Here is a 60,948-nt window from a genome sequence, read left to right as displayed (position 1 = left end):
CAAATGTGTTCTGGATGTTCCAATTCTTACAAAATATATCACCAAGACTTATAAACAAAAATTTACAAATCGATAATAGTATAGTATAATGTAATTACTAACAGATCCAAAATAAACAATCCTACGCTTTGTAATCCCATCCAAGTTCAGATGGGTGAATCTTGCAACTTTCATAAATGAATACATGATACTCGGTACATCCTGACGTTAATATTAAATTCATATTAGATATGTATACGATTTTAAAATTTGACAGACAAATGAGTGCTTAATTACTCACCAAACTATTACAAGTCACTTAGCAAGACTTTAAAGGAACTTGGTGTTACAATAGGAGTGTTATTTAGGATAAGCTTTTGGTTCAAACCTGCTTTTGAAGATGGAGAGGAAGAAAACAATCTGCCCAAAATGGGTCATTGTCACTTGATGATTTATAGTGAGTTCATAGAAATCTCTAAGTTTTGTCCATCCAGTCAATAAAGTTGAACCCACCATATTTTGGTTGAATGTAACAGAGTGTATGTTGTCATTACTATCTAGCAGATGTCAAGTATGCTCTAGTTCATCATTCCATGTTACAACAAATGAGCTATTGACTTTACCATAATGTTACATTTAACAAACAAACTAATATAAACAAATGTGTTATATCATGTCATCTTTATTTGAGAATAATCTTGAAATTTCTAACCTAATCCATAATATGATTTGTGTTGAAGATTTCCTCTGGTTTTTTGTTAATCTTCATCATCGTCTTAATCATTTCCTTCCAATTCTGTTGATCTTCATTCATCGTTTCTAAACTCCATTTACAATATTAAAGTTACTATTAAAAATAAATATGCATGCCTACCTACTAGTAGTAAACCAAGACATATGAGTTTGGTCGAGTACATGGCACGGAGTTGAAAGACACAGTAGTGCATATATCCATTTTTGAAAACCAAGAATGATATTCCTATTTTAAAAAAAATTAGGGGCCTAAGGCTGTGACAGAATTCTCACACCAACACAAAGTCCCATTAACAAACATTTACATGTTAGTAATACACACATTAACAAGAAGCAATATACATTTATAGAAGAACCCAAACCTAAACACAAAAATAAGTATTCATAGAAGGAGCCATACCTAGCTTCTCGCTTACCATCACCATCAAAACCAAACACAGAAACAAACATTTATAGAAGACTAACCTTTCATGATCGAGAACAAGAACTAGAGTGAGTAGAACTGTGAGTGAGAGCGAGAACGAGAGTCATAAAACGAGAACACGGTGGTGGCATGGTGAGCACGTCACGTTGCAAAGAGTTAAGTTACAATGAGAGAGAGAGAGTCACAAAGGGAGAATGAGAGTTGCAGCGCCGCGAGGAGGAGGAGAGTGAGAACGCGAGAATTAAACGAGACAAAAAGGGTTTGAGTGTCAAAATCCCTTTTTTATATATAAAAAAATCCAACAACATTGGTAACCAATGTTAATGATGACATCTTATTTATAAAAATGTTACAGCATGTTGTTTAACATCGGTTATCGTCATAACCGATGTTAACAGGATGATATTAAAAATCAATTTTGTAATAGTGAAGGTATGTATGTATATCAAGCTCAATTTTTAAATCATGTTCGGTGCATTTGATTTATAAACTAAGTTCAAAGAATCAATTATTAAATGAAGTTTCAAACTAATTTTAAATTGCTTTGGTTGATTGAGAACCCTTCCATACTATCAATTAACTTCTCTTAATTGGAATTATGCAAGTATACATAAAACGAATCCTTATTAAGGTTGATAGTATATATGGTCTTGGCCTTGAAATGCAGTACCCTTTCTTCATCCTAAGCTATATCTAATAATTTTGAAAATATAGAAACGAAAAAAAAAGGCTTGAAAAATGAATGAAAGTGAGAAAGAGGGAAGGAAAAAAGTTGAAGACAACTTGACAAGTAGGTTTGTGGATGTTTTTATGGCCTTTATCCTTTAATATAAATGTATTTTGACTTTTTGTCATGTAGGATATACATAAATATTGGACTTAAATTTAGAGCAAACTTCAAAAGTAAATATTAAAAGAGTCCATCATAGTTTTGGTGTTCAAAAACTCAGATTTAGTAATTTCAAATAATTATTTTTTAAGAAAAAAATAAGGATATTTTTGTAAAATTATCCCCTAATGAATATTAATTCTCTTGAAATATTCATTTTCTTAATTAATGTGAAGAAACCTTAATCAATTATTTTGGGACATAAAAAATGTATGTTAAAAAGTGTGTTGTTAGCACTTTTTGAGAAAATAGTTGTTACTTCTAATAAGCTCTATAAATATAGCACATGTGCACTTTTTTGTATATATTTTTTTCAAATCAATCAATGAGTCATTTTACTTCTATAAAAGTCTTATCTCATTCTTTATTTTATATATATATATATATATGATATTTAATTGATTTAAATATTCCTGATAGATATTTTAATTGCTCATTTATAGTCTTGTAAGTTTATATTTTTCCGATTTGCATTTTATCTTGTAATCGCGAACTTATGAGAACTATAAATAAAAAATTTAGAATCTTAAAATAACTAAAATTAAAAAAAAATGTAAATTTACATGAATTAAAAATGAGCAAAATATCTTAAAGGAATTAAAATTGAAAAAACACTAACTTACCAAGACTCAAATTAGAAAAATAAACTTATAGGAATCAAAAACATATTTAATTCTATTTAATCATGTCAAATAAACAGGTGTTACTTGTATCTCTTATTATTTGTAATTTCTCTGAACTCATATATAACAAAAATAATTACTTTTTAACTGATAAGAAAAATTAGTTGAAAACATTTAATATTATTATTCTCAAATAAAAATATAAGATTATTTTTAAAATATTTTTTGTTGAAATTTAATATCACGAATAAAATAGAGTCCTTAAAAATAAAATTAAATGAAAGATGTTTTAAAAAATTAGTTAAATATGTGTGTATGCGCACGAGAGTAATATTTAACACCTTTCCTTTTGATGAATAAATTGTAATGACTCCCGATTGGCATCAATAGTCCAATGATTGTTAGCTTCCGTCATGAAGATATACATATTTTCTTTTTAGGGTGGCCTTTATATCTGTCCCCTTCTCTATGACATCATAAAAGAAGAGAGAAGACCCTCCACTATCTACATTGCTTTGCTGCATAATTTAATCATGTTTTACCAATAACAATATAAAATTTAACATTAGGATAACGATGATTGTAGCATATGAAAAACAAATTATTAAAAGTGTGCTCTTTAGTCTAATAGACTGCATAATTAGTATATATATTAGGCGTACAAAGGAAAGAGAGAATTAACGAGTTTGACTGAGGGACACAATGAAAGAAGAGAAGATACGTTGTTACACGTTTTACTACAGTGAAAGCGATGGAAGAGGGCAAAGAGAGGATGCTCATGCTAACATATATAACTGACCACCTAACATATTACGTACAGCTATAAATTGATGCAAATGCATTAATCAAAAGAAGAACCCTATACTCCAAAGTACGCGTACTGTTCTTGGGTTGAGAAGAGGCCCCACTTGACCAAGTAGAGTAATTGTACTTTTAGGTTAAATATTTTTGGACCTCATTTTTTTATTTTTACTTTTTTTTTCTTTCTTATTCTTTGGAGTTGTTCATTAGTTAATTAATGCGGAATTCATGTTCTTCAAGTTTCCCTTTCAGTCACAGTACTATTTTTTGTTAGATGATTCGGCTCAGAGGGTTCCATTCTGCTCAGCTTCCCAACGTCAATAATATGACTATTTAGTCTTGCAATTTCGTTGGATCATGTGTCTTGCCGTTTCTATAGATCAAATACAGCACCATCTGAATTATTCCAAATAGAAACCCAAGCGTATTTGGTAGCTGCATCACATCCAAAGCAAATATCAAATCATTAATTTTTTTTCGTAATCAAATTAGTGGTTTGAGACTGAGTAAAAAAAAAAACAAAATTAGTGGTTAAATCAAATTGAAAGGAGTAAAAAAAATCAAATGGATAAAAGGACGTTAGTGACATCGGATGGATCGGAAGGTAATATTAATTTTTTTCAAAAGGATTAAATTAAGAATTTCAAAAATGGAAGGACACAATTAATAATTTAATTAAATAAAAAATGAAAAAAAATCAACCAATTAAATAATAATATAGAAAGGCCATTTTCTTGTAGTGAGAAGGCCATGTTTCCAATTGACTTTTTTTTCATGGGAACTCAACATTAGTGGTGTAGGCACACATTTGATTAACTGTTATAATTAAATTTCTCATTATTACCTAAATTAGCATAACAAAAAGTTATGGGATCAACAAATAAAAAGAAATTATAAAAGTGATAAAGGGAAAGCCTAAGTCGGAATAAGACAAAAAAATTAGTGGTCAGTTTAATATAAATATGCTCCTAAGTCCTAACCGCACGTAGCATTATTGAATTGAACTATCTCATAAAAAAAATAACGGTACTGAAATTAACTTACAGCGATGCAGTAGTCCTAGAGGAGAAGGCCATAGAAGAACCACGTGACAGAATTTAAGGTAAAAAAGAAGGACAAACTGAAAGGCATGAATTCCACACTCTTCATCTTCCCGACACGTTTCTGCATGTATCAATATATTAAAATTTAATTTATCCAAGGGCATATGAAAAACAAAAGCAGAAGTTATAAATTATAGTAGTATTCTATAATGTTATTAAAGGGATTTGTTTGATTTTTTTAGAAAGAATAGTTTTTTTTTTAATTTATGACACGTTTCTGCATGGATGAATTATCAGAATTTAGTTTTATCTTTGAGCTCATAAGAAAAAAAAATGCAAAAATGTTGAATATGAAATTCCCCTGGTGCAGTAGTCTACACCTACACTACATACATAAATAAATTGTAAAGTTTTCATCGAAAAGAAATAATAAATTATCTTCTTCTAATGTTCAACATTTGCTTGATTTTTTTAAATAAAGAATAGTTTTTCAAGAAAAAAAGTAAAAAAAATCTTTAAAAATCTTTCAATATTTTTTCAGTAGCTAATTACATAAGCTTCTGAAAAAGAAACACGTACTGAAAATAAAAGTATACACAATCATTTTCTTTTATGATTTAACCAATCTGCTCCTAAATTCTTACCATAATGCAAAGAGGAGCAGCAAAAACGCTTATGTTGAAAACAAGGGAAATTCATCCTATCACAGTAAGATGTTTAGAACCAGTTGTAAGGTAGAGGGTTGAAAGAAGCATCGCTCCAAACCGAAACACATTTAACAAGAGGAGAAGCTTGATGGTCCACAGCTGTGACATTTAATAAAAGGAAAACTAATTGGTTTTTTATTATAAGGAGTACCCTAGTTTTACTTGGGACGAGAAGGAGGCTTGCATCCTTTTTCACAAGTGCGTAATAAATCCATAGCATTGAACTGAACAGTGCGACAAATTAAGGTAGGGATTGAAACCCTTCTGTAGATTTCTTCTTTTAGATTTGGTAAAATGTTGGTCTGCATTTTATCAAATATAATTAAGATATATATTGTCAGAAAAAATAATTATATGCTCATTCATGAATTACGTACAATGACCAGTATGCTAAAGTAGAAAATATCACTTACAATGGAGCAAGGAACACCATAAAGGAGATCACGTTGCCTATAATAACACAGCAAAAACACAAGAAACATCCATCAGTACTGGTGAAGAAATTGTAATAATTTGTTATTATTATTAAATAATAATAATAATAATAATAATAATAATAATAATAATTAATATTATTAGTACAAAAAAGACATCATGTGCCTGAACTTAAAAGTTATCTATATATGTAGTTCAGTGGAATTTGTTTTGAAAGATGTGATTATCGTTGGAAGTTAAAATAAAATATTATAGTGATTTAATTATAATAGTTGATGATAAAAATGTCTAAGGAAAGATGACTCTTTTTATAATTTTATTATATTTATAGACTGTAATATAGATTATTGTTATTTCTACCATGTTGCTTTTAAATATGAGTATAATTTATCATTCTTTGAAAACTAGAAAATTGTCATGCAATCTGCATGCCACATATGCTTCTAGTTATCATCATGTCCTCTGAAACTACCCATATATTAAATTAATAATAAGAACTAAATTTCTATTTAGTGTTTTTTTACTGATGCATCAAGAAGCTATTTGATACTTAATGAGAGAAAAGAAAAGAAAAAGTAAATATAAGAAAAAAGAAAAAAAGTATAATAAATATAAGAAAAATATGATGTGATTAAAAAATATTAAAAATAAATATAATTAATAAAGTTTTTAAAATGTAATGAAATTCACCCATCATGCTCTACTCTTTTACCCTATTGCCTTCTAAATCCTATAATTTGGTTGAAGTCTCTTTAATAGGGAAGCCCTCTCTCGTGATAACTGACTGGGGTTAGCTTGTACCATTACTGATGCTGCATGTACAAAATTCCTTGGGGGCCCATGCTGAATCTGTATGACGTGTCGCGAGATGTGGTTTAAGCCTTACAACTCATTATAGTTTATGTTGCAAGGACGGGTGAAACTTGCCACAGTCCACAGAATTACTTATTAATTAATTATCTTAATAGCCTTTTTATTGTTATAGTTTCTGTTGCAAGGAGGGGTTACCATAGTTGCCATAGAAACTTATTAATTAATTACCTCCTTTTTGCTCCCAAGAGCTGGTGGTGTGGCTCATATACTACCTCAGTAATTAAACACAGCCTTCACCATATAAATATGCTACCTCAGTAATTAAACACAGCCTTCACCATATAAATGTTAATGTTACGTCCTTAACTTGTATATCATCACAATCTTTGGTGTTATTCACAGTTTTTTTTATTGTAAATGAGAAAGCTATATGTTAGATTTCTTTATGAGGCCTTTTTCTTAATATATGTGAGGTTGAGTTGCTTCATGAACCCCCTTTTTGGCTTGTCAATCCAAAATGTAAAATTTCATCCCAAAATGTACTTATCTTTTTGGCTTCTTTAATGATTAATCCGGAAGGGAAAAAAACATTTTAGAAAGGACCCAGGAAGTAACAACCTATATATATGTGATCTTTTTATCAACATGTGATATTTTTTGTTTTCTAAATTCAAACTTTTCTCGACATAATAAAACTTGAGTTTTAGTTGTTTTATCTTTAAGATGATCATGATGTTATTTATTTTATTTAGACAATATTCAAGTTCACTTTGAAATCTGATTCACACTACATATCTGACTTTTAACAACTTTTTTTATCCTAACACTTACTAAAAATGTTGTTAAATTTTTTTATAATATCTCATGTTGGTAAAGATTTTTACATAATTGTTAATCAATCTAAATATGATTTTTAAAATCTTTATTATAAAAGTTAGCAATTTATCCTACACGATAATACATTATTAGATGCAAGTATAAAATCCTTTAATTTTACTATTAATGTATTCTAATTAAATTAAGATATTGATCACTATACTACAATATTATTAACATTTTCCTTCTTCACACAAATGTTGTTTGTGTTGGGGGTAGGGGGTAAGTATTGAGTAGTGTTACATAAATCTTCATAACAATTTTCGTAATACTTTGTAAAAATTATTAAATAAAAAAGTAAATATATTCTTGAAAACTAAAAAAATATTTAATACTTTTTTTGTATAATATAAGAGAATTTATTAAACGATTTAGAATTATTCTTAAGTATATTTTCCTCAAAAGCCTTAATAACATGCCGAATGTACTTCCACCATCAAAATATTTTAATGTCATTGTACTGCAAATTAATGAATTACTTTTTAACTTAGCAGTAAAAAAGCATTCAGAATTGAGTGAATAGCTAGTTAACTTAATTAAGCAGCAAAAAAAAAAGCTAGTTAACTTGATTTTGAACCAAAAGTCTAAAACGATTACACTAGAAATCTAAATTTTTCAATTGGCTTGATCTACAAGGAATGAATATTATTCATTATTCGTATCTATAATAGGCTGATCCTGGCTTGGCTTCCCATGCAGACCTTTCCCTCTACGTATTGATTTTTTTCTATTTATTCTACACTATGTACTCAATTATACTACAATACTCAAAACAATAATGTTTTTTTGTTTTTTTTTTATAGAGATTTTTTTTCACTTTATTACTCTTAATTGAGTATTTTCTATTTTTTTGCTAATATGCGTTGCACTTTCTCTTAATTGAGTATTAGGTGAAATTACTCACTATGATTCCTAAAATACTCAGATGATTTGTGCCAAGAAAAGACTATGTTTTTCAGCTAATGGATTTCTTAGTTATTCTACAAAGCACTTAATGTTGGTCAGATTCAAGTGTAAGGATAATTACAAACACAAACGCATGTGTTGGCACGTGTGTACACATTGTTGTTATTGAATTTGAACTTATAATTTAACTCACTCACACAAAATTAACTTATAAGGTAAAAATATCCAAACTTTATAAGGACTACATTATTTATGTGATGTGCGTCTAAACACACCCGACACACTCAAGGTACATACTCTAAAGAAGTTATAATTAAGACAAGTCAAAGATAATTGCAATTAAGGCACTTTATAACACACTCCTCAAAATCAAAGTTATGGGCTTGAAGTGTGACCATGAAAGTGGCCCAATAATGAATTTATATATAAACTATAATATCATTTTGGAATTTAAGTTTAGGGTTAACTCATCCTTAAAAAATTAATTTGTAAGATGCATATTGTTCAATCTTTATAAAGACTATATTAATCATTTATCTTTAGTAAATGTCAGAGTAAACACGTCCCCTTATATCCAACGCAATAAAAGTGCTCCAAGAATGACACAATTAAGGCAAGTCATGGGTGACCTCTTTTTCAAAACAGTTATAATTTAAATTATTTAATTATTACAATAATTAATTTATACTTTCAATAATTATAAAAAAAACAAAAGTATAAATTAGCTAGTTGATATATGAGTTCCTTAAGTATATTGTCTTGTCAGAGATTCTATTCTTGGCCATATGTGTGTAGAAAATTTTGTTAAGAGAATTCAATGATGTTTATGTTTGGAAAAGAATTAATCTTTGACTATCACTTGAGCGATATCCTTGCTGGAAAAAAAAATCTTTGCTACACACTTGCACTATCCACTAACACACACAATTTTGACTTTGGGGTGGGTTTGGTGGTAATTAATTATTACATTCCCAAATCTGATATTCTCAACTCCACTTTTGCAACTCAAGAAAAACTTGAACCTAAACTCGAATCCGATTAAAGTGTATTTTTCTAGTTAAAATCAAGTTAAAATCAGACGATATCATATTTAACTGTGTATCACTTTTTGACACTCATGGGATTGGTGGATACTAGTTAAATTCAATATTCTAACTTTCACTTTAGCAAAACAAGAAAAACTTGAACTTTAACTCAAACTCAAATCCAATCAAAGTGTGTTTTTCTTGCTAATATCATCATGTTAGAATAAACTGAGATCATATCTACCTAGATATCATTTAAAGCCACTTTAAATTTTGTAATATGAGTTAGAGTATTCTTTATACTAAAAAAATCTTTCTCTTCTGACAAAAAAAAGGCCAAACACTTGGAAAATCTAAGAACACCACCACAACTCAGATGACGCTATAGATGTTCATGTCTAGTATTGATCTTTCAATATCACAGTTATGGTCCTTGCCATTATCTGGTTACTATTTTTTTTTGGGTATTATCTGATTACTATCTTGGAAGATAGTGATTAAAAATCTACAATTCATAATCGGAGATCTTTATAAAAAAAATAAGTTTACCCACCTTTAATTTATATACATGTATTAAATCAAGTGATTGAATACAAATAATAATGTAATAAAGTTAAGATTGAATTATTTGGATACTACTTAAATTTAATTCTCAATGAAAATAATTTTTTTTTAAACTTATATCTCGATCAAACTTTAAATTTGTCAGAATTTCTAATAAACTAGAAACTTAATTATGAAAAAAAAAATACATGTATTAGCTTGCCAAATATATAACTTTTATTATTGTTAATTATTTCTGAGTGGAAGAGTTAAACTTTAATGGGATTATAAAACTAACCGCTTAACAAATCACTCCGACGATTTTGTGGGGGAAAACAAAGGCAAAGCAAAACAACAGAGCAAAACATACAATATTAATTATGCTCTACTGAATTTGAGCTTTGCGGCGAATTGGTCGTTTGAGTGTCTGTGTCTCTTTCAAGTTTGCGAAAACTTTGTCCCTAGTTGCTCGTTATCGTAATTGAAGACACAAGGCTCTTCAATAGTATAAAATTTTGTGTACCAAAAAATAATTACTCATAAAAAGGAAGAAAATACATATATAATCACAGTCTTCATGCAATAAACTCGATCAGCGCCTGAGTATGAAAGTTCATGCAATAAACTCGATCAGCGCCTGAGTATGAAAGGTGCTTCATGCTTGGAATAAGCTTTTACAACTATAGTCCATATAATAACAATACATCACCATATAGGACTCTCTTTCTATGAAATTCCCTATATTTAGGGGCACAATTAATTAGCGTGGGTAAACAAAAAACAGAAATTACATAAACAGTGAACCAAAATAAGTTAAAATAACTGTAGAGAGAGATAGAAATAGCTAGTATAGGCAACGATATCTACACCGTCTCTGCCTCTTTTCGCACGTTTTACTAATTTTACACGTAAAATATAGAGAGATAGAGATTGAGGCAACAACACTGATCTTCCAATTCCATCAAACTTCGCAACTCACCCTCTCCTCTGTTTTGTTGTTGTTTTTGTTGATGTTGTTCTTGTTGAGTTCCGTTTGGTCATGAGCAACTTGGTCAAGCTTCTTATTCTCCACAGATTGTTGTTGATCTTGCTTATTATTCTCTTCCTTCTTCTCACCAATCTCTATATCTCCACCCTGAGGCTTTACTTCTTCTTCTTGTTTTTCACCATTCCCTGTTGGAGCAATAACGTTTTCACTCTCAACAATATCCCCTTTGTGTTCTGGTAGCTTCTGATCCTTTATGGGTTTGTTGTTTCTGTACATTGCATAGAGACCGATTTGAATGACTCCAAATGTTAACCCCACAACGTTCGGGAGCTGTCCAGAGAAAAAAAAAAAAAGTACACAAGAAGACAGTGTCATATATGTGTTTGCATTATCCATAAAGACAAAATAGTAGGTACCGGAAACACAATGGTTCGTGCATGAACATGAAGACTTACTGTAACATAGATATCCTTCAGGGAAATACCGTATAAGAGCCACATAATTGCGCTTATCAGAAGGAGAAGTGAAAGAGGGAAAGGAAGGAACTCTACGCTTTTCGTCCGAATTACCACCCTCTGAAATTTTTTGACAGAATTAACCATACACCCAAGATTAGTCTAGAATCTAGATATTTTAAAATATATCATGAAACTAATTAATTTAAGAGTTTCATTTTGTATCCGTGTCAATATATGTTGTTAATCAGTTAAAAAATATTGTTAGGATAACTTTTAAAATAATTATTATATAAATTGACAAACTTATGTGTCTATTAGAGTGTTAATATATTTATTCTTAATTTAATAACACGTGACATGAGAAATTAAAAATAGGTAAGAAAGTTGTAGGTTGTGATCAAGTAAGATACTCACAATAATGCTTAAAGGTGCTGCAAAAACACTAGTGGCAAAGACTACGCAAATCCATCCTAGAAGCTTGACACGGGCTTCTTCTCCTTTTGCTAGTAGGTGGGTTAAGAGGACAATTGTGCAAAATCCCCCAAAATTTAACAAAACAATCATCCTCAATGTCGACATCTGGAAGTTGAAAAAAGAGTTTCAAATTAATGTTACAAATCTTCCATAACTAATGAGGGACACAAAGTGAGTAAAGTTTGAAAGAAATATAATTCTAGTCCAAGATGTATTAATTATCATGTATGTACCCTAGCTTTCTTCGGGCAGTAAGTGATAAATACGGCAAGGTAAATTGTCTCAATCACGCAACCGAATGCATTGATGGTGATAAGAAGCGTTTCTCCGGTCTTCACATAGGCATAAAAGATCCAAAGCATTGCACTGAAGAGTGCAGCCACATATGGAATTGATTGGAACCCTTCGGTTGATTTCTTCTTACAAACTCTATAAAATGTTGGTCTGGGACATATGTATTTGATTTTCATTAGTAAGATTAATTGTATAGTTTATGAACGAAAATTAGTTGATTGAATGAACATTTAGACTTACAGTGGTGCCAGAAAGCACACGAAGGAGGCAATGTTACCTGCAACATTTATAATAAAAATAAGGAAGAAAAGAATGTCACATCTTCTGTAACCTTAATTAATTCATAGAGGATGATATATGAAGTAGTGAAAAAGAAGAGAATGCAAATGATCAACTTTCTGTACAGATAGATACCTAGAATCCCAAAGGCGAAACTTAGATGACTGTGGGACATGGTTTTGGAATTTCTCTCTCTCTCTCTCACACACTGATTTTTTGTCCCTTTGTCTGAAGGGAGAGAAGGAAGGTGAGAAAAGAAGAAGAAACTATGAAGCTCTAGCTTAATTTCTGTGTCACACAACTGCCACGAGTATAGAGAGATGATAGTGCCCCCCTATATATAAGGATGTGGCTGGCTCATGCATGAGTAAGTAGGGATGGACAAGTAACAAGTTTGCATGGACATTATGAAACTATGAATGATTGCTTTTCAATACGCTATGAAAGCCACACAATTCAAGCCAAAACGAAATTTGATGCTTTTGTGAAGAAAAAAAAAACGTATCTTATATTATATTATTGAGGTTATTTTATTATGTTTTGAAATTTGAAATAAAATCTATTTAAAAATTTTATAATAACTATGTAGGTTTTGAAAATTAGGAAACTTTTAGAAAAAAATTATTTAACATTCTTTTTCCGAAGTAAAATTAATAACTTCCTAAAATAAATTTTTTAAAAAAAAGATACAATTTTTTTTTAAAAAAAATAGAAAAATAGACCTTTAGTGTTATATATTACTTCATGGGCGACATTAAAAGCGTTATTAAATCGAGAAATAATAATGATGAATCTATATAACTAAAATAGTAAATGAGAAATAACAATGATCAATACGATGATTGCCAACTCAATATATTATTATTGTAAGTGTTGGTGCAGTGTCGTTCTATAATTAATACCTGGGCCAACCCCTTTACTCAAAACCGCTTACGTACCTAATATGTCTTCTATGAAGTTTTTTCTTTTCGCAGCCTTAAACACCCTTCCTGGCGAGACACATCACCATTATTTGGATTCTTCATCACTCAAAACATTCTTTTTAGACATTTTTTCAAAGAATCCAAATTTTATTTTCATTGGATCTTGTTAAAATTATGTTAATAAACAGAGAATATGCTTCTCTTAATTGATGATAAAAAAAATTTGATGATATTTAATTTAAGGGGTAAAAATGAAAATATAATATAATAAAAATAATTATATATCCTATTTTTGTTTATCAACAATAATCTCCCTTTTAATTTATATTATGTGGTACTTCGATGTAGACCAGGCCGCCAAACTGCCCTAGCCGAATCACCTACACTATTAATCAAAAGGTGACCCATTAGGTAAACAAAAATTCATGATTTAGAGGTGAAAACAGGACACGTGTAAAAAATGAGATTATATTCATTCACTATTGCTTTACGTGTTTGTGATACATTTTTTAAAATGTTGTTTTCTGAATGGTTTATGATTCATATATATATATATATATATATATATATATATATATATATATATATATATAATGCATATCTTGATGAAACTGTTTTTGTTATTGCGCTCTATCTCATAGCTTTTGACTGTGCACGCGTGAACAGTGGAATTCAAAGTGCTTCTGATGTTTAAACCAAGTGGCACCCTGTCATCCGATGATAGTTATGTGTATCTGCTAGTTTGATAATATTACAGAGGAAACTCACTTGCTTTGAAGCTGGTTTGCTCGACAGTACATAAAGGATTATGTCCGGATGAATAAAAAATTTCAAAGAAGAAAAAAGTGAGATTTTTTTAAAGGAACGAAATAGTAAGATATTTAAAAGGTATGATAGTGCATGCTGTTAGTTACCTGTTAAAAAATTGAGTTTATTTTTTGTTAGTATTGTTAGTTTAAGAATTAATGTACCGTAACAACTAATCGGAAATTATTATGATAATATGATTTTTAAGGTAATAGTATAAAAATTTTAAAAAAAAATATTATACACGATATTTGTAATTAAATAAAAATTTTAAAAAAATATTATATGTAATTAAATGTTAATGTAAAACATTATATATTATTTAGAGTTATAAGATTGATTTGATAGTTAAACAAAAAGAAAAAAAGAAAGATTGTAAATTCAAATTTCTTTGGCTAATAAAATTAAAAATTAATAATTAATATTTGTCATAAAAAATATTGATTATTTATTCTAAGAAATAAAAAAATAATTATTTGTTTGACATATTTGTATAACATCTGTCTAAATAGTTATGATGATATAGAAATGGTAAACATTATTTTTATGTTGCAGCATGTACCTCATGATACACGATAACAGAAGAACCCCCTGAAAATCCGATTTATAAATTGCACTTGGTGATGGCTAACTTTAGTAGGTAATAATAGGTATAGTAATAATTGGACTCCAAAGTGGTGGGTACAAAAACAAGTCTTAAAATATGAGGCATAACAAGGATAACGTTTTAAGATTTTCTATCCGTGTTGTTAAGGGGAATTTTTTTTAAATGTTAAATTTCACATGATTTTATTCTAAAACAATGAGCAAAATAATGCTCGATCTAACATACTTTTCATTTTATACTTCTTATGTAATAGCTATTTTATTTTTAAAACCCATATAAATTTTTATTATTTTTGTAATGTACTACTGAAGCCTTTATTTTTACATAAATTTTAACAAAAATATTTTTACTATAGATTTTGATTCATTACACAAAACTCTTTCAATTTTATAAATATATTACGATTAATCTCTGTATGATAGTAAAACTTTGAAATTGTTAGTGTAAGATTTAATAATTTCAAAATTATTGTGATCAAGATTTATTTAGATTTGTATTCAAACATTAAAAAATAATCATAATTATATGTTTAGAAGATACAAAGTTATTATTTATTTTTGAATGTTATTTCAACTATATTTTATTTTTTCTTATTTAAATAATTAATAATTTTAAATTTACTATGGTATAAAAATTAATTGTAATGCATTTATAAAACAAAGGGTAATTTCTTAATGTTTAAAAAATATAAATGGTTTTTATAATAAGGATATTTTTTTTAAATTCACGTAAAAATAAAGGTTTTAAATTTAAGAGTAGCATTTTCGTAAAATAAGGAAGATTTTGTTTAGCCTTTTTTAAATAGAAAAGAAGTTAAAATAATTTACTCTGAAAAAAATTAATTAGTGTATCTTTTAATAAATATTTATAAAACTCCAATTATTTAATTCTTCTAAAAAAATAAATACCAGTATATAATTAGTCAATTACTAGTACTTCGTATATACTGAATTAGCGTATCCCCAAGATTAGCATTAATTGCGTTTCACCGTAGATTTCAATAATTTATTCAGTTTAAAATTATAGGACAGAGATATTTTGGGCTAAGAGGCCAACCCTAGGTGACTATACTGCTTGTTTTCGTGCACTTACGGGTTATTATTGCTTCTTTTTTTTCAGATAAACGTATGGGTTATTATTATTATTTTAGAATGTCTAAATTCTGTTCAAAAATCTTAATCATCATCACTTTTTTTATTAAAAATTAGAAAATAAAATACTGATAAAACATTAACAAATGTCTTATATTTTTAAATAATGAATTTCATAAAGAAAATATTTAAAAAACTAATGAGAGGTTAATATTTAAAAAATTAATAAACATTAACTCTGAGAAAATTAAAGTCGGTAACATTAACATCCATGATAAAATATATGCTAAAGAACTTGCACCAAAAATAAAGATATTCTAAAGAAATTTCCTTTTTGGTAGTGATTTTAGAATGTTTGAACAAAACTTGTACTGATAAGAAAAGTAGGTTAATGGAATAGAGCCCAACTCTAGAAACAAAGGAAGCAATATTTTTAATAATGATTTAGAAGGTTAATATGTTGTCTTTTGCCATAATTTACGATAAAACATATATCATTCTTTAATTCATGTAACTGATCTTACTCATATATTGAGAAAAAGACTTGGTTGGTATATATTGCTATTTGTATTAACTCTTAGTACATTTATATAAAAATAAATTATCAATATTACCATTTTAAAATACAATATTTTCATTAAAATAATGACATATTTTTCATGCGTGGTATCGGTAATACTAATATATGTGTTTTAGTGTCGCGTTCAGACCTCAGAGACTCGAAACAATTATTGATTAACAGTCTCTATATGGGTCAGCTGGATTCAACAGCGTCCTGATCTAACTCCACTTTAGAAAGTTGTCAAAGTTCAAAGGATTTTTACCTACACTTTTTTGTACAGAAAGAGCGTTTAAAATGATGTTAACAGCCACAAACAAGGAAGTCTCCGTCTAATAATGATCAATGGTGTGCGTACTTATGTTTAATGTGTTCCATGGGACTTGTTTTAAAGAACAAATATTAGACGTAAAAATATATTTTTGGTTTCTTATGGACATTTGCGTGATTGTTTCATCGTCATGCTCATGCATGTGTTCTCTAATTCGTACGCAAATTGTGATTTCTTGACGCCAACTACCTACGTACGTGTTCTTTCAAACGAGAATTTACAAAACTTAATTTTAAATAGTATAGTAAAATAAGAAGGTTTTAATTAAAAATGAATTAAAGTAAAAAAAAAATATATCTAAAAAGTCATTTAAATTAATATTTTTTTATTAATTCTCATTGATCCGATACATTATACACAGACAGAAAGGAAATTAAACTATTTTCCAGATTTTCTCAAATTAAATTACTGTTTTACTCATTCAAATTATATCAATAAAAACAATAAAAAATGTAGAATTGATTTATGATAAGTAAATTGAAATTCATGATGGCATACATTCCAATGCAGATTCAATACATGAAAATAAAATAGAAACAATAATAATAACTTTCATCCTTTGACAGAATTAGATATTCAAACATGCACTAAAATGTGCGTCTACCAACCAAATCATGCACTACGGATGATTTGAAGAAGAAAAAACAGCTAAAGAAAACGAGTTTCGTATCGTAGGATCCTTATTTTTCTGAGTGGTACAGTATCTGACAAGATTATTTATAATTAAAATTCATACGTGTACATACTCATGTGGCTGGAACCGCTAAGGTGGTTCCATCACTCGCCATATATGATTGAATGATTTTTTTTATGTTTACACAACTGAATATATAATAATTGTTGTGAATGATTTTGGCTTTTCTATTTGTGTGGATAATAAGTCTGAGAACGTTGTCTTGCATGGTTTCTTTTTGTGTGGCTGATCGTAGTTCGTAGCTAGGAGTGTGTACGTGGAGGGACACCTGGAACAAGCTGGAAATTGCTGAAATAGGGTCAGAATTCGATGACTTGATTGAATTGAACATTGACCAATGCCGTTGTGCTAGCTAATACTCGAACTCTCGTCATCTCTCCAACATGCACCATGTTTTGGAATTGCAAAGAATGCGACACTTTTCTGAATACGAATGAATGGAAAAATTGGCTAAATTATTTTTTGGATTCTTGTCCACGTTTGGAGACAGAGGGTCTTATAGCAATGGGTACCATATATGGTGAGATTTTTTCTTTCTCGATCGGGTGTTAGTTCATGCACGTTCATAGATTAGAGGTTTGCGCGTTGATTGAATTGGGAGGAAATAAAAGAGAAATAGGTTATCATTTTTTATTGTCCAATTCAAAACATAGAAAGAAAAACCACGTAATTGTTATTGTTTTTATCTTTCCGTGAAAAGAAAATGAAAACGAGAGAAAATTTAATTTAAAACAATAAATTTGTCTATTTATTTACCATTGTATTAAAAAGATCAATATAGAAATTCTTTAATGTGAACATTTTTTCTCATTTTTTAACCAAATTAAAAATTAATGTTCATCCATTTTTTAACTCCTTTTCAAATAATAAAATAAGAAACTATATTGCTCTATATATTTTTTCTTGTCTGCATTTTTTCTTTCTATCTTCTTTTGTCACGTTTTCTTTAATTATATGTATCTAGCTAGAGTGGTGATATATAATTAGGTGGGCATTCAAGCTATTCAGTACGAATTATTATGTTGCTTGAATTTGTTTGCATTCAGTTTACTCAATCAAAAACTCACATTTGTCAACATTTCGTAACATGGCTTTCTGTGTACTATTAATCATTCGATCTTCATCAGGTGAAACTCTTTTTTAAATGATGACACCAAAATTATACACCTAATAATATGCTATAAATAAATTTTATTTAAAATTACAATGATACACAATACCCACATATTTTAAACACTTCAACCATGGTTTTCATTTTTTTTCTATCTTTTATTTTATCACATTATAAATTTTATAATATTTATATTTTATTTCTTTTTCCCCTCTCTCTAAATGTCATATAGAATAATGGTTGTCCATAAAACATTTTTCAATTACCATTTCCTCCCCAACTACCAACCCTAATTTAACATTACGGATCATAACCTTTTTGTAATATTTGAATGTTACAAAAAAAACAATTATAGGGCGAGGGGATACATGATATGAAAATCCGATTTATAAATTGCACTTGGTGATGGCTAACTTTAGTAGGTAATAATAGGTATAGTAATAATTGGACTCCAAAGTGGTGGGTACAAAAACAAGTCTTAAAATATGAGGCATAACAAGGATAACGTTTTAAGATTTTCTATCCGTGTTGTTAAGGGAATTTTTTTTAAATGTTAAATTTCACATGATTTTATTCTAAAACAATGAGCAAAATAATGCTCGATCTAACATACTTTTCATTTTATACTTCTTATGTAATAGCTATTTTATTTTTAAAACCCATATAAATTTTTATTATTTTTGTAATGTACTACTGAAGCCTTTATTTTTACATAAATTTTAACAAAAATATTTTTACTATAGATTTTGATTCATTACACAAAACTCTTTCAATTTTATAAATATATTACGATTAATCTCTGTATGATAGTAAAACTTTGAAATTGTTAGTGTAAGATTTAATAATTTCAAAATTATTGTGATCAAGATTTATTTAGATTTGTATTCAAACATTAAAAAATAATCATAATTATATGTTTAGAAGATACAAAGTTATTATTTATTTTTGAATGTTATTTCAACTATATTTTATTTTTCTTATTTAAATAATTAATAATTTTAAATTTACTATGGTATAAAAATTAATTGTAATGCATTTATAAAACAAAGGGTAATTTCTTAATGTTTAAAAAATATAAATGGTTTTTATAATAAGGATATTTTTTTTAAATTCACGTAAAAATAAAGGTTTTAAATTTAAGAGTAGCATTTTCGTAAAATAAGGAAGATTTTGTTTAGCCTTTTTTAAATAGAAAAGAAGTTAAAATAATTTACTCTGAAAAAAATTAATTAGTGTATCTTTTAATAAATATTTATAAAACTCCAATTATTTAATTCTTCTAAAAAAATAAATACCAGTATATAATTAGTCAATTACTAGTACTTCGTATATACTGAATTAGCGTATCCCCAAGATTAGCATTAATTGCGTTTCACCGTAGATTTCAATAATTTATTCAGTTTAAAATTATAGGACAGAGATATTTTGGGCTAAGAGGCCAACCCTAGGTGACTATACTGCTTGTTTTCGTGCACTTACGGGTTATTATTGCTTCTTTTTTTTCAGATAAACGTATGGGTTATTATTATTATTTTAGAATGTCTAAATTCTGTTCAAAAATCTTAATCATCATCACTTTTTTTATTAAAAATTAGAAAATAAAATACTGATAAAACATTAACAAATGTCTTATATTTTTAAATAATGAATTTCATAAAGAAAATATTTAAAAAACTAATGAGAGGTTAATATTTAAAAAATTAATAAACATTAACTCTGAGAAAATTAAAGTCGGTAACATTAACATCCATGATAAAATATATGCTAAAGAACTTGCACCAAAAATAAAGATATTCTAAAGAAATTTCCTTTTTGGTAGTGATTTTAGAATGTTTGAACAAAACTTGTACTGATAAGAAAAGTAGGTTAATGGAATAGAGCCCAACTCTAGAAACAAAGGAAGCAATATTTTTAATAATGATTTAGAAGGTTAATATGTTGTCTTTTGCCATAATTTACGATAAAACATATATCATTCTTTAATTCATGTAACTGATCTTACTCATATATTGAGAAAAAGACTTGGTTGGTATATATTGCTATTTGTATTAACTCTTAGTACATTTATATAAAAATAAATTATCAATATTACCATTTTAAAATACAATATTTTCATTAAAATAATGACATATTTTTCATGCGTGGTATCGGTAATACTAATATATGTGTTTTAGTGTCGCGTTCAGACCTCAGAGACTCGAAACAATTATTGATTAACAGTCTCTATATGGGTCAGCTGGATTCAACAGCGTCCTGATCTAACTCCACTTTAGAAAGTTGTCAAAGTTCAAAGGATTTTTACCTACACTTTTTTGTACAGAAAGAGCGTTTAAAATGATGTTAACAGCCACAAACAAGGAAGTCTCCGTCTAATAATGATCAATGGTGTGCGTACTTATGTTTAATGTGTTCCATGGGACTTGTTTTAAAGAACAAATATTAGACGTAAAAATATATTTTTGGTTTCTTATGGACATTTGCGTGATTGTTTCATCGTCATGCTCATGCATGTGTTCTCTAATTCGTACGCAAATTGTGATTTCTTGACGCCAACTACCTACGTACGTGTTCTTTCAAACGAGAATTTACAAAACTTAATTTTAAATAGTATAGTAAAATAAGAAGGTTTTAATTAAAAATGAATTAAAGTAAAAAAAAAATATATCTAAAAAGTCATTTAAATTAATATTTTTTTATTAATTCTCATTGATCCGATACATTATACACAGACAGAAAGGAAATTAAACTATTTTCCAGATTTTCTCAAATTAAATTACTGTTTTACTCATTCAAATTATATCAATAAAAACAATAAAAAATGTAGAATTGATTTATGATAAGTAAATTGAAATTCATGATGGCATACATTCCAATGCAGATTCAATACATGAAAATAAAATAGAAACAATAATAATAACTTTCATCCTTTGACAGAATTAGATATTCAAACATGCACTAAAATGTGCGTCTACCAACCAAATCATGCACTACGGATGATTTGAAGAAGAAAAAACAGCTAAAGAAAACGAGTTTCGTATCGTAGGATCCTTATTTTTCTGAGTGGTACAGTATCTGACAAGATTATTTATAATTAAAATTCATACGTGTACATACTCATGTGGCTGGAACCGCTAAGGTGGTTCCATCACTCGCCATATATGATTGAATGATTTTTTTTATGTTTACACAACTGAATATATAATAATTGTTGTGAATGATTTTGGCTTTTCTATTTGTGTGGATAATAAGTCTGAGAACGTTGTCTTGCATGGTTTCTTTTTGTGTGGCTGATCGTAGTTCGTAGCTAGGAGTGTGTACGTGGAGGGACACCTGGAACAAGCTGGAAATTGCTGAAATAGGGTCAGAATTCGATGACTTGATTGAATTGAACATTGACCAATGCCGTTGTGCTAGCTAATACTCGAACTCTCGTCATCTCTCCAACATGCACCATGTTTTGGAATTGCAAAGAATGCGACACTTTTCTGAATACGAATGAATGGAAAAATTGGCTAAATTATTTTTTGGATTCTTGTCCACGTTTGGAGACAGAGGGTCTTATAGCAATGGGTACCATATATGGTGAGATTTTTTCTTTCTCGATCGGGTGTTAGTTCATGCACGTTCATAGATTAGAGGTTTGCGCGTTGATTGAATTGGGAGGAAATAAAAGAGAAATAGGTTATCATTTTTTATTGTCCAATTCAAAACATAGAAAGAAAAACCACGTAATTGTTATTGTTTTTATCTTTCCGTGAAAAGAAAATGAAAACGAGAGAAAATTTAATTTAAAACAATAAATTTGTCTATTTATTTACCATTGTATTAAAAAGATCAATATAGAAATTCTTTAATGTGAACATTTTTTCTCATTTTTTAACCAAATTAAAAATTAATGTTCATCCATTTTTTAACTCCTTTTCAAATAATAAAATAAGAAACTATATTGCTCTATATATTTTTTCTTGTCTGCATTTTTTCTTTCTATCTTCTTTTGTCACGTTTTCTTTAATTATATGTATCTAGCTAGAGTGGTGATATATAATTAGGTGGGCATTCAAGCTATTCAGTACGAATTATTATGTTGCTTGAATTTGTTTGCATTCAGTTTACTCAATCAAAAACTCACATTTGTCAACATTTCGTAACATGGCTTTCTGTGTACTATTAATCATTCGATCTTCATCAGGTGAAACTCTTTTTTAAATGATGACACCAAAATTATACACCTAATAATATGCTATAAATAAATTTTATTTAAAATTACAATGATACACAATACCCACATATTTTAAACACTTCAACCATGGTTTTCATTTTTTTTCTATCTTTTATTTTATCACATTATAAATTTTATAATATTTATATTTTATTTCTTTTTCCCCTCTCTCTAAATGTCATATAGAATAATGGTTGTCCATAAAACATTTTTCAATTACCATTTCCTCCCCAACTACCAACCCTAATTTAACATTACGGATCATAACCTTTTTGTAATATTTGAATGTTACAAAAAAAACAATTATAGGGCGAGGGGATACATGATATAAAAATTAATAATTAAATACTAATACATGATAGGAAAAATAAGTCTGGATTTATTACATGTCATTTATGCAAGTTATTGAAAATGAGGAACTACTTAAAAAAAAAGGAATACTTATAAATTATACAATCATTTAAAAAAAATGGTTTTAATATTAGTTAAAGACAACCTCAATTTACAGGAATGGATCTCCTTAATTTATAAAAAATTGTAGGATCTTAATTTAAATAAATAATAACCATTGAATTAAAATTAATGGTTAGAATGAATTTTAACAAAACTTACTATTTTACTTTTACAATCTTACTTCACATATTTTTATAAATTGAGGATACCTGTTTTCTCTCTCCTCTCCCACACACACTTTCTCTCTAACCCAAGACACTCTCTTCCTCCTCGAAGCAAAACGGTAGTTTTTCAATCCGAAAAATGCCTTCTCCAACTGGGACTCCTCTGCCACCAACCCATGTCGGTGGCACGGCATCACTTGTGACCCTTTCACCGTCACGATTACCGTCGGGAGCCTCCCATTTGCCTCCTTCTCCAACCCCTTTCTCGTCATCCTCTGCCGCATTGTCTCCCTAACCACCCTTAACCTAACCACCAACCTCATCAACTCCACCCTCTCTCAGAACAACCTAGTAGGCCCCATTCCAGACTCCTTTGTTGGAATCGTCATGCTCTAACACCTCAACCTCTCCGACGATATTTTGACGAGCCTGATAACTGTTAATTATGAGTATATTTTGGGGTAAAATTATATAAGAATTTATAATTTTTCTCTCCTAATTTTTCCTTTTTGAGAAAATAATTGTTAAATAACATTATTTAAGTTTTCATGCAGAGAATATTAAAAGTGATGAATTTATGATGCTTAGTGAGTAAAATAAAGTTCATGAAAACAAGCTAATTAAGGAAAGCAGAGCTAATTGAGGAAATCATGACTAATTAAGGAAAGTAAAGGCGGACTTAGTGCAAGAAGCCCACTAATCTTCACCTATAAAAGAAGAAGAGAGAAGAAGAAAAAGACACACAAAAATTCCAACATAACACAATTCCTTATAGAAGGTAAAGACTACAAGAAGGAGAAGCAAGCAATAAGAGTCATTTCTTCTTTTCATTCCCTTTCTTATATTTTCTCCCTTTACTAAATATTTCCCTCTTGCAATTGTAAAGCTTCCATGACAATGAGAGACTAAATTCCCTTTCTTGGGAACATGACAACCAACTACTCTTGATGTAATTTTTCTTCCTATCTATTTATGAATATTACATTTGCATTATCTTTTCATGTGTTTAATATTACTGCTTGTGGTTTGATCATCCATTTGCATGGTAAGTTTTAGGGGTAGCGTTGGGAAACGTTATTTTCTAATAGAACTGAAAAATAGTATCTAAATCAAGTCATCACTAGGATAGTTGATATTTGTTTAGCCTGTTATACATCTTTATTCTTAATGCAATTTACTATTTTAGCTTGCAAAGGGATTTGGGAGAGAAAATAGATAAATTAGGCTCTTTCATGCGGGGACCAAAGTTAAAGTATACTAGTAAATGTAAGTATAAATTAGAATAATTATAAATAGAAAAAAAAATCATTAACATTACATCAAAGAGTAGTTCTGATAGGCTAAATTTCCAACATTCTCATCTTCTGAATTTCCTTCTACAATATTATTGGATTTTCTCATCTTTTCTGTCTTTAATTAATTAATTTAAATTCATGTTTAATTTTTTTCTTGTTTGATTTAATTTTCAGCAATTTAATTTACTGCTTTCTACAATATTTCCAAATCTTTTTCTTAATCAAATATTCATCTACATAAGTAAAAACAAAGTTCGTGTGCATACGATATTCGGATTTCCGTTTTAACTTTATTACTTGGGATGAATTGGTGTACTTGCCAATCCATCAACAAAGTCTTGCCGCCCTCTCTCGCCTCAAAATGCTTAACCTCCTCACCGGAACAATACCATCTTCCTTCAGCAACCTCACTTCATTAAAACACCTTCAACTCGCTTACAACTCGTTCTCGTCGAGTCACATACTGAGTCAACTCCGTAACCTCAGGAACCTCAAAACGTTGATCCTCACTGGCTGCAACCTCCTGTTATGCGAGTTAACTGGGATGATTCCGACCGAGTTATGCAAATTGTCACTCAGGTCGTTGAATTTATACGAGAACAAGCTCGAAGGGGTCTTACCACCGATTCTTGTGCATTCTCCCAACCTCTATGAGCTTAAATTGTTCAGTAACAAACTTATTGGAACGTTGCCGAGGGATTTGGGGAGTAACTCGCCGTTGAAGCACATTGATGTTTCATTTAACTGATTTATCGTCCTCTGTCTATGTATTATGATGGGAGCAGGTCTCCTTAATTATAAAAATATGAAGTAAAAATATAAAAGTAAAATGATAAGTTTTGTTAAAATTTATCTTAATCATTAATTTTAATCCAACGGTTATTATTTATTTAAATTGAGATTTTATATTTTTTTATAAATTGAGGAGATACATTTCTTGAATTTACTCATTTCACCTTCATAATTAAATAATGTTATCGCTAATACGATAATCCAACCAATTGTTAGATGGGTAGGCCATTAATTGCAGTAGTCATAAGCTTTATTATTGTATATTATTTTAATCTTTTTTAGAAGGGGCTGTTCTTGAGATATTTCAAAATTATGTCTCTATCAACATAATAATTATTATCAATTGGCAATTTTATTTTCCAAATTATTTGTTAGAATTTTCTTAAATAACTTTACTTTTAATAACTATATTTATTGTCATTACAAGCTACGAAATATAAGCTATTTTTCTCATAATTATCATCTAATATCGTTTGCATTTTACTCAACAGATTTTTTTCCAAAGAAAATAAGGTTGTTCAATTATCAAAATTATGTATTTTTTTATTCTTGTTTATCATCGTACCCTTTTGAAGTGAATTCTCAATATCAAACTATTATTTATGCAAAAATATAAAAGTGAATTACGCAACATTGATCGGTAAATAATTTGATCAGTTTAAATTTCTCATATTCTATTAAAAGTACTGATATTAGAATTTTAATTATAAAAATTTAATAAAAAATTGTGGGTAGAAAAAATCAAAATAATAATAATAATAATGAATTGATGTATGGTGAAGTTACATTTATCTTCCAAATAATTCTTGGAAATTTCTAGAGATAGCGTTGGCTGTCCATTGCTGTCTTTTAACTCACATTGAAACTTGCGTTGATTGGTGTTTGTGTCAAAGATCTCATAGGTCTTCCTTTCTTTCACTACCAAGAAACAGAGTAGAGTATGGTGTTTTAATCAGCTGGTGATAAATTTAGGTACTTACTGTTATAATTATTGGGTTGGCATTTGTGACCAACATTAGATATCATCTCATGACTCCGAATCTATATCTGTTTCCACAATGATAGGAGGGGGCCCCACAGCTGTGCTTATTGACATGAACCTCATCTTAATGTCAACCATGCAAATTCTTTTTATACAATTAATTAATTGATTAATTGCATCGTTTTTGGCTGCTCCCTCCTCGTTCGTTCGTTCATCAAGCGTGTGTTCAAAACTGTGTACAGTAACTATTAACTAATACCCTGGTCACATTATTGTCACGTACACGTAGGACTGAGCTCGATTTAATCTTATTTTGACATATTCATCTTAAATTAAAAAATAGAATTCATCGCTTATATATGAATTTTTTATTTTCTTAAAATGACAGATAATAAATATACGAGTGATGAATTACATCAATATTTAAAACTGAAGTATCAAAATATAAACAGACTACTGATAAGTACCCTTTGACACATTACACTAAAAAAATTGTGAACTGCTAATTCCAGAATTTTAAACTTGACTCAAACCTAACGGCTGGAGCAATTAATTTGACCCAAAACTAGTCTCATAATTTAATTTATCCAGTTTAACTGTTGGATCAGATGTGTTTATAATTTAATATTGATGCGATCAAACTAGCCATAAACTAGATTGAGTTAATGTGATTTAATTACCTTCCAGCAGAGCCCAAAGAAGAATCGTTTCATAACAGTCGAAGGTCTGTTACGCGCTGCAGTCTATCTCACATTTTCTCAGTCTCTTTTCAAACCCAGTATTATCACAATGTACAAACGAGTTTCACTTTCACCACTAAGATCCGGACCACTGTTTAGTATATAAAACTAATGTTGAACCCTTAATTACTTATTTAAGAGACAAAAATATCTGTCAATCATATCATTATATTTGTTCAGTGATCCATTGAGCTAATATTAACTCTTTCTAATTAATTACTAGTTTAAGTTTTATAGCATTTTATTTATTAATCTCTTAACTTTACATGCATCTAAGGTACTAGTTAACCTGACTTTAAGTATAATTACTCCTAATTACATAATTCTTGGTAACACTTCAATGTCATGAAATAATTGGAAGCCACCAGGACCATTCACAAGTTGCCGCTTCGCAATTCCTGCGATCATGAACAACTTGAACTCGTGTCCATTTTCGTTCTCGTATATAGAATCAAATAACCAATAGGATGTCTGCTAGCTAACCCAAAGTACTATAACTTGTTGCATTAACCAAAACCTCACTGCTAATTAAGGAGTATGCAACAGACCAATTTAGACACTACTACAGTAGGTAGTATCCATTATCACTAAAAAATTGCGAAGACGTTGATTGCTTAACGTAGGAAGAATAACGAGGGTTTTGCAAAGTCCTATATTATAGTAGAGTTTATAGGGGTTAGCTAGGTGCCTTTATGAGTGAGTTAATGTGGGTGTTGTTGGAGAGATAGAGAGTGTTGGTAAGCATCAATGCCCTAAATGTGAGGCTATGAAATAGATTACTTTGGCGGAGGGTTAAGGCAATTTACTATCACCTCCAATTCATCCACTTGAAACCAATTCATTTAATTAGGCAATGCAATGTGACACATATTTTTTTTGGATCTTAGCCTCGACATAACAAGATCTCCAGCAGCTATTGTGGACTCTATTCTCTTGCAGATAGCCTCTGCTTAATGAAAGTTTATACAAGAGTCTCATTCAGAGGGAATTAATTAATGAAAAGGTCCCATGAACCTGTCATGCCATGTGCGCAAAGATAAACTATATGATGAAATATTAATAGATCTTATCTAATTATCTTGCATGTACCTGACGAGGCTACGGTAGCAACAAATTAAGACCTATCGAAAATAAAATGTAATAGTAGTACAATGAAGTCCACACCACATAGATTCATGTCTCATGGTATTCATGGCCAGGTCAGCCTTCAAATTTCAGAAGAAAATTCCACGTGACTGTAGAGTTCCGGCATAATAATGGCAAATAAACTATGAATCTAGACAATTCCAGAATTTCTTTCTGAATTGTTATTTTCTTCAATTGGAATTAGGTAACGACCATGATTATATACATCAATATATACTTCCATTTCATTTTCCTACTTTTCGTATATAGTAGTATATTAGATCATTGCATAAACAAGAAAAAAAAAATCTGCATGGCATATATAGGTTAAGGTTATGATTCCAAAAAAAATTGCTTGGATCATGAAATCATTCTCATTCCGCTACTTCTTTTTTTCTTGGTGTGTGGTTGGGCGTATTCAAATTGGATCATTTCGTAGTACGTTTATTGTAGTGGGCCAAATCTTTTTTCTCACTCATTGGATTTTGGGAGTTGCTGGGTGCATCTAGCAACATTGCTGGTGTAGCCAGCAATTATGAGAATGAGTAAAATTGTCCTTGTTTAAAAGTTTTAAAAATAAACGCGAATACCTTAATACGGAAGAACTTTCTTCCGTATGAACTTACGGAAAGAACTTTTTCCAGAAGAACTTTTTTCATAAGTTCTTACGTAAGGTTTTTTTTTTTTTTGAAAATTATTTGTGACAAATTAATTTAATGCATTAAATATTTTTTATTTAATTCGGCTTACAATTACAAAATTTAATGCATATTCAATTTGGGTTATTATTACAAAATTTAATGCATTAAATATTTTTGTAATAGTAACCATTACAAAATAAAAAATATTTATTTAATATATATTAAATTTTGTAATAGTAAAAAAAATTTGTGATAGTAAACGTTTTTTATTTTTAAAAAAAATATACAGATTAAATAATGGCCCAAGCAAGACTCAAACCTATGACTTTTGACTTTTGTGTTATTAGCACAACGCTCTAATCAACTAAGATAATGAGTTAATTACGTTATAAAATAAATAATGTTACTATACATAACACTAAAATTTCTAATGCATGTTTAATGTGCATGTTTAATGCGCATGTAAATTTAAATAATAAATTTTATAACAATTAATTTTGATATAAATCATACGAATTATTTAATCCGTATATTTTTTTAAAAATAAAAAATATTTACTATCACAAAATATTTTTACTATTACAAAATTTAATGCATTAAATATTTTTGTAATAGTAACCCGAATTAAATATGCATTAAATTTTTTAATAGTAACTCGAATTAAATAAAAAAATATTTAATGCATATTTAATTCGGATTACTATTACAAAAATATTTAATGCATTAATTCAAGTTACTATTACAAAAATATTTAATGCATTAAATTTTGTAATAATAACCCGAAGTAAAAAATATTTAATGCATTAAATTAATTTGTCACAAATAATTTTAAAAAAAAACCTTACGGAAGAAAGAACCTACGGAAGAAGTTCTTCCGTAAGTTCATACGGAAGAAATTTCTTACGTATGAACCTACGGAAGAACCTTCTTTCGTAAGTTCATACGGAAGAAGGTTCTTCCGTACGAAGATACTCGCATTTATTTTTAGAATTTTTAAATAAATGTAATTTTACCCATTCACATAATTGTTGGGTGAGTGCACCTAGCAACTCCCTGGAATTTTGTCTTCACTTCTTAGGCCGATCTCGTTCTATCCATATCTGTTGGCCCAAACAACAAAAACAGGAACATAAATAATGAAAAAAAAATCTGGAGCAGAAAATAATAAAAAAATATAATCAACTTGACAATTTGAAAAAATAAATTATAGTTGCATCAATATCCTTTGAATTAATAATTGCAGTTTAAAGTGAAAGGAAATCTCTGTCGGTCCATTTTTTTAAAAAAAAAATGAAATAAATTAAATAAATTTATACTAAGTTGTTAGTTTTAGTACATAATTGATTATCTTCCATCATTCAAATTTTATGGGTAGAAAAAGTTAACCGTCAACGGAAGAACTACCTTATCGTACTATAAATACTGTGACTTGAACAAAATAACTTATAGAAATTAAAAACTATGTGGTCATAGATTTAAAAGGAAACAATTTCTAGTGAGGAAAAGTTTCCATTGTTAATTTCACACCAATTAGGAAAGCATTCGTGAAGAAAAAATTTGCCGCTAATCCCTTGTAAATTGGTGAAGGATTAGCTAGGAAACATTTTTTTCTTGCTATTCCTTCACAAGCACATCAAATTATTTAGTGAGGGACTCTTTGCCTTGCAAATCATTTGCTAACGGAAATATAATAATTGAAAATAAAAAAATATATATATAAAGTTAGTGAGGACGTATTTCCCTCTTTATTTCCTGCTACTTTGGGAAGGAAATATCCCTCATAAAACCTTAAAAAATAGATCATCAAATTAGAATTAAGTTTAGGGATAACATTTTCCTCACAAATTTGACACGTTTGTAAAGGAAAATTTGTCTCATAAAGAATCTGAAAATCGTAATTTGACGAGGGAATATTTTTCTTCGCAATTCCTTCTCTATTCAATTATGAGAAAAATTAATTAAAGTTTAAAATAAATTTAAATTATTTAGTTGATAACATAAATTTAGGAGATGAATTGAAATTTTAAAATAAGTTAAAGTATAGCATAAATTTTAATTTATTTAGTTGATAACATAAAGTTAGCTTTCCTACAAATTTCTAGTTGCTTTTTAATTATACTATAAATTTTATATTGAAATGATGTTTTTATTATAAATTTATTTATATACAATAAATATTTATTCTAAATATGTAACTCACGTGCTATAATAATAATAATAATAATAATAATAATAATAATTTACATTATTATAATTATAATAATAAAAGTAATTACAATTATATAATATAGTTATTTATATAACGTATATGATTATTAATATATATATATATATATATATATATATATATATATATATATGTTTAGTATTTGTATATGTATATAATGTAATGTAATATAATATAATAAAAAAATTATAATCAAGGTACTCAGTAGTTAATGATTAATTTCTCAAACAATTGATATTCATTTTAAAGAATTCATCTCTTTCAACATATGTTTTTCGATGTGTATAAGTCACGGATCGAATCATGATAAGAGACAAAGTTATTTATATCTATAGCACACTATGCCGTTTAAAAAGGTTTTTAATTTGGAACCTCAGAAGATTTAATTAGGAAGCGGTCAATGGATTAAAATCACTAGGCCTAAAATGTTGAGTGGGTTGGGCCTTAGGGACACCAATATTTCTCTTCTAGTAAAATAGACTTAGGACATGGTTCACAATCGTGATAAGCTCTGGGTGAAGATTTTTTACAAGTATTGCTCTCAAATTCCCTTTATGCAAATTGATAAGGCACAAGAGTCTCTCCTATTTGGGGTCTATCAAGTATCAACTATCATAAAGGGCAAAAACTTTCTTAAGGCTGGTTTCACTTTTCGTATTGGATCAGGCGAAACATCTTTTTGGTATGAAGCGTGGCTGAATGAAGGCCCTCTATGAACAAAGAAAGGTCTTTTATATATGTTGATATCCAAGACAGTTGTTTTAGGATAAATTAAATGATGTTTTCCAACATGGCGAGTGGCATTTGCAAATTGCAACAGTTGGCAACTCAAATTCCTTCAAAGCTGAAAGAACACATTCTCTATCTGCGACCTCATAATATTAATCCACAAGTCCCTGACACGATTATTTGGACTGAGAACACAAATGGAGCTTACACTACTAAGTCGGGTTACATATGGTTCCTTAAGTAATGGTTGGGCAATAAACTTAGGTACGAGGGGAATTGGATATGGATGTTGAAAGCTTAGGAGAACACCAAATTTTCTATTAATCCATGGAATGCACATTTTGAATCTCAATGTGGTAAGGGAGTCACCGAAGCCTTTTGATCCTGTGTGATTCTGGTGAAAAAACTTGGAATCAACTACAAGATCAGGATGCATGTTGTTCTTGGATTCTCTTGAAATGACTAATCCAAGACGATTGGAACCTGAGATTAGAATGTGTGTCAATGTACATACTCAATTTTGTCAGAAGAAACTAAAAAATGTGTAAAAAAAAATTGCTAAATATTATATTTTTTTTATATTATTATATTATTACTCCTATTGTTTTACTAAGCCACGATTAAACCATTCTTAACCATTTGCTAATTTGTTTTGAAATGAGTAGAGTTTTGTGTTTTGGAGTATTAATTGACCGGCGGTTCAACAAGGACGGTGGATCTGCCAAATTATTGGTGGGTGGGTTCGCAATCTAACAAGTAAGTCACATTATTTCAAGAAAAGTCAACTATTAATTAACCTACCCAACCAAACTAACACACACAACACAACTGTTCCTTTTGGCAGTTGCAATAAATCACATAAATTAAATAAAATAAAGATGACACACAAAAAAAAGCCGCCTTTGACCTTTCCTTTGAATTAACATAGTAATAATTGTGATTATTCATTCATTGACACGCAAATCTCAGAGCCAATGTTTGCAGTGCAGCCTCCGGCACCGGCGAACTCCGAAGGCGGTGCTGCCGGAGATTCTCCTCTGGTCAGAACTTACCGTGCTTGGAAAGGCAACAACGTAAGTTAACATAATAATATCTATCAGTGTTCCACCACCAGTTTTAAGCTCAATTACCCTTTTTAAGTTTTTTCTACCTTTGTACAAATTCAATTCTCAATTGATTTATGTGTGTGCTTGTGTCTTATTGTATTAGACCATGTTTTTGTAATAAAGTAAAGTAAAGGGTATTGTTGATTGTCCAGTTTTCCTTGGTGTGTTGATAATTTAGATGTTTGGACAGGTCTCAATAACTAGAAAACCCACACCTTAAAAATTACTTATCTATTATATATAAAATTAAGCTTTTGTACTGTTTGAATGCAGTTAATTATTATTTGTGTTCTGAATTATTTGTGGCTGTTGTATTTTTTCAGGAATTTTGTCTTTGGGGGAGGCTTATATTTGGACCTGATGGGAAATCTATACTTTTGACTATCTTTCTTGTTGTTGCCCCTGTTGCTGTTTTCTCTGTTTTTGTGGCCAGGAAATTGTTGGATGATTTTCCTCATCACTGGGGATATTCAATATTGATCGTAGTTATTCTCCACACGGTGTTTGTAAGTCCTTCTATTCTGAAACCGTGATTTGTTTAATATATATGCTCACTCAGTAATTGTTCTTGTTCCCTAATAGCAGTAGGTAGAGTTGTTCCATGGCCTAGCTTTTCCATTTTAAGTTGTGCAGAATCACTATGTTTCTGGTTTTACATGTGAAGCGCTATTGCTATATTTATCTTGCTTCGAGATACAAATTGTTGAAGGGAAAAAAATTGCACAATTTCTCGTAACTGTTCGTTAGACTTAGACCTCATAGGCCTAAACTTTAACCTACAAAATCAAGAAGCAGAGCTTTAAAATACTTTCACTTGCTTCTCTCTTGAAAATCCTACTAAGAATCTTGGATGACTTGACATTCAGAAATAGGTTTGAAACCACTCAGAATGACTCATTCTGCCACCTTCATCCATTAGTACTATGTTTACATTACTATTATCACACTGTATATTTTACATTCCTGCTTCGGGTTATTGTAGTGCTTGTCATCATGAGAATTTTCCCTCTAACCTTGTCGACTTACTTTTCATCATATTCACGGGACATTGTCATTTACAGCTATTTCAAATATTTTATAAAAGTGAATGGCTGAAGAGGCCTTATTAACTAATCATGGTTTAATTTTATATTCGAATTGTTGTCACTTACAGTTCTGACACTGACAGCTTGCATATTCTCTCTATATAAAATAACATTTATAGGCATTATATCTGGATGATGCTAAGAGTCCTGAATGTTTTTAATAAACTTTGTGAATTTCTTATGTTAAAAACTATACTTCTGGCCTGTCACACAAATACCAATGGTTGACAGAAGTTGGTATTTATTTGTGGGGTAGACGGAAGGAGGGTGGGAATGGGAGGACCAGAGGAGGGAGCAAGGGAGTATCAATATGGTGAAGTGAAGCAAAACGTGTTAGGTTCTGATATAATCATAGTTGAATAAAGTTATACCAAATTTAAAGTGTAGTAGAAAAATCAAGTGGCTGGACCCAAGTGGTGATGGGTTGGAATTCCTTAATTAAGCAAGTAGTGGTGAGTTTAAATCTTAATTGGGAGAGAATAATCTATAATTTAGTGTCTTTACATCTTCTAAAAGAAATTAGTCTCAATAATATTTAGCATATTATTTTACTCCGGTTGATTCAAATAATATGTAACATAATATTTTATTCAAATCCCTTAAATAAGTATTTAGGATTTTGAATTTTGACTTTTAAATAAGAAGAAAATTTTATTAGGATGGAGTAGTTCACCTTTTAAGTGTCTTCACATTTTTTTGAAAGAAATTAGTCTTAATAATATTTAACATAATATTTTATTCCTTCCAATCACACTAAAAAAAAGATAATAGAAAACAATCAAGTGCAACATAAGAAGATTTCCTAAATCCTATGACTTATAACTTATAAGAGCATTACTGGTAATCCTAACCAAGGTAGGATATCTTTATACATCCCCTTATGTCCTAGATTGAACATTGGGTGCTTTCTAGGAATAGCCAACAAAGGAAAGAATCGATTGTATTTTTTATATGATTTTATCTCCTCTCATGAATAGATTAATTTTCTTTCTAAGATTTGATATATATATATATATATATATATATATATATATATATAATTTGGATTGGTCAATTAATTGAAAGATTGGTCTAACTTATTCTTAAAAACTAGTTCAAGGAAGAAGAAAAGTCCAAGTCTTTAGAGAAGTATTTTGACCATATTTTTAACTAATGTGGGAAATCTTAACAAAGGGATTGTATAGCTTATTTTTTCAGGTAGGCAACCATTTAATACGTGGTCGACCTGGCATTTCAATTAAGCAATAATAGCTTGTAACTTGTATAAGAAATCGTTGCATGTCATAAAAGATGGCCCAAAATTGTAAAGTCATTACTCTTCGGAACAAGATTGTGGAACTACTCTAATGAGACTTGCAGAAGTTCCATCGTTACGTAAATATTAACGTTCCTTTTTCTTTTTTCGAAAAACAAAGTCCACATTCATGCTTTTTGCATTTCGATCTGCTTTTATTAAAACATGTAATGTAATCCGGTTTTGATTTATTTATTAGTATGAATAGTGAAAATATTATTTTTTATGTAGTTTGTCATATATTATGAAGGACTTATGGATCAAAACTAAAATAAAATAAAATAAAAAGAGAGAATTACAAATAAGAGTTTTTTTCCTTACTCATTATAATATTGGTACGAAGTAGTTAAAATAAAATAATGATCAATTTTCATTGGAGACCATGAGCGTAGACAAGTAGATATTTTTTTCTAACATAATTCAGAATTTGAATCCTAAATCATTTGGTTAAGAAATAGAAGTTGTTGTCACTAGTCTCAATAGTTGTAGGTAATAAGAGATAGTTTGTGGGGTCTATTTAGTGAATTTTATGGAATTGGCTTTTAGAGGAAAAAAAATTGATTAAGCAGTAGCACCAATATAGTTCCTTGTCTGCAACTCTTAATGGTTTCACAAATTATTCTAATCTTGTACAATGGTTCTGATTTTGATGTAGATTACATTTTCAATACAATTATTCTAATGCTTCTCATTCACCCCTCTACTCCTAAAGTCTTACAACGTATTCCCAGGTTCTGATCACCCTTGTACTGACCTCAGGAAGAGACCCTGGCATAGTGCCCCGTAATTCTAATCCTCCAATTCTGGTTGAATATGAAGGGAATGCCAATATCAACAATGAACAAACCCCACAGCCACATTTGCCACGAGCAAAGGAAATAATAGTCAATGGAGTATCTGTGAAGATAAAATATTGTGATACCTGCATGCTCTATAGACCTCCTCGTTGTTCTCATTGTTCAGTATGCGATAATTGCGTGGAGCGATTTGATCATCACTGCCCTTGGGTTGGTCAGTGCATTGGATTGGTAAGGGACTAATGTTTACATATATATCCCAATTTCATAGTGATGTGATGGTATTCAAAAGTCACCATCTCAAAGTCTTTTCCTATCATTATATTATGATCTAGTCCTAGAAGAACAATTGTTGTGTTTTTCTTTTAATGTTCAATTTTATCTATAATGTTCATTTTTTGGTTTGTGTTTTGTTTTTCATTGCGACTATTGCATAAAAATAGATATGAATAGATTCAAATTACTGTTGAAAAGGGGTATGCAATCAATTGAATATACTACTTGTAGATATCTTTGGTACTTGGAGGCAGAAAGCCTAGAATATAGCAGTGAATTGATGGAAAGCATTGAGTAGTTCTTAAAATAACACGTGTGATTTACAAACCACAGAAATTGCTATAGAACTAGGTAAAGGAACAGCTCAAAGATTGTAGAATCATCATCGCTTGAACTCCCCATAAGTTTTGTGTTTCTATTCAAATTCTTAATAAGCTAATAGGTTTGTATCATATTCTTGAATACATTTTTCTTCTAGGTTATAAAAAATTAGCAAAAGCTGGTATGTTATTGTCTGATTTGATACATATAGTTAATAATAATACACAATTATATTTGTAGTAGATATGATCATGAAGTAGCTAATTCAGAATTATTTTTTGCTTCTTTGCTTTTATGTATGGCGGCAGCGAAATTACAGGTTCTACTACATGTTTGTTTTCTCTGCAACCCTTCTTTGTTTATATGTTCATGGCTTTTGCTGGGTCTACATTAAGAGGATCATGGACTCAGAGGAGATATCAATTTGGAAAGCAATGATCAAAACTCCTGCTTCCATTGCACTAATAATATACTCCTTCATTTCTGTCTGGTTTGTTGGTGGCCTCACTGTTTTCCACACATATCTAATCAGCAAAAACCAGGTTTGAACACCATTTAACTCACAAGCCCCTGAACTTAAATGTGGCTATCTGGGAGTTTCTGAATTCTGATCACCCTCTCCATTCCATATTTGGAAACCTTAATATAATGAGGAGTGCTAGTAACACTTGATCACACTTCTTCTAACACAATCTTTATTGTTGATTAAAATTTATTGAAAACTATAAAATCATAAGTGAAATTCATTAAATAAGATGTGAGACTCACAAAATTTTATGATTTCCAATAAATTTCAACCAATAACAAAGTTTCGTAATGTCCAATAAATTTCAGCTAATAACAAAGAATGCTTACATACTTTATCTATGAAAGAGTAATGTGCATTTCTAGTATGGTTTTCTTACACATGTTAACGACCATATTTTGATTTATGTGCAGTCAACATATGAAAATTTTAGATACCGTTATGACCAACAAGCCAACCCTTATGACAAAGGAGTAGCTGCGAACTTCAGAGAAATATTTTGCTCCAGCATTCCTCCATCCAAGAACAACTTCAGGTCTAAGATTCTGATTCCAAAGGAACCATCAGAATCATCTAGAAGAAGAACTGTTGAATCCCTGAGCCCTATGATGAGAAAAACAGCAGGAGACCTTGAACTAGGAACCACCCCAGGGTACAATGAATTTGAGGAAGAGGAGGAGGAAAGTGATTATGCAGATGAGTTTACCAATGATGAGGAACATGGAAAGGTTAGTGGAATAGGTGATGATATGTCTGTGGATTTGACCAGGATGCTTCACACAGAAGGGGGGCAGAGAGAAGTTGCTTCACTTCTAAGGCACTCGCTGTGGGAAAGAAGCAGCAAAGAAAATGGGACATAAGTTATGATGTTTAAGACGGGATCACCAGTGATAGTAGTAATGAGCCTAGTGGCAACTCACCAGAAGAGGCTCCATAATATTGATGTCAGAAAAATTCAAAATGTAAATTAAAAGAGAAATGTTTTTTTTACAACTAAAAGAGAGAAAGAGAAATTTGAGATGTAATAAATGATGTGATGGAAAAAAGATAAATAAAAAAAAATGTATGAATGGTTGTATACTTTTATGTCACATCTCATTAAAACTACAAGAATTTTGGGTGGGAAAATGCGAGGTAATGCATGTGTTTTGGTTAAATCTGAGATGTAATCCCTTAAAAAAAAAATTCCGAGATGTAATTGGAGCTTTCTACGTTGATTGATTGTTGGATATTGGATTCTTTGGAGTTAATGTGGTGATATAATATAGTTCTTTTGAAAGTGGAAGTTGTGTACAATTGAAGAACAATAGAAGTTGTGGAAGTGATCCTTCCAAGTTCCACCATGTGCATTTAATTTTTATTCATTGATAGCATGACTTGATATCAGTGTGTTTGTTAGTTTGGTGTACTTTATTTTATATGTTCAATTACAAAAGCAACACGATAAATCTTACTTCATAACTTTTTGTTTGGATACAATGAATTAAGAAGGATAATAATAAAGGAAAAAATGGGAAAGAAATAAAATATTTTTATTATTTGAATGGGTAGAATCATGAAGGAAGCAATAGGTGATCAGATTTCAAAAACACCTAGACCTTAATACTACTAACTATATTAATTAATTTGTAATCTTAATTAATTAGTTAATTGAATCTTATAAAAATGATCAAATAAAATATGTATGGTTTGAGACCAGCACATAGTCATGATCTCAATCAATCTCGACAAATAACTTATTTTTTAATTTAGGAAAAACATTAATAATTTTTTACTTACAAAATTAAGAAAGTTTGTCTATAGAGATTATCACCAACATGAAAATGGATTCAGTGTAGTCAAACCTCCCCGACTTATTTATAATTGCTGAATAAAGATCGAACGACCAAAATTTTAAATGTATTTTAAGTTGATTGACCGAGATAAAATATGAATCTTCATCTAATGATTTTGAGTAATTATCTATAAATTATAATAACATTTTGGGTCATGTTCATGCTACAAATTATGAAAGGTATGCTGTATTAGTCTCCCTACCAAACGTTTGACCTCAACATCGCACTTAGCTCAAATGGTTATATAAAAAACACTAAAATTGAAAGACAGAACCCTCCATTTCAATAATATCTAGATTCAGGTCCAAGTTTTTTCTTCCAGCACAGAATCCTCCAATTGACAAACACATAAAGAAAATGCCATTATCCAAATGCTGGAAATGGATGGTGGAATTCATGCAATCCTTCTTCCAAACTTCTTGTCCTTGCACCTCTCCTCCACAGGCGGTGGAGCTGTGCAGCGATGCGTTGGGTTTTTTGGGCTCCATTCCTATGTGGAGTAAAAGCCCAAATGAGAAGGTTTATTTTGTCTCACTTATTTAAGTGGAGAGGGATCATATTAGACATAGAGAGACTCGTTTGAGAGAGAAAAACAGTTACAAATTATTGTGATTTTTGCATACCCACCAAAGAGCGTTTTTCAGATTGCAATTGCGGATTCGTTCATCGCTGGATCGGGTTAATTTTTGGACATCAAGTTCTACACACATGATACTTCAAATTGTTCGGTTGGATCGTCAAAAAGATATCTGGAGAGAGAAATAAGTGTTTCGCATTCTCTGCTCTATATTTTGGGATTTCATCTTCTTGTCTCTATTGTACCAATTGAGGGCCTACTTTGATTTGGTTGTTTGTAACACGTTTTAGTACACTTGTTTGAAACTCTCTTGTATCTTTATTAATTATAGTGGAGTTATTTCTTTGGTCTGGACGACCTGTGATTTTTACCCTTGCATTGAGGAGTTTTCCACGTTAAACAAATTGTGTCTCTGATTTTTTTTAATTTCTATTTTACGCTCTATATTTTAGAGGTGTTCCTCACAGGTTCTTGCAAGTTTGGGAAAATTTATTTTTGCTGCCTATTACTTTGTTATTGAGCTTGTTATTGTGTTGACCTATTTCCCTCATCAAACATTACTCTGTTGTAGAGTTTATTATTGTGTTGGCATATTTCCCCCATTAGAGTGGTATCAGAGCTCTTTGGTTAAAGGGTTGTTTTTCTACTTGCTTGAACGATGGAGGCACATATGAAGATGGTATCCTTGAGTGGAGTAAACTATCACTTTTGGAAGGACAAGATGAATGACTTGTTATTTATGAAGAATATGCATCTTTTGATCTTTGGCACACAAAAGCCAGATTCTATGTCTGATGAAAAGTGGAGTTTTGAACATGAACATGTATGTGGTTTTATTAAACACTTTGTAGACGAACCCATTTATAATCTTATTTCTTATGAGACACATGCGGGAACTATATGGCAAACTCTTGAGTCCTTGTATGCTTCTAAATCAGGAAGCAACAAATTGTATTTGTTGAAGAACTTTGTTGAATTGAAGTACAAGGATGAAACTCCATTTACTAAGCATTTGAGTGAATTTCAAGGACGTTGTGATCAGTTGTCAGTCGCATGTATCAACTTTGATGATAATGTGTTGGGATTGTTCCTATTAATAACTCTACCTGATTCGTGGGAGTCATTCCGAGTTTCCATGATTAGTGCTACCCCCAATGGTATTGTTCCTTTGCAAATGGCAAAGACTAGTGCTCTTAATGAAGATATAAGAAGGAAGGTGCAAGGTACTTCTTTTAATGGGATTGTTCCTATTAATAACTCTACCTGATTCGTGGGAGACATTCCAGGTTTCCATTATTAGTGCTACCCCCAATGGTATTGTTCCTTTGCAAATGGCAAAGACTAGTGCTCTTAATGAAGAGATGAGAAGGAAGGCGCAAGGTACTTCTTTTCAATTAGAGGTGCTTGTTGTTGAAAACAGGGGAAAAAACTAGAAGAAGATGATGAAGGGTGATAAAGACGAGAGCAGGAGCAAGTTTAGGTCTCGGTACAAGAATGTTGAGTGTCATTATTGTCACAGAACAGAGCATGTCCAGAGGAATTGTTTTCTATGAAAGAAGGAGAATAAAGACAAGAAGGGTAAGCAAAAAGAGAAGAATCATGATGATGATCGTGCGACTATTGCTACTAGTGATGATCTTGTTATTCTCCATGACCCTGATTCGCTTAATCTTGTATCTGATGAGAGCATGTGGATAATTGATAATGGTGTTACACTGCATGTTATAGCTAGGAAAGAGTTCTTCACATCTTACACTTCAAGTGATTTTGGAGTCTTGAAGATGGGTAGTGATGGCGTGTCCAAGATGATTGGTGTTGGTGATGTTTGTTTGCAAACCAACATGGGAATGCAATTGCTACTTAGAGGAGTGAAACATGCTCCAGATGTCCGCTTTAATCTGATCTCTGTGCAGGTACTTGATGTTAGTTATGATAACCACTTTGGTTCTGGAAAGTGGAAACTCACCAAGGGTAACTTGGTTGTGGCCAAGGGGGAGAAAATTTCAAAGTTGTATTGAACGAAAGCTTTGATTGCTAGAGACCGTGTAAATGCTATGGATATGGAGGCATCTTTGTGGCACCGAAAAATGCAGATTTAGAGAAATGTTCTCATTGCATGGTTGGCAAGAAACATCCTCCCTCCAAAAAATCTAAGTTGCTTGAATTGATGCATTCAAATATTTGTTACCCTTTCAAAGTGAAATCTTTTAGTGGTGCACTCTATTTTGTTACCTTCATTGATGACTATTACAAGAAACTTTGGGTCTAACTTTGAAGACAAAAGACCAAATTCTTGAGAAGTTTAAGGAGTTTCATATCTTAGTTGAGAGGCAATCATGCAAGAAGCTGAAACGCATTCATACTGACAATGGTGGTGACTATTGTGGTCCATTTGATGTCTATTGCAAGCAGCATGATATTACTCATGAGAAAACTCCTAAAACTCCTCAACTGAATGGTTTGGTGGAGAGGATGAACAAGACTTTGATTGAGAGTGAGATGTATGCTCTCTAAAGCAAAGTTATCCAAGCACTTTTGGGGTGAGACATTGTACTCGGCAGTGCATGTTATCAATCTTAGTACATGGAAGTAGAACCAAATTATGTCAAGATTCATAAGCAAAGTGTTAATAACCAGGGAACAAAATTGCCATTCAAGCATTACGATTAGTATGTAAAGTTTTGCGCACTACGAGGTACGAAGAGAAAGTGTTTAGTTGCTGGATTATTGTAGAATACAATTCAGAAGTAACATTTTTGGAGATTTACCATTTTGATCAAATTAAACCACTTCGATGATTCATAAAAATCAATAAAATTCTTTTGCACAGAAAAACCAAATAAGAGTTCCCCACACAGGCACACAGCATAATCAGGAAACACCAATTTCAGTTCAATAATTTCCTATTTTACAGGTTTCATGAACTACATTTCAACCCAGTGCTAGATAACAAAATATCATCATCCAAAATCCTCATTTAAGATAAGGCTCCTGTGAATCAACAAAATTTCTATAGAAGCCAAACACGATTTTCTAATTTAAATTTCATCATGATACAAACTTTCTACAATTTAAAAAGCATATACATGTATAAATTATTAGGGGGAAATGAGACATTGTTCGTTTACAAATAACTACGTTTTCCCATATGATTATCTGTTTTGGTTGCTTGACTGACAATTTGAAAGCAGACCGCTAAAGATTTCAGTCACATAAGCCATAAGTCATCCGCCATAACCATACGAACAGCTTTATTTCTCTCTAAATTTCAGGAACACCAAAAAGCAAACTAAATATTTTGAACCAACAGTCTCAACAAATATATTTTAATCCAAAGAAAAAAAAAGTTACCAAATAAGATGATTCCAATATTGATGATCATGCAAAAGAGGAACTCAATATTACATTTGTCAACTGACAAGCACATTGATAGCCTTGATCTTCATTGCATACCCTGAAACCTTTTCATGATAAGCATGCTCATCTCCAAGTAACGTTGTGCACAGTTTGAAAGACAATTAGATTCACTGGAACTGAATTTATTCCCAGGTGTACCCGTGATGCATTTGTCCCAGCATTCACTCGTTAGCTTTGCCACCATTTCATTAACCATGGCTCTTTGTTGTTCTTCCTGCATTTGGAAGCATAGTTAAGGGCATACTACTTTAATGGGGTGAATGGTCAAATTTTTTATTTATACTGAAAGCAGGAAAAAAAACTAAAAGAGAAGGGATTGTCTACTTAAAGTGGTACATCCTGGAGTACCATTATAATTCTCCAAGCAATACCAACAATTGACTGTGGCTAACTGATGAAACTTAATCATCATGATCCTCACAAAACAGCATACTAAGGAAGGATAGAAGTACAAAAAATTATATCAGAATATGGCTAGAAACAGTAGCAGCAAGGTTACATACTTACACTACTTAATTTACAAACTACAATCATTTTGTCTATCACCCCTATCATCTATGGTTTTCTTCTATTTTTCACAAACATGTTGCCTTAACAGATTGTGCATTAATTGTGTTTTAACCACATCTCTGGATTACTTGTGACAGTATTAGTTGCACTCTTACTCAATTCACTTATTTTAAAATATTTCAAAACTTCAAATCCCATATTAAGAACTTCAAATCAAAATTGTTCAAAACTTTCCTCGTTGTCAGGTTTACATTACAACAATAGCTAAACAAAAAATTAAACACAGACCAGAACACAAACAGATATAAGGTGTAGCTTATAAATGCAAAATTTTCCATCCCATATTCTGAATTGTTTCGACTCTTACTCTTAGAATATGATGATAGGTAAAGTTAAGACTCAACCAACTGAAAATATATAACTCACAAAAACGACAGTCAAGAAAGAAAATCGCCACGGCTGAAGTACAACAAATCACCTTTACTTTCTTAAATTCTGAAAACTAACGATTGATTAAATACCACTGCCATAACATCATCACCTATTGCCAAACGTAATACAAGCTTCCACTAATCAATATAAAGAATGTTTGTTCATTTTACAGTATGCATAACAATTGAGATGAATTTATAGCTAAGAAAGCAGAATCAACATTCAGGTAATTCAAAACTAACAATGATGATCACTAAAATCCAAAGTTAAAGTCAGAAAACAAGCATACGCATATGCTTCTATCAATGAAGAAAATAGTGTTATTTAGTGAAATCGGTATCGAAACGAACGGTTTCATTGAAATAAACAACGTAAAACACAGTATACTAACAAGAGGTTCTGATATGTGTAAAAATCGAGCCGAAAAAGAGACTTTGGAATTTGGAATTTCGTATAAAGTTAGGGTACACCGAAACGAGCCAAAATACATGGAATACAATGAATTATACTTACAGAGTAGAATTTCTGCAAATCAGCGGAATTAAGGTCTGAAAGATCCATGGAGAGAGTGAGAGAGAGAAGGGCTCAACCAAACCTCACAAAAACCCTAATGCCCCAAGCGAAAAGAACTAGCGCTATAAAAACCTATTTGCTTTGGTCCGAAACCTTTTCTAAAACCTTAAGCACCGCCGAAATTGGAGAAAGTTGACGAACCAACCAAGAAGGGCCCGTTACACTGCGTTACAATTTTTAAGGCCCAATCGCATTAAGGTGTTAGGTGGCCCACCAATGCCAAGAGTCGAGAGAGACCCTTCTCTGGGTCCAAGATGAACATAAACAAAGGCTACTCTGAAAACAAAAACAGTTAAAACAGGGAATTCCTATTTTCACACCCCCATGTGTTTTTAAAAAGTGTATTACAATAATACCCTTTTCATGGAAATACAATTTTGTTGATAAAATACAGTAAATTATGTTTTCATTATGTATTTTTTTATGGTGATATAAATTATCTTTTTTAAAATTAAAATTAAATTAATTAAGATACAATTTATCTTTTTTAATAGTAGTCAGTATCATATAGATTATATTTTTTATAGAAATTGAATTAATTAGATAGAAGTTATTATTTACAAAATTAATCAAAATAATTATTATATGAATTTTTTTTAATAATAATTTAATTAATTAAGATACTAATTTATATCATAATTAATTGTATTACAATTAAAAAGAGTGATGTGTATCATCATTAATTTAAATTTATTTTTATAGGAAAATTTAAAAAAATTATTGATAACCCTTACATAAGCACGACAAATAAAAATTAAATTAAATAATTTCAATTTTTAATAAGAAAATTAATAGTTAATATTATGTATGCATGCATAACATATCGTTAATGTGTTAAAATATTGACGTCAACAACTAAAATATTTTACTTTATTCTTCCTCGGTTTAGGGAAGCTAAATTCTTAACAATTAACAATATTTTTTTTTGTTAAATAAATACTACTATGTTAATGATTGCTAACCTAGCTAACTGATAACATCATTTTTTATAACGAAAGTTTGCAGTCCTGCCTAGGGTTTCAATTGCATTAATAAGATAAATTGATACACTATTACGCCATAACGAAGCCCTTTTCTTTGATTTATTTACAAAAATGAGTTGATTAAAAATTAATAGCTAGGTACATCCATTGCCTACAAAGCATATAATCAAACGTTGGGAATGATATATATTTGGTGTTTCCCCTCATATTATTCGAAGTTCGATATGCTTCTTATAGATTTATATATATAATGACTGCATTCTCAAAATATATTGATGAGTTGTGATGATCGACTGCTTGTTTGCGATATCAAATTATCAATTACCAGAATGACGAAGTTTCTTATGCGTTAAGCATAACATGCCTTTTCTGCTGTATTGGTAGGGGGAGATCATGCAACACATGATTAATTGGTTGGAGGCTCCACGTACGCACACAAAAGGAAACAGATAGTGCAAAACCAGCATTTGAAATGAAAATTATTGTTTAAAGACAAATATTATTAGAACATAATCCCTAACAAATTAAACTCTTTTGAATATAGTAATTTTTATTGGTTAAAATCTATTAAAAATATATAAAAATTAGAAAATTCTACTTCTCATTTAATGAGTCTCTCCTAATTTTACAATATTTAATCATTTTAACTAATTATAAAATGCTAAAAATATATATTGGAAAGCATATTCCTATAGCATGCGGCTCTTGTTTAAATGCATAGAAAGAGAAGTGAGACCCATGGGTAGAACTACAAGACAGTCCTTTAAAGGGTTACCACCTACAAAGTGCATTGCTTTGTTGCTGCTGTTGTGCAAAGGGATTCAACCTTCCAAATATGCCATAGAGACTTTTTATTTTCTTTTCAATTTTCTAGCTAGGGAGTGAATCTTTCAAAATCTTTAGTTACGTGGGATAAAGTTAACTATTTAAAGCAAGTACAAGTAAGCAACTTCTTCTTAGTGAAGTAAAGTACCTATCTTTTGCTTACCAAAAAAAATAAAAGCACAGTGCCAACAATCTTTTCTGTTTTTGTTACAAGAAAGAAACTTTCTATTAAGTTGACTCTGTGCCGGTTGTGGTTTTGCTTTCTTTTCTGAAAGATTGGGCAATTTGATTTTCCTTTGTTCATCCAAATTTTTATTCTCCAAAAAGTTTACAAACAACAAATTAAGATTATATAAGCCAAACGAATTAAACTAAATCGTGGTGAAGAAAACTATTAAAAAGGAAATTCAAAAAAGGACTCATCTTTAGAAACACCTGCAGGATAGACATAAAGTGTGATGGCTGACTCATTTATCCACCAATAATATATGGAAATTCATAAAAAAAAAATTAAAGAATGAGGGGAGAGAAAGCTTAGTTAATTTAAATATCAAATCCACCAAATCACTAAGATAACTTTAAACCTAGTAAATTTAGATTTTTTTTTTAAAAGCCAAATCAAAGGTAATGGCTTAATTAGTTATTGGCTATGACGCTTTGTAGCCCCACATGTCAAGGAAAAATAAGAAAAAGCTGAGTCAGTTCTACACGAATTCCCGGACATGTTGTCAATCACATAAGAGCATCACTAACCCTGGTACAGTGCTTATTTTAAATTGTATAAATTAAATAAAAAATAAAAACAAATTGTAACGGGAAGGGATTCTCTAAGGTAAAAAATAAATAAATAAATTGAATGGGTTAAAAAAAGGGGGCGAAATTTAAATTTAAATTTGGTTTCTATATATATTAAGTTTAAACTATATTTTAAAAGCTAGAGACTAAATTCATCAATTTAAAAATACAAAGATTAAAACTACAATTGGCTAAAAGTCTAACAACCTAAAACACATTTTTCTCAAAAAAACTTGAAATGGTCTAATGTAATGATCTCATCATTTGTTCTTTTAAACTTTCACTTTATAATAAAAAATATTATATTAATACAATATAGATTAAATTAGAATTTTGATTTCCTCTAATTTTATAATATCGTTTGGGTCCTTTCATTTTAAAAAAATAATAATTTTTGTTGAATCTTTAATTTTGCATATGGTCATTTATTTTATTTTTATATTTTAATTAATTAAATTATTTTTGTATGGTATCTTAAGTGAGATATATTAGGTTTAGAGTTTTAATTGGACCAAAATAAAAGAAATGTAAAATTGATTATTGAAACAAAATAAAAAAAAATTTTAATTACTCATTTGGTTCATATAATTTCATGATTCATACTTTTTTTGTCTTTATAGTTTGAAAGTGATTTTTTTAGTTCTTATAGTTTATATTTTATTTTTTTTAGTTCTTATAGTTTACATTTTAATTATCTTTTAGTCCTTGAAGTTTGAAAGTGATTTTTTTAATCCTTATAATTTGCATTTTAATTTTTTTTTAGTCCTTATAGTTTGAAAGTGATCTTTTTAGTCTCTATATTTTATATTTTAATTCTCTTTTAATCTTTACCATCAAAATATGAATAATATTATCAATTACAATTAACTACAAAAATATTAGTAAGTAATTCGTAACTAATTTATCACAAGATAATTTGTAATAAAAAAATAGTTGATTATTTATAACTAATTTATAATTAATTATTTTTATATTTTTTATAGTAAAGACTAAAAAGTAATTAAAATACAAATTATAGGAATTAAAAAAAATTAAAATATAAACTATAAGTACTAAAAGAGAATTAAAATATAAAGTATAAGGATTAAAAAGAACACGTTTAAACTATCAGAATTAAAAGAGAATTAAAATATAAATTATAAAGACTAAAAATTACTTTTAAATTATAGAGACTAAAAGCGTGAAACTATATGAATGAAATAAATTTTAAAAAAATTAAAATTACAGGAAAAAATAGAGTGACCGAAGTTACGATCGAAAATTAAAAAGGAACAAGTTATAATTTTAACCTACAATTTGTTAACTGTTAGGATCTCATGTAATAATAATATTGTCACTTTTGAAAGAATCCATTCGCAATTATAACACATGGACAACTTATTTGTACTAATTCATAGATTCACATATTCATAGATTAGTAACCGGTAATAGAATAAGGATAAAGTTGGCCTAACCTTTGTCGTCCATGTAAGACTTTCATATAAAAAAGGTAGTAACCTCTTGGTGAAGCTTCATATTGATTAAAATAGATAATAAAACTAATGGATTTAAAACGATCGAATATATATATTAGATATGTGAATGGTCGTATAAACCGACCATGAGTGATAATTTGTTTCACTTTTCACCTGCATTTTGTTTACATTTTTATAATATTTTTGGCATATATCAATAGCCATCTTCTTTTTATTTTTGAGACAGAGAAAATAAATCACCACCATTATATATCCCTCTACTGAAAAACACTTATATCAAAGTCCTATATACAGTGCTATCAAAGGAGACAATAACACTAAATATTATAAAATAAATAAATTATCTCCTGTATTTTACCGAGTACATAAATAAGTGTCCGTTTGGAGATCTGTTGGGAAGCCTGCGAACACACGTTTACCAAAAGATTTCTCCTTTTCTTCTCCGAACAACCGTTGGATGTGTCTCGTAACGCACGCTGCCGCAAACGTATAGCCAAAGTTGGTCGAGAGTTGTTCTCATATTCTGGTTATCGAATTGGCAAAGATACTTTTCAAAGGTCAATGACTAGATTAGGGTCGAATGACGATCGGTTTCAATCAAATATTCTAATAATATTAGAAAAAATAACATAATATACATAAATTGATAATAATAAAAGATAAACTTCATTTCAAAGAATCATGAGTTATACTATTTCTTTTATAAAAAATCAAAATCACGTTTTCAAAGTTCTTTTAAAAAAAAGTTTTAAGAGGTTAATTCATTAATTTTTATCAGTTTTCAATCAGTTTAGAGACTTTAAATTTGTTCAAGGACATGTCGATTTTTAGAAAGCTTTGAACTAGATACATGACCGGTTCCTAATCAAATTGATTGAATCCGGATTTCAAAACATTGGTTCTAATCAACAATTAACGATTTTGAGTTTTAGTCTTAATTAAAAGTATAATTATATTAAAATTTAATGATAAAAACTTTTATTTTGCTACTCATATTTAAATTAACTCAAAATAAACTCAAATATGCATGTCAGATGGATAATCACTTTATTACAATACAAAAGGTTAGGGCATACAGAAAAGGCAAAGAAAAAGATCTTTCTAACGCTGATAAGAACTTTTGTTAAATTAACTATTAACTGTGAAACATAAAATTTAGTCAAGTATTGTCACCTTTACATGTTTGTTCTCGCTTCTTCCCTCAACCATCTTAATTAATTTGCTTTCTAATTCCGAGGCATAGCCTATATAATACGTACGCAAACATTCATTCATGTGCTTGTCATCACTCATCAGCCTCACTTAGAGTTGAAGAGAGAAGGCTTAATTAATAAGCAAATGGAAAGGCTAAATTTTATTAAAAATGGAGTGAGTAGATTGCCTCCAGGTTTTCGTTTCCAGCCAACAGATGAAGAGCTTGTGTTTCAGTACTTGAAATGTAAGATATTCTCGTGCCAGTTGCCAGCTTCAATCATTCCTGAGATTAATGTCAGCAAAAATGATCCTTGGGATTTGCCAGGTACCAAAGCTAGCTAGCTCTAGTATAATTAAGCAATTAACTCTCTAAACACAAACACAAGAAATTTACTTTTTTCTGAGCCTATTTTTTCCTAGAAGAATTAATTAATTGCATGTTATAACAACAATATGAAGAAGATTCTAAAGGTGTAACACAAAATCATTCATATTTCTTTTACTTAATGTGTAAGTTTTTAGATTATATAGCTGGCTCATGATATGGTATTAAAGTATATTTAACCCTTTATTGACCTATGATCACGTGGTCTAGAGACCCTAGACTTTGATTATTAATTTATATATTCACAAGAGACTAGTGCAACTTCAATCTTAAGCCAGCTAGAAAATACAAATAGAGCCAAACCAAACGAAATAGAAAAGTAATCAATCAATCAATCATTATTCATTAACGTGCCCTAATCAACGAAAATGTACTTACAACACTGAGCTCTTGTAATTGCATGCATGCATGTAACCGTAACTTGACTGTTCTAGTTTGGCGTATGTATTTATTTAGGAAATTGTGATGAGCAAGAGAGGTACTTTTTCAGCTCCAAGGAAGCCAAGTATCGAAACGGCAATCGTATGAACCGAACAACTAACTCTGGCTATTGGAAGGCAACAGGATCAGACAAAAAAATTTCATCATCAATAAGTAATATTGGTTTTGCGGGGCTTAGAAAAACTCTAGTATTTTATGAAGGAAAATCTCCAAATGGGTCTCGAACTGATTGGGTCATGCATGAATATCGACTCGTCAGCTTAGAAACTATTCCTTCCAATTCATCCCAGGTAAATTTCAATCATTAATTCTTAACTTTTGACTGTAAACTAAACTTGTATGATTTTATGAAAAAGGAGAAGCAATACTGTATATTAAGATATACTACTATATTATACACATGCAAACAATATTTATTTGTCAAATGCTTTTGGGTTGGCAGAACTATGCAAACGAGATAGGGGATTGGATTTTGTGTCGCATATTCATGAAGAAAAGAAGTATAGAAAGTGATAACAACAATACTGCTCCCAGAAAGAACAATGCAGTGACGAATTATGCTCAGGTGGCTCAGCCAAGATTCTTTGATTTTTTGAGTGTTCACAATTCAGCTCCTCCGGTTCCTATACAATATTCTTCTACATCCTCATCCTGTTCAAGTTCCAATAACGTTGTAGAGGCTTCTTCCCCTAATAACCACGAAGAAACAAGCAGCGGCTATGCTCATTTTTAAGTGCAATATATTGTATTAAGTAACTGATATCTCTTCCTTTTACCCTGCATATTTGTTTCCAATATTAAGTAAGGAAAATGAATCATATGCAATTCACGATTATCATGGTCCCTATCATACTAGGAACCAGCAGGATTTCATGTTTTTTCTAGTAATTTTTCTCTTTCTTTTTAATTTTTCAAGTCATGTCTAGTATATTATAATTTCTATATATTAATTGCACTATATATGGCTGTTGTTATAACTCTATATTATAGATGATCGGTTATTTAATATTCAGTGTTGATTATTTTCTTACCCCAAAAAGGTTAGTAGGCGGAGGAACCACCATGTGATATGTTTGGATAAGCTGCAGATGATCGAAAGAGAGATTCTTAGATGGGCATATGATCTAACATATAACGGGGCTCAAACCAATTACGGAAACATGCAATGTACAGGGTTGAAAAATGCACTTACATTAAAAAAATTACATCTGCACATGTACATTTTTTAGTTTAATAGTTACGCACGGATAATATGAAATAAATTTATACTATTGACCATTGATGAATTATAAATAGTATAACTTTAAGTTAGTACAAAAATTAACAGTTTGTTGTCTGTGATTAAATATTAATATAAAATTATTTTATAATGTTAGTGTATAACTTATTTTTTAAAATTTTTATTATTTGATCAATATTTTTAGATTGTTGTTTATCTAAAAATTACTTGCTTCATATATATATATATATATATATATATATATATATATATGCTAATTGTTTGACTTAAGTAAAAAAGAGTATATTTATATATACATTAAATTCATTATCTTAATTAGGATGGTCTCACTTTGACCAAAACGAAAGGTAAATTAGTCAAAATACACGCACCACCTAACCTGAATACTAGATTATTAATTAAATAGATTAGTAACTATTCAAAATTAAATTTTATTAATTCAAACCATTGAATTAAAAAATATTTTTTTCTACAAAAATTAAAAGCTCTTACACAATAAATTAAATTTACAATTGTTTATAAAAATTTATGACTTTATCAAACAAATTCAATTTAATATATAATATATTTTAAAAATATAAATAAATGTTAACTATAAGATTAATTAATTATAAATATTTTATTTATTTAAAAATTGATGTAAATGATTATTGAGATAATATAAAAAATTAATACATAAGATTATTGAAATTTAATATATACAAAAAATTATTAAAAGGAATAACTACCGAGAATATAATTTTTTTAATGATAACAGATTAATAGGAAAAAAATAATATAGTAGGATTTTTTAAAATGATAATATAATAGGTAGTTGAAAATAGAAATTCACGAATCTTTTACAGGAGAAATTTCTGTGTGACGTAAAGTATAAAACAAAAATAGAACCAAACACAATAATCCTTTGTAATCCCAAATATTTACGAGGAGAATCCCAAATATGTATTTTGAATATATTAGCATTCATCCTGATGTACAACAACTAAATATGTTCTGATCCCAAATATGTTGTACAACAACTCAACAAGGGGTTCCTTTGCTGAAAATGTCACGACAACGTGTGTGTCTATATATATATTGATCTGCCTCCTTAAGGCAAACTTAAAAAGTACTATGTCATCGACAAAAATAAGTTGGAAAACAAAGGATCTAGACGTAGATAACTTGAAGCCTTTGTGAAGGATAATTTTTCTAACAAAAGTATCAGATTAGGCTCTTTTTGCAAGTTATTTATCAATAGGAGTCTCTTTTTAAACATTTTTTCGGAGATCTGTTTTCAAACATTTTTATTACACGAGGCATTAAATTGTTGCACCAACAGAATTGCGCAATAGGTTGTGTCAATGTAAGTGGCGCAACTACTTTTAGACAGACTTTTGACAGCGTGTGCAATGTTGACCAGCTGAAAAGGTATTGTGTCATGTCAGTTGGAACAACCCTTTGCTCAAATGCCCTAGGTACAACGTATTGCGTCACTACTACCGGTGCAATACATGCCTATATAACCCCATCCCCCCTTCCTTTCATCCACACACACTTTCTGGTACATTGTTTCCACATCTCTCTAAATTTCTTTCTCTCTATATTACATTGTGACAGCTTTGTTGATATTTCTTCGGTGGGGTGAAAATCAGTAATATATTTATTAATTTGCATTATTTTTTTTATGCTATTATTATTAATGAAAATTGTTGATGACATTATTGATTTATTTTGTAGGTTTTATTATAAAAATGAGTTCTTCGATTATTGTTCTGGTTTATTTGAATGGAAGAATATTTCAAAGTGACGAAGACATCACATTTGAAGGCCCTAAAGAGGCTATTCAAATTAAACGTGATGTAACTTTTGATGGGTTAAAAAAAAGAATTCGTGATAAGGTAAAATTAGATAAAAATGAAAGTATATCTACTATGACTTGCCGATTTTTAGTTGCAAGTAAATATATTGCATTACAAATTTGTGACGATGAAGATTTTGAAACAATGATTGAAAGTTTTCAACAATAACAAGAAATGGGTGTCATTGAATTGTGCGTTGAAGTAGATATTGTCGGTGCTTCTGCGTTGAATGTGACAAATTCGCTATTATCATGTGGGAATAATATAACTGTCAATGAATCAAAAGTTCTAAGATTTGCAATAAATTTAGATGAAGATTCTAACAATGATGATTATATGATATCTAATTCATATGTTGAGGACTCGTTGGATGAGGAAGAAGATATCGATGATATATCTAACACAAATGAAGAAGCTACCCGCATGATCCAACCCCTTACAATCATGCAACCAATAAAAGGTATATTTAATTAAATAATATTTTAATATTTTAATCTTATAATAGCACTTACAATCTTATAATATTGTAATCTTATAATTTTTTAAACCATTAATGGACATTAAATAGCACTAAAAGAGACCTGTTTTCATAAATATTTTTGAGAAAGAACCGTATATTAAGATTTTTTTGCATGTGGAAGTGAGACTGCATTTTCGGAATCTGCTTCTCATTATAGTAACATTAATTGGAGTCATCCTGATGAAAAAGACATCCATGGTTTCGATATGGCATCAACCTTCAATATTGGCCAAGAATTATTTGTTGGCATGAAATTTGAAAGCAAAAATGTAGTGAGAAATGCACTACAACAGTATGTTATGAAAGTGCACCAAACTTTTAAAGTTCTTGAATCAAAATCACAAAAATATGTCGTTTGCTACCCAAATCGAAGTGATGACATCCCATGTGCTTTTTATATGAGAGCAATTGTATCTAAAAAAATTGATACATGGAAAGTTATGCAGTGGGGGGACCACACACATGTTTGAATATGAGTATAACACCAGACCATGACAAGCATGATTCTGATTTGATTGCCACGTGTGTAGTAGGTATGATTTTAACTATTTTATTTTATTCATGTTTGTTTATCATTGATTTAGTTTATGTTGATAATTAATTTTTGTTATAATTATTTTCATATGGATGATTAAAGAAGATCCGTCATTGAAAATTTCTTTGATTCAAGAAAGGATCAGTGGTATGTTTAACTATAAAATTTCATACAGAAAGGCCTGGAAGGCTAAACAAAAGGCCATTATGATAAAATATGGTGATTGGGATGAATCTTATGACCAACTTTCATCATGGCTAAAGCACATGCAAAATCATTGTTCAGGATCATATTATCAAATATATGACGATGATTTTGTAGTTGGCAATACTGTAATTCGTGAATACTATCAGTTCCATCGAGTATTTTGGACTTTCGGTCAATGTAAAGAGGCTTTCAAGTATTGCAAGTCAATCATACAAGTCGACGGTACATTCTTGTATGGAAAATATCGTGGGACGCTGTTAATGGCAACAACACAAGATGGAAATGGCTATGTTCTTCTGCTCGCATTTGTTGTGCTTAAGGGAGAAACATTAACAGCATGGTCATGGTTTTTGGCACACATGCGTGAACATGTCACAGATAAAGATGATATATGTCTCATTTTTTATCGTCATGCAAGTATAAAGTCATTCGTTGCTAATGAAGCACTTGGGTGGCAACCTCCCCATGCTTATCATGTTTAATGCGTGCGACATATCGCAAGCAATTTCAACCAGAAGTTCAAGAATGAGAAACAAAAAGAAATGTTGAAAAAATTAGGTAAGATTTGACTTATAATATATCTTATTTTTTATGATAATTTTACTGAAATTGGTAATTGATAATGTGCAGGATACATTCCTTGCAAACATATATTCGATAGGAATTTTGATAAATTTTGTGATTTGAGTCCTGCCATAAAAACATGGATCGACAAGATTTCAAAAGAAAAATGGGCCATGGCATATGACAAAGGATGACGTAGGTACGGTCATATGACAACTAATCTATCTGAATGTGTAAATAAAATTTTTAGAGGTTGCCGCAACATATCAATAACTATCCTTGTGAAGTCAACATACACTAGATGTCAGCAGTATTTTATAGACAGTGGTCGTAAAGCTCAAAGAGAATTACAAAGAGGTCAGATTTGTTACTCAAAGGTTATGAAATAGATTCAGAAAAATCAAGAAAAGGTTTGTTCTCACATTGCCCACATTTATGATATTCAGAGAATGATGTTTGAAGTTAAGGAGACTTTCAATCCTATCTCTCAACTAGGTGGACAAAAGTGGTTAGTTAACTTAAATGACCGTTACTGTCAATGCCGTCAATTTAACTTAAATAACTACAGGATTCCACATTTGAAGAAAGCGATGTTAGAAAGTGAAAATCAATTACCTATTGAAATGTGATCTTGCACTAGTGCAAGATATTTTTTGTTGTTTGGATTAACTTTCATTTTTATCATAGACATTTAATTATATAAATTTAAATTTTTTAGTGTTTGGTCAATTTCATTTCAACCTTGCAATGTTGTGATTTCGTTCCAATGAATATTATAATTATAATTGTGGTGCAATTTTAGTTCCAATGAATATTTCAATTAGTATTAACGCGTATCATGTAGATACTAAATTAGTAAAGAAAAAAAACAAAAACAATGCATTTGACTCCATGTATTCTCATTTATCAAGCTACCAAAATCTATTGCGTTAAAAAAATCACTACTAAGAAATACAAAATAATTAATCCTCTAAAAAGACAAATTCTTACCAAGAGATTTTATACCACAAGTCATCTTAAGTTATCTATGCATATTTAATAAAACTTTGGAAGATAAATCTTTATCAGAGCCCTTACTTCTACTTTAAGGCCCTTTTCATCTGAACTTTCATCATCATCATCATCAGGAAATTTGTTCAAAGCGAATCCACAATCTGTAGGAAGATTTAAAATCTATATCAAGTATTGGTTTTTGTTTTAATGTGACATCAATAGAGGCTTCATCTTCTGCATCTATTGAGTCTTGAACCACCTTTAAATCCATGGAATCTTGAACTATCTTTGAAAATATAGAGTCTTCATCATCTTTTGTATCCATGGAATCTTTAACAATCTCATCATCAATGGAGTCTTGAATTATTTTTGAAAATTTTGAGTCTTCATCATCTTGTATATCATCAGCTTGAACTATCTCCAAATCCATGGAATCTTTTACTATTTATGAAAATAGTGTCTTTCACATTCTTCATTGCTTTTGAAAAAAAAACTTCTCAACTTTTTATAAAAATATGTCACTGTTTTGTGAGTAATCCACATTGAGACAAATTCACCCGTGCAAGCATTATGTACTTTGGGCTAAATATTGGAAATGTTAGTGTTACTTGGAATCTTGTAATTAATATATACTCCGAAACGGTAAATAAACGTGCCTTTGGAAACTGAAGTTATGAATCGATAAGAGTATTCTTGGAAAGATGCATTTAATGCTTCATTGGTTTTCTAGACTTATATTTTGGAATACATTTTTATCTCTAAAATGACTTATATTTTAGAACAGAGGGAGTAGCATACTTCACATTGCGATGTCAATCTAGAAAATGCCCTCTTTTTAAGAAGTTCAAAAGTCAGAATAGAAATATGAACTACGGGGAACGATTTCTTCTAGAAAAAACTATTGGGCATGATTTCATGCCAAAAATGAATGAAGACACAAATCTCACATAAAATACATTTTTAGTATTTTGATTATATTCAACAAGACATTTTAATTAAATTTTTATTTTCTATTATCTAGAAAACTTGTTTGATTATTTGGTAAATAAGTTTTTTTAGTAATTTTTAGCATTTTTTAAAACACTACTTGAAATATTATTTTTTAAAACATTAACTTTTATTTTTTTTATATTTTTTTCACTTTTATTCTCGATATATTTATTAATCTTTCTTGTTACATTTTTTAATTATTTTTTTGTCATATTATATCTTTTAACTACTTTAAAAAAAATTCATTAAACACTTACAATTTAATAAGTTAATTTTTCAATCAGGCCTTTATCAACTAACTTTTTAACTACTAGCTAATTTTTCAATTAATTTTACTGAACATAATTATTGTTCAACATTATTTTATTTAGTGTTTCATTTAAAACTATTTTTAAATTTTTTATTATTATAATTCTAAGCTTTTAGTTTGTGATAATATATTTTGTTGTGGATAGTAAAAGATTTAATTTAATTACTATGTTTCTTATTTATTCATTTTTTTAAAATTGTTAATTTAAAAAAATATTTTTTAATTTTAAATGAGTTAATTCGTTTAATTCACAGTGATAGATTGAATAAGACTATTTTTTTGTATAATCAACCTTTAAGTAAGCCGGATTTCACCATTATCCACGACAGCTCTAGTTTTTGCCCCTAGTATTAATAATGCATAGTCAATACTGAATAGTGATAATTTGGGTAGTTTTTTATATAAGGGGAAAGGGGTTAATTTCTTCTTTTAGTTTACGCTCCACAAAAAGAAATTATGATTCCTTCTAATGGAAATTACACTCTTACATTCAAATATACAAACACTTTTCTCGTAACTAATTTCAGGAGTCGCGTCTCAACCAAATTATAGTAAAAAAGTAAAAACAGACAGAAAGCCAGATTGCAAGAGAAGCGTCGCATCGTTTCACCGCACCGGTCCGGCACGGCCGAAAGAAATTAAAACGGCGTTTTCCCATTACGGGCGCAAAAAAATACAAATAAAAGAATTGTAAGAAAGAATACATCACTCACACTAGTCTCTGTGAAAAGCGACACGACACAACACAACACAAGCTTTATTCTTTTTCTTCGCTTCTTCTGTACAGCACCCAAGGTGAGTTATTAGTGAGTGAACAAGGAACACCTTATTCTTCTTCTCGTTCAAGGGGCTTTTTTGTTGTTCTCCCCGTCTGTGACTCACTGTTTTAGGGTTTGGTCAATTGGTGACAGATTGAAGATGATAGACCTTGCGCGCGTGCAGAAGGAGCTTGTGGAATGCAGCAAGGACGCGGAGGGATCGGGCATCAAAGTCAGCCCCAAAAACGACAACCTTGTTCTCTTGATCGGCACCATTCCTGGCCCCGTCGGAACTCCATATGAAGGGGGCATTTTCCAGATTGATATCACATTGCCTGGTACCATAATATCTTATTCCCCTCTTGTTTCTTTATCGATTAACCTAAATTGTCGTTTTTTTTGTCACCCTAGGGTTTTCATTTTGCAATTCCGCTCAATTGAGGTTCTTGATTAGCTTCACGTTTTTTTTCCTGTTGATCTTCTTGCAGATGGGTACCCGTTTGAACCCCCCAAGATGCAGTTTAAAACCAAAGTTTGGTACGAAAGGAAATTGTTATTGACTGTTCTGTTCTGTTTCTGTTTTTTTTTTTAAGGGCTTGAATTTGATGTGGGGGTATGGGGCATGGTGTTCTTGAAGAAGTTGATCTTGTGAAATTTTTGGTTTTTTGTTTCTGTGCAATTCTCTGTGGATATGGAAAAGAGGGGAAAGTTTGTGGTTTTGTTTAGTGTGGAAACTCCTTACACTTTTTTGTTTGAGAAATTGATAATTTGTAATGTAATACAAGGATGTAGGTAGGGTTTGAATGGGAAGATTAACTTTTCCTAAACCTATTTGTTGTCGTATATTTGTTGATGACGTAGACAATTGTCGGGAGGGGTCTTGTACTAGGGTTCATCTGGTTTGATTTTGTTATAGACCCCGCTTCAGGTTCATTTTAACCTACTAGATATAAGAGAAGCTTAATATGCTGATCCTCTTCATGGGATAGAATATGGTAGTGTGTGGCACTTTTCCACCGGAGATCTGTTGACATTACGGGTTCTGTATTTCATCTTTTGTGAATACCCCCCCCCTCATTGATTATTTCAACAACAAAAGTCTTATTTATTCCACTAAGTGAGGTTGATTACATGGATTACATAATGTCATTTGACTCATTTTCTATTGTGAGTGATCCACTATATTGACAAGTTTTACGCTGACTCTTAAAGGACCTAAAAACCCTTTTCCGTTACCTAGGCTTGGGGCCAGTTATCAATTGTCATACCATAGATGGAGTTCCCTCGCTCATAATTAAACTGGCAAAATATATATCTTGTGCTTGTTTCGATATTCTCATTCATTATTACAACAACAAAGGGGTTACCTACATTGATTATACAACGCCATTCAGCTCAGTTTTTGTTGTGAGTGATTCATGTTAGGAATATTAACGAGGTTTATGTTGGTTACCGAGGGTTTAACACAACCCTCATTCATTTAACATAATATATGTCTCGTGTTTGTTTTGATGTTTAATTGAATTTGGAGAATAGTGAGTTTGCCAGAAGTTCTGTGGCAAACTTGAGGTTTCAATTGCTCTGTGTTAGGAGTTCTGGCTTCTGAAGAAGCTTTTCATGTTTGATTTTATTTTCTATCTCAACCTCTATGAAATGAACAATTTCTTATGCATTGCAAATATAATATTTAATGCATTACTATGGCATAATAATCTGTTTGGTTGATTAATGTGTGGATGTTTTTTGCGTATGTTAAACATTGAAGGCATCCTAATATCAGCAGCCAAAGTGGAGCTATTTGCCTGGATATCTTGAAGGACCAGTGGAGCCCAGCACTCACTCTGAAGACTGCACTTCTTTCTGTGCAAGCACTTCTCTCTGCTCCTCAGCCTGATGATCCTCAAGATGCCGTGGTGGCACAGCAGGTCTGACTCTTTCTTTTGTGTAGTTGTGTCTCTACTCTTGTGAAAAGTTTCTTCTTATATCCTTTATGTGTGGAACTGCCAAAGCTTAATATATTGAAGATTATATACTTGTCTAGGTTTTGCTAGATTAACTTCTGTTAATATTGCTTTTTTTTTTAAGTCCTGCCATTATAATCCTGTGGCTATCTATATGGATAATGCAGTATCTGAAAGACTATCAGACATTTGTTAACACTGCTCGCTACTGGACAGAAAGTTTTGCCAAGGCTTCGTCTCGTGGGATTGAAGATAAGGTACTAAGCTTGCTTCCTTTCTTTATTATTGGAATTATATTATGGATGCACGTTATTGAGCGTATTTAAATGGGCCTGCCAACATGTGACAGTGTCTTATAACATTCATGCAGGGCATTCTTTAT

General features: G+C 30.1%; 5 protein-coding genes and 1 pseudogene across 7 annotated transcripts in view; 3 read left to right on the top strand and 3 right to left on the bottom strand.

Moving 5' to 3' along the window:
* Positions 1–3,380: 3,380 nt before the first annotated feature.
* Positions 3,381–6,496, bottom strand: LOC100792390 (bidirectional sugar transporter SWEET10-like; annotated as a pseudogene).
* Positions 6,497–10,350: 3,854 nt separating this feature from the next.
* On the bottom strand, positions 10,351–12,783 carry SWEET15 (sugar efflux transporter SWEET15). Of its 2 annotated transcripts, XR_001388647.3 has the most exons (7): positions 12,446–12,783; positions 12,272–12,308; positions 11,971–12,181; positions 11,678–11,842; positions 11,261–11,380; positions 10,455–11,135; positions 10,351–10,416 (listed from the first exon to the last, which is right to left on the bottom strand). XR_001388647.3 is itself a non-coding variant. In NM_001357929.3 (6 exons), exons 1-6 carry the CDS (start codon positions 12,483–12,485, stop codon positions 10,779–10,781), a joined length of 930 nt encoding a protein of 309 aa, NP_001344858.3. In that variant the 5' UTR covers positions 12,486–12,624; the 3' UTR covers positions 10,444–10,778. The 2 variants fall into 2 exon arrangements, 1 of the variants encoding a protein (NP_001344858.3); NM_001357929.3 differs by lacking the exon at positions 10,351–10,416 and having other exon boundaries at positions 10,444–11,135; positions 12,446–12,624.
* Positions 12,784–32,622: 19,839 nt separating this feature from the next.
* Positions 32,623–38,526, top strand: LOC100791866 (probable protein S-acyltransferase 5). Its single transcript, XM_003528047.5, has 5 exons — positions 32,623–32,873; positions 33,230–33,412; positions 36,017–36,313; positions 36,988–37,221; positions 37,619–38,526. Exons 1-5 carry the CDS (start codon positions 32,775–32,777, stop codon positions 38,063–38,065), a joined length of 1,260 nt encoding a protein of 419 aa, XP_003528095.1. The 5' UTR covers positions 32,623–32,774; the 3' UTR covers positions 38,066–38,526.
* A 4,318-nt stretch (positions 38,527–42,844) lies between these two features.
* On the bottom strand, positions 42,845–44,632 carry LOC100306621 (mitochondrial import inner membrane translocase subunit TIM8). Its single transcript, XM_003526890.5, has 2 exons — positions 44,490–44,632; positions 42,845–43,248 (listed from the first exon to the last, which is right to left on the bottom strand). Exons 1-2 carry the CDS (start codon positions 44,535–44,537, stop codon positions 43,060–43,062), a joined length of 237 nt encoding a protein of 78 aa, XP_003526938.1. The 5' UTR covers positions 44,538–44,632; the 3' UTR covers positions 42,845–43,059.
* Positions 44,633–49,712: 5,080 nt separating this feature from the next.
* Positions 49,713–51,607, top strand: LOC100527806 (NAC domain-containing protein 83). Its single transcript, XM_003528046.5, has 3 exons — positions 49,713–50,146; positions 50,663–50,937; positions 51,090–51,607. Exons 1-3 carry the CDS (start codon positions 49,966–49,968, stop codon positions 51,378–51,380), a joined length of 747 nt encoding a protein of 248 aa, XP_003528094.1. The 5' UTR covers positions 49,713–49,965; the 3' UTR covers positions 51,381–51,607.
* Positions 51,608–58,355: 6,748 nt separating this feature from the next.
* LOC100808816 (ubiquitin-conjugating enzyme E2 27-like) overlaps positions 58,356–60,948 on the top strand; it is a 3,321-nt gene continuing 728 nt past the window's right edge. The window contains exons 1-5 of one of the 2 annotated variants that reach the window (XM_026128701.2): positions 58,356–58,653; positions 58,759–58,943; positions 59,094–59,142; positions 60,371–60,530; positions 60,734–60,823. In XM_026128701.2, the coding sequence (XP_025984486.1) occupies positions 58,766–58,943; positions 59,094–59,142; positions 60,371–60,530; positions 60,734–60,823 (477 nt within the window). In that variant the 5' untranslated portion in view covers positions 58,356–58,653; positions 58,759–58,765. The remainder of the gene's footprint in view (positions 58,654–58,758; positions 58,944–59,093; positions 59,143–60,370; positions 60,531–60,733; positions 60,824–60,948) is intronic. The other variant, NM_001349863.1, reaches the window with a different exon arrangement.

Source organism: Glycine max, chromosome 6, assembly GCF_000004515.6.
Source record: "Glycine max cultivar Williams 82 chromosome 6, Glycine_max_v4.0, whole genome shotgun sequence".
Classification (NCBI taxonomy): domain Eukaryota; kingdom Viridiplantae; phylum Streptophyta; class Magnoliopsida; order Fabales; family Fabaceae; genus Glycine; species Glycine max.
This window is presented reverse-complemented; position numbering and strand designations above follow the sequence as displayed.

Bases quoted from the DNA above. Each gene is read 5' to 3' on its own strand.
- SWEET15 (NM_001357929.3), bottom strand. From the start codon at position 12,485: ATGTCCCACAGTCATCTAAGTTTCGCCTTTGGGATTCTAG. The intron at 11,381-11,677 runs GTGAGTATCTTA...AAAAAATTTCAG, and splicing joins CAGCACCTTTAAGCATTATT to AGGGTGGTAATTCGGACGAA. The intron at 11,136-11,260 runs GTAAGTCTTCAT...TTCTCTGGACAG, and splicing joins TGAAGGATATCTATGTTACA to CTCCCGAACGTTGTGGGGTT.
- LOC100791866 (XM_003528047.5), top strand. From the start codon at position 32,775: ATGTTTGCAGTGCAGCCTCCGGCACCGGCGAACTCCGAAGGCGGTGCT. The intron at 32,874-33,229 runs GTAAGTTAACAT...GTATTTTTTCAG, and splicing joins GTGCTTGGAAAGGCAACAAC to GAATTTTGTCTTTGGGGGAG. The intron at 33,413-36,016 runs GTAAGTCCTTCT...ACGTATTCCCAG, and splicing joins TTATTCTCCACACGGTGTTT to GTTCTGATCACCCTTGTACT.
- LOC100306621 (XM_003526890.5), bottom strand. From the start codon at position 44,537: ATGGATCTTTCAGACCTTAATTCCGCTGATTTGCAGAAATTCTACTCT. The intron at 43,249-44,489 runs GTAAGTATAATT...TTCCAAATGCAG, and splicing joins ATTTGCAGAAATTCTACTCT to GAAGAACAACAAAGAGCCAT.
- LOC100527806 (XM_003528046.5), top strand. From the start codon at position 49,966: ATGGAAAGGCTAAATTTTATTAAAAATGGAGTGAGTAGATTGCCTCCA. The intron at 50,147-50,662 runs GTACCAAAGCTA...GTATTTATTTAG, and splicing joins TGATCCTTGGGATTTGCCAG to GAAATTGTGATGAGCAAGAG. The intron at 50,938-51,089 runs GTAAATTTCAAT...TTGGGTTGGCAG, and splicing joins TTCCTTCCAATTCATCCCAG to AACTATGCAAACGAGATAGG.